This window comes from Rhipicephalus sanguineus, chromosome 10 (genome assembly GCF_013339695.2).
Source record: "Rhipicephalus sanguineus isolate Rsan-2018 chromosome 10, BIME_Rsan_1.4, whole genome shotgun sequence".
Taxonomy (NCBI): Eukaryota; Metazoa; Arthropoda; class Arachnida; order Ixodida; family Ixodidae; genus Rhipicephalus; species Rhipicephalus sanguineus.
The window spans coordinates 19535330-19607418 of record NC_051185.1 but is presented as its reverse complement, the minus strand read 5'-3'; the positions used below and the strand labels follow the sequence as shown (position 1 = coordinate 19607418).

The window sequence follows — 72089 nt, the reverse complement described above, 5'->3', positions numbered from 1 at the left end:
ACCATACAGGATGAGTGGTCTTCTTTATCTTTTATTGTGTTTCTTGTGCTTCTAAATACCATCGTGGATCCTTACAAATTTGCTCAAGTATCTGTTTTTCTAAACCTAAGATACCACAGTGGGTACTAAGAAAGTGTGCCAAAATATTAATAATTTGAATGAATATTAATACTAACGCTTACACATTTACAATAAATAATACTTCAGCGTAAACTTCGTTTTCCCAGCCCCGAAGAACAGGCGACCTGGCGAGCCCCTGCTGATCTCGGACATCAAGCACGGTAGCGTGGCGCATCGCACGGGCACCCTCCAACCGGGAGACCACCTGCTTGCTATAGACTCGGTCCGCATGGACAACTGCACCATTGAAGATGCCGCCCAAATCCTGCAGGCTTCCGAGGAGGTCGTCAAGTTGCGGATACGCAAGGACGAAGCCTTCTGCGGTAAGCCGCTTCTCGCTCCGTTGAAGACCTCGCTGACATGTCTCGAATTCAAGCGAGGGTAGCGGAGAATTTATTGTGTTGCGGTTTTGATGCCGCCTTCGCATGTTTACGACCGTAGAAAACCTATCGGCAGAGCCTGACGCTTTCACTCAGCTATGATTGAGCTACAATGATCCGTAGCGGTTCGACTGCTACTGCTTTTCCGTTACTGACGGCAAAGTCGCAGGCACATTTCGATGGGTGCAGCTTGCAAACACACTTTTGTGCTATTATGACTCAGAAGTGGCTCAGGGGGTCAATATAAAAACTAGAGTCATTGCATTATAGTGCACCACATAGCCCTCTATGCTGTTAAATGGAAATCGCCTAAACGGGGAACAACTTCCTCTCATTTGGTAGGTTTCTCGCTTAACTGCTCTACCCCCTATTTTCTCTCAGCAAAACTGCTGAATGGAACACAATACAACCCTGATTATATGTTCCTCGCTTATATACTATGTTTTCCCGTGTACAACATCCCTGGCATTTGGTTCCAGCAAAGAGCCTGCATACCCCTATGTATTAGAATCCCCTTTCCACACACCGTTCCCACAACGTTCCTGCCTGATACGTTGCGAACTGTCGCTGTGCTGGATGTGCTGAGGAGCTACGTCAATGAAATGCCAAAAGGCCATCCAAGTGCTCGAAAGGGGTTTGGCTCTGGCACGAGAGAAACACCGGACGTCCATCAACAACTTCTTTAAACTATGAACTGATGAATAAATGCTTCTGAGGTAGTGCTGTGTGCGTGCACTGTGTCTTTTATTATTTAGCAGCACTTATTCCCAGATTTTAACTGCATGTCCACTTTATACGCTCCCCAGCTACTACATTTTTTTTTTTCATGGTCCTGTGAAAAATGGACTAGAGGGGTTCTCTACCTTATATGAAATGAAACTATCATGTTCACGCAGAGGAACCAGACGCGACGGGAGCCGTGATCTTCACTGTGGAGTTGGCCAGACACGGTGGACCGTTGGGCATCACCATCTCGGGAACGGAGGAACCCTTCGACCCCATCATCATCTCGGGACTCACCGAGGGAGGACTCGCAGAGAGGTGGTGGAAAAGAACTCTCTTTTTGCGACAAAACTTTCAAAACGAAAATGTCGAATGTTGCCACAAATAGGACCGCAGGGTTACACGAATCTCAAGCCAAATACCTGGTTGACTTGCGTTCAAATTTTTGCACAGAGACGGTATCTCGCTATTTGCTCGTTTTTACGCCAAATTTGTGGGCCTTACTCGCCTGTTTAGCCTGAGAGATTGGATCAGGGGCTCGTTTGTTCCTTAGACATAACCTAATTAAACCAACAGACAGTGAAGGCGAGAGAGGCATAGGGAATATTATTTGTAGTTCTTAGCTGCAGAATAGTAATTATGACATAAATGGAAAGGAAATAAAGTGAATGAAAGAACAACTTGCTGCCAGCAGGTACCGAACCTACAACCTTCGGATAGCACATCCGATGCTCTACCAATTGAGCTACAGCAGCCTGTTTAACAAACATGCATGCCCAAGTGTACGTCATCTGTAGCAACTCAAGAATATGTCGATAATGTTGATTTCACTACCTATAGGGTTACAAAAGTTGTTGCTTTTATTTTGATTTACTGTTCCCGTTAACAATGGACCGAAATGTATGTCAACGACTACACAATGACAACTGTTTCGTGCTTCTTTGTCAGTTTATAGCGTGCTGGTGCTACAATACACAGATACGCTTTAATAAGTACAGCCAGCAGCAAACGTTTAAGGGATGTTAACTAATACGCATTTCTGCTCTAATAGTCTGGAACATTTATTTAGAGGTTACATTCCCAAACAAAGTGAGAATATAGATCTCTCCAACATTTCACGTCCTTCAAACTTTTGCTGTTGGATGTACTCCGTATACCAATTTGCACAAGTCACTGCCACGAGCCCATGCCCACTTTCTGAATGCAGGACGGGGGCCCTGCACGTTGGCGATCGAATCCTTGCCATCAACGGCCAAAGCCTGCGCGGGAAGCCCCTCAGCGAGGCGATTCTCCTGCTCCAAAACTCGGGGGACGTCGTAACGCTCAAAATATCCAAGTCCCCAAGAAACCAAGGGAGAGGTGAGTATTTACGTTTGTCTCGTACTAAAATGCTGCTACAAAATCTCACTAGACTGCTACAACAGCTCAGTACTCAAATCATGCCAGTAGGATAGCTGCGTCAAATAAAGATATTAAAGGGGTCATGAAGCACCCCTTGGACTTGTTGAAAAAACACATCCTGTGGAAAGCTGACACGTCTATGAACTGCTCTGCAAAATATTACAGTCGTGCGCGCTGCATAAAGGCCACAAGCGGAGCGCGAAGTTGCCGTTTCCTCAGGCGCCCTCTTTTCAAACAGAGGCCGGTTCTCACTCTCGTCGGTGGGCGGGGAGTCTGCATGTTGACGTCGCGGATCTGCCAGTTTACGTCGCAAGAGACACAGCTTGCTTACTGGCCAATAGCCGGATGAGATGCGCTTCTTGCCACGGGGTGCCGCCACTTGCCCGCGCCGCACTCCTCAGTCTGCTAAATTTACACGGTAGCCGCACTCGCGCACGCGAATCACAGCGGGAGAGCAATCGCGTTTCATGACGCGCGCTGACGTAACTTCTTAACCCCGTGCCATCCCTCCCTGTCTAGCTTCCAGTGCGCTCGTCGGCACGAGAAAAGAGAGAAAGCGCTGAGAGCGTGCGCCAAACCCCCGTAACTCCGCTCATTCTTGATGGATTCGAGAAATTTTTGCGGCAATCGATTCGGGAGGCAGTAAACTCCGATACTGAGGTCATTAGATCATTACTTGGAAAAGTGGTTCATGACCCCTTTAAGTTGAGCTGTCTAGGCACAATGTTGTCTAGACAGTACAATAGCAGACAGGAGTGCAATCTTGTACACGTTCTGCGATACAACGGAACGCAACGTCACAAGAGAATGAGAGGGAGCAATAGGCCAAACGGATGCCCCCCCGGAAGAATACGTCACATATTGATTGCCTGTGGCGCAACCGTATATCACGAATTCAGAAATGTTTTCAACGCACGAAGAAATATAGAATTATGATAGCTCAGTCTTAATATTTTGGGGCACTGTATTTCAAAGCTTGAAGTTGAAAAGGACAATGACTTTAAAAATTGTGCTAATATTTGTGTTAATGTGTTTATTGAGTGCTAGGTAGTGTCGCAGTTTCACGAGACGTTCGGTGGTGGCGCTGGTGGCCATTTTCGCAAACTGATGGCGTGGGATTTGATAAAGCCAGACATAAAGTAGGCTCATTCGCTTCTCCGACCCGAGCGCATACATTTCGATCCTATCCAAGTCGTCCGGAGACCGTTCCATATCCGATCCATCGGACAGAATGATGTCCCCGTCCATTCTGTGCCCATTCTTTGCCTAGCAGATTACAAAATGATTAGCAGCACTGCCTTTTCCGGTTGCTGTTCTCACGTCTGACCATTAGACAAGCCTCGACCAATCCCGTGCAGCACGATAGAACATTCTATCACAGAACGTGTACAAGATTGTGCTCCAGTATGGCTAGCAATTCCTCCAGCTCTGAAATCATTTACTGAAACGGATATGAGTAATTTGGCTAGAAAACGAATTTCTGATGGTAACAACGGCGTGCTTAAAAAAAAGAACATTGCATTCAAGCACCATATACACATAAAAAAAAAGAAACATGCCTGTCATTTCACATACTTGTTTAACACTTCTAGCTAGCATAAAATATTCTCTCACTCTTCGCAAGAGAGTGGATAGCCAGTGAAATGAAATGCAGTACGTTAACTGCCAGCAATAATGTTGTCGGGCCTTTAGAAAAACTTGGATAAGTTGAGCATATTGAACATGTCCTAGTGCTTGAAAACACAGCAGAGGTGTATGGTTGTGTGTTAGCACTACAGAAATGGGCAGGGCTTTAAGGCTACGTGCACATGCATGTAATCAAAATGGTGATGAATGTAGCTTCTTCCTCAAAACGTGCACCTTGTACTGAGCTTGCCAACCTTTCCAGGCCTGGACGTGCACCGGATCGAACGCCCCAAAGAGGTGAGCTCGGTGCTTCACAGAAGCTCGGTGGCCACGCCGACACCGTGTGCCAAAGAGCCTCCTCACACCTCCCACACGTTTCAGCCCGAGCCCAGCAGCTTCCTCAACCTGTACGCCACCCCTATCCCGAGCGTCGACAGCGCCGTCGAGTCGTGGGACAGCTATGGCGGACTCGAGGCCGCGGCGGCTGCAGCGGCAATCGCCAACGGACCCGTGCCGATCCAGAACAAGGTGCTGCCGCCTCCGACGCCTGATCTCACTCGTCGGGAAGCAGGTATAGTTCGTTGGATGCGATAGTAATGGTGCGATTCATTTTACTGTGCCAGTTTCCAAAATATGACGCCAAGACCAGTCACTGAAGATCAGATCTCTTGTGTGAAGCTAATTCAGCTGACAATGAGAGAAGCAGCTCTCGAATTCAACAAAATGAGATAGTATTATTATTACTATTATTATTTGATATGCATACACAAAAACACAAGGATACAGAGGAAATGGGAAGAGAGCAGGCTGACAACTGCCACCTAGAGGAGCACGACACCTGCCTAGTCTTTCGGGATGAGTGAAGAGATAGAGGAGAGGATGACAGAAGGAGAGACAGAGCAACCCTAGCCATTGCAGGAATAGCTAACCCCATTCAATCAACAGCAGGCAAAAACAGCACTATTTAATGTGATATTAATGATTTGAAGCTGCCCTCGTTCATGGTGCATTGTACACCGGCAAGTTCTAAAAGTAAAGTAACATAGCAAGCCCGACAACCAAGGGCGGCGCCAGTGGGGGGAACGTAGGCTGCACACTTATCGTGAAAAATCAGTAAAAAAAATCCTAGTGCCGCCCCTGCTGACAACCTTGTGAATTCATCACACTGCGAAAAAAAGTACAGTTGAAACCCGCAATAACGAAATCGGCGGGGAAAGCACAAAATTTCGCTCTTGCGGGAATTTCGTTGGCGCGAGAATGCGGCAGAAAAAACATGGAATTTACAAAAAACACATTTTATTTCCAAAAGTCAGTAAGATTGCTTTGGTGGCAGCAGTTTCATGCCTCTCGATCGGGAATGTCGTTTGCCACGGCACAAAGTTCGCCTCATGCACTGGTCAGTGACGGCGCAACTGCGCTGTCACCAGTACCGTCATCAAGTGCGCCTACAGGCGAACCTTCTTCCGGCTCCGCTGGATCAGCCCGGATCAGCGCAGACGTGGACTGCGAGCTGCACGCAACGCCGAATTCTTCGGCGATGTCCATTTTTTCCCTGCCCTTTTCCACCTCACTGATGATTGCAGCCTTATCTTCAAGCATGATGAACTTCCACTTTTTCGTTGAAAGCAGCATCTTCGCAGGCAGCGAAATCGGACGAAGCAATCGCAACACACAGTTCACGTTGCACCAAGCGACCAAGCAAATGCTCCACAAATAGCTCCACACACGCGACCATGTGCGCGCAAAGCCGACAAAGCCAAGCCAACGAACGAAACTCCACGAGGAATGTGGATTTGGCTACGTAGTCCGCGATAACGAGCAGGTGTTTCGGCAAGCCATCATCATCATCATTGTCGCCAGCTATGTTTTTTTTTTTTTTGTAAACAATGATGGCGGCTGCTTCTCAAGTGCGCTGTAGCGATAATTTTGCACAATTCAAGGGTAGCATGAATGCATTTCAGCAGTTTTCGAATGTAGTCAATGATGCGACAGTAGATTATTTGCGCACTCGTGTTTCAAAAATTTCGTTGTTGAGAGACTGCGGTATGAATATTTTTCGTAGTCGCGAGTTACGAAATGCATTGACTCCTATGGGCGTTCGCCGGTCCTCTGAAAATATTTCGTTGCGGTGAGAATTTCGTTCCCTCGGGATTTCGTTATTGCGGGTTTCGACTGTACTTCTCAACCTTTCAAAACACAGATGTTCCGACAACCGTGGCCCAGCCGTCATCTCCGCAACAGTCCTCCTGCCCGCCTAACGTGTCTGCCGAGCTCAAGTCCTGGGAGAGGGAGGTCTGGGGTCACCGGCCGCCTCCCAACCTCACTTCCCCCGGCACGTCGAACCCCCAGGCGTTCCTCCCAACGAGCAGCCACTCCGCGGCGTCGGACAGCGGCTCTGCGGACTGGTCCAAGGTCCTCGAGGACCTCGAGACGTGCGGACAGTCCAAGCTGCTCCGGCAGATCGAGCGAAGCATCATGGGAAGCCTGCCTTCCATCGCGCCCCTGCCCAACCCGGACGTGCACCTGCCGAATCCGGAGAACCTCCAGTACGACGACCTGTACGGCTTCCAGTCCCGACTGCAGTCCGACGACACATCGACGGAGTGCGAGTTCCAGGCCGCGGACCATGAGCAGACTCCGTTCACGCTGTCCCCATACGAGGGGGGACAGCAGCGCCACGACGGTTCCGGGATGCCCTATCCCAATTACGGTGGTCACATGACCGCGCCCATTCCCATCGAGGTGCACCGGGTCACACTCTTCAAGGACAAAGTCTACGAGGACTTCGGGTTTAGCGTGTCAGACGGCCTGTATGAAAAGGGCGTCTACGTTAACCGGATCCGACCAGGCGGACCGGCCGACATGAGTGGAATACTGAAACCCTTCGATCGCATCCTACAGGTAGGTTTCTGCAGTTTTGACCACATTAAGGTGAACCATTAGCTGTGCCTCCACTATAAACCCAGAGCCGGTAATTAATGGTGATGTCATGGTGAAAGTAATTTAAACTTGTTCAGTTTAAGAGTGCAAACTATGGCTGTAACTAATTTCGACATGCCTCCAGAGGTGCACCTGGCCTGCTGAGTGTTCCACTGTACAGCATTTTTATAATAAATTCTTAACTTATCCAGAGCTTCCGGTTAACGTGACCCTCTTGTTTCCCAAAGAAAAAGTGGCAATATGGTATTTATAGCAAGGTCACACAGGTCGCTCGAAAATGACTTGCACTGAAAATTTTGCACAGCGATGTACTTCCAGCAAATTCAGGTTGTACACATCTCTTCACTGAAAGCAAACAAAAATGACAAGAGTATGCTTTTATCTCTATACAGTACAAACTCTTCGATAACTTCATCTTAACACAGCGCACACACACGAACACAGAAGAATAAGGAAAACAAGGAAATAGGGCCTTCACGTGTTTGCGTGCCGCTCTAACTCGCTCGTGTCATCACGCAGTAGCAGAAAGTTTTTTAGAGCAGATAGATTGAAAGTGGCAGATTACCCTAACTCGGTCCTTAGAATGACAGCAACAAAGCTATTGAAATGGATAAAGTTACAAAACAAGAAACAAGAAAAAGACGGGGATGATAGCAGGAATAAGAAGCATTTAGCACTTATTCCGTATGTGCACAAAATGTCTCACGGTATAAAGAAAATAGGTAGGCGGTTTGGAGTGAACGTCGTGTTCTCAGCGCCCTTAAAGACGAGTAGCATATGCGCAGCGGTGCAAAGAAGGTGTGACGGCAAGGGTAACAAAGGGAAAGGAGGGTGTGGAATTAGTCATGTAGATGATAAGTACTTTGTTTCTTGTGCCACGAATGTTGTGTATAAAATACCGTTGTCCTGTGGTGCGTCTTACATCGGTCAAACGGGCAGATGCGTTAACATAAGGCTCACAGAGCACAGAACGACGCTAAAGAAAAATGAGCATGCCCACTTGGCTGCCCATTGTAGCAAGTGCAATTGCTATCCTGTCCTCAAAGACACAAGCGTCATATACAGACATCAAGATCGCACAGTCAGAGAAATCATCGAAGCCTTCCACATCAAGAAGGGGGGAGAGGGGTGTATTAGTCAGGCCTCAATTAATCTCCTGGAAAAGGAGATTAGCTTTTTAGATGCCACGTAAGAAGTGTGATATCTTGTTCTGCCGAACTCGCGCCTAATGTCATAAAAGTGTAAACTGATACGCATATGTTTCATCATGTGACCCTTCAATGTGTATATTTATATGTGTGTGGTGAATAAAAATTTCAGTTGATAGTCAGCGCTCGTGTCGTCGTTTCCTTATTCTTCTGTGTTTGTGTGTGTGCGCTGTGTTAAGATGAAGATATACCAACTTGCCCAATTATCCACCTTACTCTTCGATAAGTTCCTGTTCTGTTGCATTTCTTATGCTCTGAAACGCCAGTCCCATTTTATCCCTATAGGGTCATCTATGTTAGCTTTTCATTTTTAACATTTTTTTTGCCTACTGAATGTCACGTCCAAAACAACTGTCACAGTGCCTGCTATCATGAAGCTGATTCCCACAAGGCGCGGGATCTGCTGAATTTCTTTATTATAACGACTGACACACGTGACTGCTTAAAAAAACCACGTCATGTCGCTACGAATCTGGGCACTAAAGGTGCTCTTGGCCCTGATGCAAGTGTTGCAGACAATATTACGCTGCTGAAGCACGAGCTGAAGACCGTAAAAACGAAAAGTATGCACATTACTTAGTCCTAAATTTTTGCATTTCAATCCATGAGCACTATACCTGCATATTCCTGCCATCTTACCAATAAATGAAAACAGTTCCTGTGGTGTGTGCTGTGCATTCATTTCCTTTTCTTACACTTTTGTGCACTAAAAACCAATTTCCCTGCTTAAAGAAGACTGTTCTGGGATGGTATGTTACTTGGATCATGCTTATTTTTTTGTGGTCCCATAAGAAAAGTTACAACAAATTTCTACTATAGCAGTGCTTGTTGGCTACTCACGCACAATTCTCGATTTAATGGAAACAGCAGATATCTGCACTTACGTGAGTTAGCAATGCTCTCTTCACTGAGCTTTTCATATTCTGTGCCCTCAGGTGAACGAAACCAAGACGCACGACTACGACTGCTGCCTCACTGTGCCCCTGATGGCGTCGGCGGGAGACTCTGTCGAGCTGATAGTGAGCCGACCCGCCTACATCAACGGCAATTCTTCACACAGAGGCTACGAGCCTTCCTCGTTTCACCCCTGGATAGACGACAACGACCGCGAGGACTGCTCGTCGCCTCACGGATCGCGGCCCGGCTCTCAAATACTGACCAAAACCCTATGAGAGAGAACATGCCTCGTTGCCGCTCCAGAAGAGCTATTCTCAAACCGCCCATTTAGAGGACTGTCCATTCTGGCCTCCGCCGATTGTCTGGAACTTGACGGCCAGCATGCCCCGCCCAGTTTCCGGTTCTTCTTCCTCAACGCTATTTTGACGTCGCGGAGCTTTTGCAACTCATGACACAAATGAGAACAGAACGCGCTTCAACATGGCAAACACAGCCTCCTGAGATCCGCTCTTGGTCGAGCGAATCCCGGAGGCCATATATTAACTCCGATTCTGCGAACGCGTTAGCCCTCGAATTAGATTTAATGCGGCTTCACTTTTAACGTGCCTGTGAACGTTGCTACGCATTCGCTGCATCATTCGCAGGCATCTGGAAAACGCTCATATGCAAGGACAGACTTGTCAAGTTTGTTTAAGTGTCCTGTGACTACATTTCGTCCACATTCTCCCCTCTAACGCTTGGAAGTGTCCTGTACGAGTGCGGTACGCCGACGTAGTCAAGGAGTGAGGATGCCACAGCTAGCCGCTTTCTCGAGTAACTGAATGTGCGCTGCCGAAATGGACATGCCCATTAGATGGACAGGTTGAGAATAGCTCCCCAGTCTTGGCAACGTGCAAGCCAGCACTAAAGACGTAGAGAGATTAACGAGCAGGTGTCTAGGTCCAAAACCACGATGCAGGTTGTGAAACTAACACGGGTAGAGAGAAGATATCATACGCCACAAGCGGGCCGCAAAAGACGCCGCCGCTTGAGATAATCATTTTTCTAGTTTTTCTTCGACGATGAAACTGTTTCTGTTTACGCGGATTGTGCAAGCAAATACCGAAAAATAGTGTTCTAACACCCGAATTTATGTTTCTTTGAGGTTTATTCAAGTGAAGGCTACCATTATTACAAGACATTTCATTTTAGTGTCAACAGAACTGCTAAACATTGCATGCTGCAGATGGCGCAGTTCTACTCTTTTTGAGCTGTGTTACTCGGACAACCATTACTTAATGAATGTAAAAGCGTTCCGCAAAAAACACAAGGACTAGACACAAAAAATTATGACAGATGGGCGCATTACTTGCATGAGACATCGAACGAGAATTGAGCCTGACTAACAAATTTTCTCGTAATAACTTTTTTGAACTTCAGTAATTTACAAATAGAAGGCAGCAAGTTACAAGGTGTGCCCACTTGAAAGAAACTTAGAACCTGGCACCCGTATTCAGATGAGTGCCCTTACATTTTCATCAAAATGCTCTGTTGTGCCACGCTACTTAAGCAAAATACCTTCTTTCAGTGAAGGGTAACTTTCATTGTAACATTGAAGGCATTTTATCACCCATAAAAATCACGTCTCATTGCTAGTACCAGATCAAGCGATCATGCCTAGCAATCTCTTCGGCTCTAAGTCATAAATTTCCACGTGTGCCCTGAAGTGATTAGTCATATACAGCTAACCAGTGAAACTTGGTTAATTGGCCAATGTATTTTCATTGCTAGCATAGTTGCACACCTTGGTGAGTTTTCCAGTTCAAGAAGCGAAATCGTGCTTATAAGAGATTATAATAAGGTCTGTAAAGATTAAAATAAAACATCACATATATATATATATATAGCTGCTTTTGTCTAGATAGATGTTACTCTGTGAAGATCTTTACGAGCGGAACAGAGAACAGCCATCTTTGGGCCAAACGAATCGTAAGACAATGCATTTAAGGGAGCGATAAACTTGTCTTTTGCCAAGCAAAATCCGTTAAGTCACTTCCCAATGTACTCCAGTAACCACGATAAAAGAAAACCCAAAGAACTCAGCCAACAGTGTTCACACTGCGAACAGTCTTTTTTGAACAGCCAGATCTTGTGGCAAGCGAAACTGCTTTCTGGCCTCTTTGTAACATGACTCCCAACGGTTTCTCTATTTTTACAGTGTTATCATTCTATGAAGCAATGTACTATCTGCAGTCGAGTTTTCCTCAACATTTATTGTTAGCTTGTACATAAACGGTAAGCAATCCTTGCTCAGCATTATCGAGAACAGCTAGTCATTGAAAACGTTGCACGGTGTTCGATGTTCGATCATTACCTATTTACGCGAATAGCATGAAAGGCAGCGAATGTGTTATGCTGCTTTCCAGTGTTATACCAGTGAAATACCGCCACTTGTTTGTGTCGAAACGCTTTGCTCAGATCGATACCTTCACCGCGTCAGCCGAATATAAAATAAGCTGGAAGGTACAAAAAGCAAATAAATAAAAATGCTGAAGGACCGTTCCACCAAATACGTGAGAGTAATAATTATTCCGTTCGGTTATTTGTTCAAAGTGCCTTTTCAAGCTCGTCTATTCAAAAGGCGAGTGTTGCCATGTACGGTTATCAAGAGAGATTCATGAGCTTTGGCGATGTACAGTTGTTTGGTTTTTCAAGAGTTTCACGAAGCATGGAAAAATAAAAGAATGCATTCTTCGCAGCAAAATGAAATCCTAGTCTTGTTGTTCTTTACTCGTACCACCGTGGCGGCCTGTCGGATTGTAGCAGCTAAGTGCAATGAAAAAAAAAAAAAAAAACCGACCACTGCTTTTTCTAAAAGGTTTGTAATGAAGGATTTTCAAAGCAGAGTAAAAAAACGCTTAAAATGCTAGAGCTCATCAGGGCCATTCCCTGGTTTTGAGAAAGCTTTGGTTCGAAGCCAACATCGACGACACTGCCCCAACAAAAGTGAAACGAGAAAACGTCCTAAATTTCTGTCCGCTTTAATTATCTCAGCAGTTCAAACTTTAGAGAACTGCGGATTGCTTATTTGAAATTCCAGAGTTATGGACTTGTGAACTCAGTTTTCCAAAGTACAGGGATTTTCAACAATTGTAGAAACTGATAGCCGAAAGTTTTAAGGGGGGAGGTGGCGATCGAAAAAAACTTGTTTGTTGACCTAGAGTAATGAAATTTGGCAGGCATACTGAAGAGTGCCTCGAATAGCTATATATAAAGTTTCATTGCGATATCTCGAGTAGTTTTCAAATTACACTATGTTACATGATCTGATGACATAGTCTGCTGGTGAAAAGCCTAGCATTGTAACAAAACATGCCAGGAAGGTCCAAGTGGTTTTGATCTTTACTCAAAAGAGCTCTACACAGGATGACATTATTAAAAATTTTCTATTGCTTTTAGTTTTTTTACAAATAACATCCCCATCAGCTTCATATATTGCATCAGAACTTCTCATGCACTAATTATCACTTACAAAAAAAAACTAGGCCCTAAGCAAGGTAAAGAATAATGTCATTCTGTCAACAAGACTTCAAGGATTGAAAAAGAAAAAACGGAATCAAAATCTGTGTAGTAGTTGCCAAGATATCTGCTCCACAAGCTGAGCAAGATGCCAAAAAAAACAGTATTGAGAAAATGGCGTTTAAAGGGACCGACAACTGCCCAGAATATGAAATGAGTTGACACCACTGATGTAAAAATTGTCCGTTGCACTGACTCAAACCAACCCTGTTTTTTTCGTGAGAGGGATTTATATTTTTATTTCTTAATTGAAAGTTGCGAAAAATGACCTGTGGCGCCTCTGGCGGAAAAACATGAATGATCCAATGAAGACGGCCACGTGACCGTTGATTGCTGTACGCGGTCGACGATTTTTTTGTTAGTATTGAAATATTGTTCGTTTGTTCATATTAAAAGGTATTACTCCATAATAATGTACATATAGGCCTGCGTTAGTAGTATGCATTAAAGTGGCGCTGCCTTCGCGTGACGTAATGATCCCATGCTCGTCAGCGCGTCTTGAGCAACTTTTCAGCGTGCTCATGCAACCATGCCTGCAGTTTCCAGGTCGCTAACATTTTGGAGCGACATCGTTTTGCTACCTACACTTCGTCTCAGAAATGACGCGCGCTGCTACTAGGTGCGGCCGTGCATATGCACAGTTACGTTTTCGATTACTTGGCTTGGCTCGTGTATCGAGAGAGTAACGACGCCGGGACAAGCCATCCACGACAAAGGCGCAGGCAACCCTGGGCGCAGGCGCACACAACGCTGTACAAATACCGGGAAGGTGTATAAAGCCACACATCTCATTGTAACAGCTTGCTATTTTCAAAAATGGTTCGAAAGCTCAAAATAAAGGTGGTTAAGCATAGTTACAGTAACTCCTGCGAAAGCAGAACAGCGATAGCTTTCACAAGGGCTAGCGGCATCGCTACCAATTCAGATAGAAAAATACTGCTTATAAAATAACTACGTGCTTTTCGGATAAACCACTGCAGCTACAAACGCTACGAAGGGTGAGCTTCCTGTCGCGCCGTAAAAAACTGTGTCGAGAAAAATCAGTTGTCGGTCCCTTTAAAGTTCGGCCTTCTCTAAAACACCTAAAGATTGTGATCTTTGGTTTTTTTTATGATGTTTCACTTCTTGGACATGTGGCCTTTCTGCAGTGTGCCTTTGTTCTTTTTTCATGACCTTCTTTTTTTTTTTATCTAAAAAAAAAAAACCAGTATGGATTTCAAACCAAGTTCTCTGTATGAAGGAGTGGTGTGACAGACATGACAGAAAAGAAAATATTGCAATCTAATAAGGCCATATACTGAAATAATTACATATTTCTTGTATTTGTGCTGTAATTAGCATAATTAAGTCTTGCTTATTGATTACAATTAATCACAGAATAATTTTTATAAAGAGAGGTTTGTTGAGACAGAAAATGGCTCACACCATGATAGCCGATGCCTTCGTTAAAAATAGCAAACAGTTATGGCCAAGACATTAGTGGCACAGGGATTTTTGAGCAGTTTATTCAATGACGCGAGTCAGGCAGATAAAAATTCGTCCCCCTGGTTCCTACACGGTCTTTTTGCCACTCTCGCGTATGAAACGTATTATCATTCGGCCGACCGCGGCAACGCTAGTCTACGAGGCTTTCATTGTTTCAGAACATTCATAAACGCCTGCGGCGATACCAAGCACGGCTCCAAGCACGTCTAAATTACATCACTAGTGCTTATTGATAGCACTCTGACCGCGAAGTGCTCGGCCGCGGGGCCCGTGGAGCCGGCGCGTGATTTGCTTGGTGACGGCATTCGGTGACGATGCGCGAATGCAAAGCTACGATGACGAAAAATCTGCGCGCAGTATACTTTGTATCACATTTTCGGGTGCCTACGCGCGAAATTGCTACCGCTGCTCCGAGCAGTCCGTGGCCGTGGGGTCTGACGATCGAGCTTGGCTGTCGAGTTCACTGCCAATGCGTAAAATGCCCATCCGCGGTTCCGGAGTGCCAGCGAGCGATATGCTTCTTCGCTTGCGAAGAAGCACATAGCCGCGAGCACGCTAGCACGTTGTTGTTGCCCGCAAAGTTCGAGGTTCGTGTCGCCAAACAGCGCCGTGAGCGGAGTTAGGCCTAGTGACGACTCCGAGCAGTAGGTGCGCAGGCCGTGGTGCCCGTTGCTTCAAAGTGCGTAATGCGTGGTCGTGAGTACAAAGAGTCGTCCCGCGATCGCCTTCGTGACGATGTCAGAAGTGCTGATAAACAACATCTAACCGCGAATCCGACGCTGAAGTCAACGCTAGAGTCGGTCCGAGACGCGCGTTTGCGATGTTCGGTAGGAGCGCGGCGCACCATCGTAATCAGATCGAACTTCCTCTTGCAGCTCCAAACTAAAGCGTAATTATATTTTAAGTGATCGTCGAGCCATGAACACAGAACTATTGCGAACGTGTCACGAAGTAGCGCGATTCTCGACAGCCGTGAACTCGCGACGCGCAGACAACGATCTCCCGGAGCGAGCATCGGACCAATGGCGAGGCGAGCTGGGGCAACATGGCGGACGTGGCTAATCGGAGGCCTCGGAACGACTCTCAAGTGTTTGCTTTTTGTGCGCTTCTTTCTGAATGGAGGAGCCCGCTGAAGCGGGGAATTTGAACACGGAGAAATGCCCTTTCCGACAAGCCCAAAAAGTTGGTTCGCGGTCGCGTCATCGCGGAGCTACAATTTTTTTAAAATCGCCGTTTTTTTGCAATTTCCACAATAATTTTCGCCACCTCGGAGGGCAAAACAAATTTTTCGAAGCACTTCTGGGTGGTTTTCAGTTTAGATATTTTGGAATCGGATAGAAAAAGGGTTCCAGAAACTGAAAATTTGATTTTCAGAAAATCGATTTTTTTGCCATTTTTTGCAATACGAAAGCCGCGTCCCCCTTAATTTTAAAAATCCGATTTCACGTGTGCTTAACATTTGCTTTTAAATACAGTAGACTCTCAGTAATCTCAGAATCACTGCTTAAATGGAACAACTGCCTCTGAATTCTGCACCTCTGTTCCATTTCTCAGTAAATTAGTGTCCCGTTAAACGGTACATATTTTCCTGGCCCCTTCCGGCTCCAGCAAACCCCACACAATTTGAAGGAGCAGATGTCAAGCAAAACGATTGGTCCATTCTGCTACGTTTAGATTAGACAGATCTTCCGAGTTGAGGCATCTTTTTTTATAACTTTAGTTACAACATTGGTTAAAAAAAAGAAAGAAGAATTTCATGAAATAGATTCAAATAGGAGTTGTACACACAAAATGACATTTAGCCGCTGTCGTGCGACAGGCACGGTGCGGTTATTGACAGGATCGACTTACATGCAGTCTGTCCTTGAGCATTTCCAGACGGTTGATGACGTGCTTAGAAGGTGAGAATGACGAGGTGACGCCTGGCATCGTGCGTGAAGTGATGAGACCGGAACAGATCACTCTTGAAGAATGGCGTGAGGTTGGTGATGTTCAACTGGTGAGCCTGGAATTTTGGGTGATGATGCACTTCCAGCACAAAGAACGGTCGTGTCGATCACTCGAAGTTATGCACTTAATTCCTCCCGAACCATCCGAAGACCGTTAATGCAACTAAGCTTAGTGCGGAAGTGAAAACACACATTGCACTACTGCATGCTAGATGCCGTGAGAAAAAAAAAAAAAAAAAAGAGTTCGGGGGGGGGGACACACTGCTCGTAAAAATTTTCCTTCACTTCTTGATGATTTTGATGAAACTTGGCAACTTTATGTATATTTGTGTGCTGATTTCAAATATTCAATTACTTTTCTGGTACATTGTGTACTTTTTAAAATACAAAATATTTCATAAGCCTTTTGGAGAGCAAGATTATTTCTAAGCTGACTGTGTTACAAACTAAATCAGCATATCACAATAATCTGCAATTGGAACTGTATGCAGTGCAACAAAAATGGGTGTTCTAAACTCATTTGAACAAAAGTTGTGGTTATGTTGAACATTCGGGAGGGAGTCACTTTCACGCTAGAATTTCACTCGTGAATGTTCAACATACCATAACTTTTGTTCAAACGGGTTTAGAACACCCATTTTTGTTGCACTGCACACAGTTCCGATTGCAGGTTATCGTGATATGCTGATTTACTTTGTAACTAACTCAGTTTTAAAAAATCTTGCTCCCCAAAAGGCACATAAAATATTTTGTATTTTAAGAACTACAGATCATAATAGAAAAATAATTGTATATTTGAAATTAGCACACAAATATACATAAACTCAGGAATTTTCATCAAAATAGATAAAAAAATAAGGAACTTTTTATCCAAGTGCCATGTCCCCCCTTAGAAGTGGCTTCAAGAGGCTTCCAAAAATACAACAATTCTTTACCGCTTTCTGTATCCTCATCACTATGGTGGGCCCAGTGCCACACACAATAATAATAATATCTGGGGTTTAACGTCCCAAAACCACGATATGATTATGAGAGACGCCGTATTGGAGGGCTCCAGAAATTTCAACCACCCGGGGTTCTTTAATGTGCACCTAAATCTAAGTACATGGGCCTCAAACATTTTCGCCTCCATTGAAAATGCAGCCGCCACGGCGGGGATTCGATCCCGCGACCTTCGGGTCAGCAGTCGAGCGCCATAACCACTAGACCACCGTGGCGGGGCAGTGCCACACACGAGATCTTTAAGATAACCCAGTCAATAATTCATGATTATGTAGAGCTTTAAGCTGCTTTATCTTTTTTTAACCCTATTCCTGACACAAATGAGTCATGCTATCATGCTCAAGAAGACATGCCACAGGCCAGCTGCTATCTGCAGTGGTAGAAATTATGTAAACAGTCGAGCACTATGATGTAAACTTTTACAAGACAAGACACTGCAATGACATCAAAGGCGGCAGGACAGAGATCCAGCAATGTAAGCGATAAGTTTAAGTGAATGCATGATTATCTGCAGACATGTCACGCAAAAACACGCTATTGTCTATTTCCGTCAAACTAGCCACCGTGACGAGCCACCATAAAGCAGCCTATGAAGGCTGAATTTCGATTTAACCGAAAATTGCTGCTTGTTGATGACAATTCACGAACGTTTGCATCAGTGTGTCATGCGTGGTTTCAGGATTTGTCAAAATCTCCTTCCTTCGTGCAAGGTTACCTTAAGGGGGGAAGAGGCACTTTGACATGAAGCATCTTTTTATTTAAGTTAGGATGATGAAAACTTCGGTGATCATGTATTTGCATGTGTAAATATCAAATATGAACTCAGTTTTTATGTAGCCCTTACGACAATTTTTTTTAATTAATCATTCATTAAAACTTCGTTTAATCACTTTTTTAATAAATTGGCTACTCGGATCCTGCTGAATTAAATGTCATTGCATTCTACAGTTATCAAAGAGTGCAAAAAGCAAATTTTATGGTTCCAGCTTTCCTACAACAAAAGTTATGAAGCTTCAAAATCCGCCATTCGATTACCGAGAAAATGCATTTTTGTTATTTTCTCTCTTGTAAAAACTTGCGCTTTTCTATAGTAACATATGACACTTTGTTGCACTCACTAAACATCCAGCTTTTCAGTAATACAAAAATGATCAAAATCGAGTGTACCAAAGCTGAGAAACACTCGCGAAAAGAATGAAAGGTGGCCAAAAAATTGAAACTGAGAAAAAAGCAAAAAACAAAACTCTGTGTCTTCAAGGAGCGCTACACAAGTAAAAATGCTTTACTTTGCAAATAAATGCCTTAGAAGACACCAGGAGAGTAGCTTATCACATTTTCCAACCGAAATGGCCCCAGTGCATGTCATTTCAAGCAGTTTGTTGATGGCGGAGAAGTCGACGATGCCGTAGTTAGCCGCCGACGGGTCAGAGACCTCGCACGCTGTTGCGAGTGTGCGCAGCTTGCGCTCGCTAGCGGAAGTTGCCGATAAGCCGGAGATCTTATCTTCAGTCTTTTCCTGCTGTTGCGCACGATCGGCGCTAGTCAAGAACGTCGTGTCGATCCTTCTACCACGCTTCCTATCACTGACGTCGTCAAGGCGCCCGCCGACACAGGTGAAGTCGGCATTTCGACCGATGAATCGCGTTCCGCCATCACGCCGTCCTCCGCTGGATGCGCTTCTGATGCACCCGAGCCGTGATCTCGCTTTTTTTTTTTCGAATTTATGAGCGCTGCGCAACTTTCGATATGGCTTCGCCACGATCAAAGTTCCAAAACGCGGCCAAGAGCGTAGGCCTAATTCACTCCCGGCGGCTGCGGCGCACTTCGTCTAGCTCGCTTGGCGCCGTGCCAGTAAGCCGCCGCAACGTGCAGTCTTTGTTGAGGATGATAAAAACGCCTGCTCCAGTTTCTTGCCAGCTTGCGCGGGTTGGAACTTTACGGACGTAAATCGACGAGAACAACACAGTTATACTACGGCGACATCAACTTGCCGCTTTGCGTGCACTGTAGCAGACAGCGCGGGAGGCCCGACGAATCGGAAGGCGTTATTTAGTCACGTGGGCTCACTGTGCCAATAGGCTCACGCAGAGGGACCTTTTTTTGGCGCGGATTTTCTACGTGAATTCTGAGTGGATGGAAACAAGGGCGGCGGGATATTCAAGAAAAAGCGCGGCTCTTTCGAATGCGACCATGATGGCTGCCGTAGGGAACGTAGAACGGCAACAGCGCGGCGCTGAATAAGCTCGTTTTTTTCTGATTTTCGGTCTCAAAGACCCGCTTCCCCCCTTAAGCTGAGATTATAAAGTGATAAGCAATGGCATTTAGAAAACAAGCGTACCTTCTCCTGCAAGTCCTTCTCGGAGATTTCGACAACCTCGGGCTCACTGCCGTAACGACTGCGCATGAAGTTGATCTGTTCCTGAACGAGCTGCTTCAGCACGAAGAGCAGCAGCTCGTTGTTATCCTTCTTGTAGCTCAGGTACCTCTGGAATGTCTGCGAGAAAGAAATATAACAGTGATGATGACCTATGAGAACACTTAACAATACCGTATTTTCTCACATATAACCCACATAAATAATCTGAAAATTTCGGTGCTAAAGTCATGAAGCAAAATGCAAATTGTGGTCTGCAAAGGTGGCTTCATAGTTATGCAAGGAAGCTAGCTTTGCTGCAGTACGCGGGGATCATATTTAAACTTTCCGCGAATAGTTGTTGAGGGTGTGGGTTATGTGCCAGAAAACACGGTACATGAGAAGGTTAAAAGAAACCCAAGTAGTCAAAATCAATCCTGAGTCCCCCAGTATGGCTGCCTGATAAATATGTACATTGTTGTAATGCAGTTTCGAACCTAAAACACAAGAATTTAATACATTTTAAAGCAGTGATATATGCTGCTAAGCTCATTCATTTCATGTTCCTAGTGCTCATAAATTTTTCAATATTTATCTATTTATTTATTTATTAGTTACCTGCATCGCCCCAGGGCATTACAGCAAGGGGGTTTCATACTTGACTAGATACATGAACAAATGATTCCAATGCATGGAAAAAGGCATCATTTGATGTCATATATCCAACACCCAATGGCAAACTGTTCCAATCTCTATCAGTTCTTGCAAAAAAAAAAAAAAAAAAAGAAAAAAGGAATAATGCAAGACGTCACCTCTACAAGAAAATTCCCTGACCTTCAAGCAGTGGCCCCGTTGCTTTGATATGTAGAGCGGTGCCTTTATATAGTGTTTGCAGTGTATGCCTGGTTAAGAATAATAGATTTTTAGAATAATAAGGTATCTTTTTACAGAAAGCCAAATTTAAACAAGAAACGCCGCTGGAGGACATTCCTTGTTTAAAAACTTGTAGTCCCAAATAGACAGCTACCTTCAAGGCCCCCTCTTGCTTGCCTACATGACAGCATGTGCTTTTAATAGCGCCAAGAAAATTGTTACTCCAGAATAAGCCTTTCTTCGAAGCATGGCTAAGTCACACAACTTTTTTTGCACAGTAGATTTGTAGTAAAGACAACTTGCAAAAAATGTTCATGCATCCTGTGTACGCCTGTAACGTCACTATCACTGAACAAATTTACAACTTGAAAATACGTGACCGTTGCTGTGGTTTGACATTATGAAATGCTCACACATAGTGAAGACAGTCAGTGGCATAGGTCGGCAAAAAAGTGGAGCTCACTCAGACTCATTCAAGAAATATATTTTGCACTTAGGGCTCACTTGGACTCAGACTTGCCAAAGCTTTCCTCAACTGGACTTGCGCACACTCAAACTCACAGCTTGATGCGAGTCTCAGTGAGTCGATTTGTGAATTAGCCGACCTATGGTCTCTGGTAACGTGAACAAAACACATTGTACTGTTCTTCAATTCTGTACTGCCCTGGCTAATAAGTGCTAACAATTACAACTACAGCAATGTTACATCACGAAAAGAGGCCTGCAGGTTAGCGAATAAGGTGTATTACCATACAACCCCAAACAATGTACAACACATGCACCAGATTCTAGTACGACAGGTCAAACTGCATGACATCACCACATTACACATGCACCAGATTCTAGTACGACAGGTCAAACTGCATGACATCACCACATTACACATGCACCAGATACTAGTACGACAGGTCAAACTGCATGACATCACCACATTACACATGCACCAGATACTAGTATGACAGGTCAAACTGCATGACATCACCACATTACACACGCACCAGATACTAGTATGACTGGTCAAACTGCATGACATCACTGCTCACCTTAGCCATGCTGCGCATCACGCTGTACTTCTGGGTGTTGATGAAGCTCTCGAGCATCACGCGGATCGCCATGTTCACATCCTCCTCGAGCACGTGCTCACGCAGGTGCAGACGTGCGTGCGCCTCGGCGAGGCGGATCATCGACTCAATGTGACGCACCGTGATGGGCACACTGCCTGTCGCCTGGGAAAGAAAGGCGAGAGAAACGAAGCAATCATATAAGAAGACCACTGGCTGCCCAATGCTTTCACACTAATCTTTACCACGGGCATTCTAACGAGAAAGAGGGCGCAATTAGGCCTAAGGTCTGAGAACAGAACTACACTGAAGCTTAAAGCTGGGAGTGTTGGGCCTTAGTACAATTAATCACAAATACTCCTGACAAAACCTACGACAAAAAAAAGAAAAAAACATTTCATTGCATTACAACATAGAATAAAAATTAAATTTTGCATTTAAGCCTGCTTCATGCAAAAGAGAACTTGACGTTACCCTCAGGAATTATGCAAGTTCAGTTTTCACCGGGCTGTGCTCTACTAAAGCCTGTTGCTCCACAGCGCCAGCTGTTGGTCATTGTGGGCATGGTGAATGCTACGTCAGAAAGCCTTTTTTGAAGACGGGTGGTTTGAGTTGCGCTAGTGGTATGCGGACTACTAAAACGTGATTTTCTTTCAAACTAAGCATTTCCTTGGCATGAAACAAGCACGACAAGGTTTCTGGAACGCTACTTCAGCAGTGGACGTTGACTTAATATTTGCCTTTAGGCTTTGGTGTTTCTTTGCTCACATCTCAGTGACAGAACGTGCAGCAAGGAGGAGACAAACGCAGCCAAGACACAGGCAACGCACCATGGATTCTCTTCTCAGCTCGCTGTACATTCGCGCCACCTTGTCCTGGTCCATCTGGTGAAGCTTGGGGTGCACTTTTTCACGAGCGTACAGGATGTATTTCTGCAGAAGGTCCTGCGGGATCTTCTCGGGGCCCGTGTCGCTCTCGTCAAGTTGACTTTGGCTCTCCTGTGGAATGTGACAGTGCACGTAAAGCTATGTCCACTCCATTGTAACACGCCCTTCCCTGAAAATGGTATGAACTGTCTGCATATTACTGCTGGACATGAAACGGAAACCATGTTCATGGCATTGGCAACAGTTTACAGGTGAAATCAGCAAGCATCATTGCAACTTTCATCACTAGACTGCTTCACAAGTTCTTGTGTAGGTATTTAAAGATATGTCATTTTCATTGTGAAAGCTCATTCCACATACAGTTGAACCCCTTTATAAGAGACAGTCACCGGGGAGTAGTTCTTGTCTCTTATATGAGGTAACTCTTTTAAGGGGGGACGCGGCTTTCGTATTGCGAAAAATGGCAAAAAAATCGATTTTCTGAAAATCAAATTTTCAGTTTCTGGAACCCTTTTTCTATCTGATTCCAAAATATCTAAACTGAAAACCACCCAGAAGTGCTTCGAAAAATTTGTTTTGCCCTCCGAGGTGGCGAAAATTATTGTGGAAAATGCAAAAAAACAGCAATTTTAAGGGGAGACACGGGTATGGGAGGCCGAAAATTTTCTGAAAAATCGATTTTTTGAAGTATTTTTTTTTCATAATCATTAAGTTCTAAGGAAGCTGCTCCTAAAATACTATAGCCCTGTAATGCGTATTTGTCGAGTTATTGGGCCGCAAAGTCAGTTTGATGACCATTTTCGCTTCCGAAACCACCTCAAAAACGGTCGTATTCAACGCCGCAGCACGCGAGAACCGCGCCAAGTAGCGCGGCCATTTTGGTCTCATTTTAAAGACACATTTTTCTATTATCTGTTCCTAGCAGAGGAACGTTTTTCGTCTAGCAACAACGCAGCTATCACGCATAAAGAAAAACCAAATACTCGCACATCATTGGTGCATTTTTGTCACGTGGGGCAGTTCCCGGTTTCCCATTGGACGCGAAGGGATTCGTCTGCTAGACCGCGGCGTGCAAGCCGCCATTTTGCGTAGAGGCCTAACAACGGCTGTGAATTCGGTGCAATGGCAGGCGGTCATTGGAAGTTCCGGAGTGCTCATGCGTTCGGAAAAAGGCGAAAACGGCGTCCGAGAGCCCGCACCTTATCACCAGTGAGACCTTCTGCCGCCGAGAACTCGGACGAAGCAGGCTGTGCCAGCGCTATCACCGCCGCGGCACTCGCGATAGCCGCGTCCCATGATCACACGAGAGCTGTGCGCGTCGACACTCCCCTGGTTTCCGACGCTGAAAAAGTGGCCCTCGAGTGTCGTGCGAGTGATGTTTTGCAAGACCTTTCATCGAAGTCTGCCACAAAACGCAAGCGGTCTTTTTTCCAAGACTCGGATGGAGCCGCAACTTCTGGTACGCCGTTCACCGTCGTTAGCTTAGAGTTGGTGAACGAACTTCAGTGTATGAAGTGCGGTGTGTGTGGCGGGCCTGGCAGAATCTCCAAGGTAGACCGCGAATATGGCATCGCCGCGAAACTTGTTCTGACATGTGACGAGTGCGGCAAACTGAAGACCGTGTGGAGCTCGCCGAGAGCAGGGGGGGACGCAGCGCACGGCCCTTTTGAAATTAACGTGCTCGCGGTTCGCGCGGCAATGAGCACAGGAAACGGACAAACTGCGCTGAATGATATTTTTTCCGCCCTAAATATTTCACGGAGAGGCCTACATACCAAGACATACCAGGATTACGTGAAGTTGAAAATGAACCCTGCCGCGCAGAAGGCTGCCGCGCGCGTTATTGAGGACTGCGCGAGCACCGTGAAAACGGTGTATGCCGAACTTAACTTTGGAAATCCTGGTAACATCGCCGTTTCCTTTGATGGGACTTGGCTGACCAGGGGCCACTCATCCCATATTTGTGTAGGGACCGTGATTGAACTATTCACGGGTTATGTGCTCGACTTCGTCGTCCTGTCAAACTTCTGTTTGGGCTGCCAGCTAGGGCCAAAGGAGGACAACTCAAGGTATGCCGAGTGGCTAGCTGGCCACACTTGCCAAAAGAATACCTCCAGTAAGCCAGGACAAATGGAGGTGGAAGCAGCACAAATTTTATTTGGCCGCTCATTGGAGAGACATGGGCTCCGCTACACAACCATGTTGTGTGATGGAGACAGCCGAGCCTTCAACAGTCTGCGGGAGGCACAGGTATATGGCTTCGTGCCAATAGAAAAAGAGGACTGTGTCAACCATGTGCATAAGCGCATGGGCACAGCTCTTCGAAACCTCCTGCAAAAACAAAGAGCCTAAGGAAAGCCAAGCCTTGGCGGCAAGGGCAAACTGACGGGCGAGCTGGTCACGAAGCTCACTTCATATTATGGATGGGCTTTACAAAGTAACGAAGGAAACATAGAGGCCATGCATAATGCTGTCTGGGCAACCTTTTATCACGTAGCATCTACTGATGCAAGCCCTCAGCACTCTCACTGCCCAACTGGTGAAGAGTCATGGTGCAAGTACAACAGGGCAGTTGCCAAGCAGGAGACTCCTCCGAAGCATCGCTACAACCTGCCGGAGTATGTGGTTGATGCCTTGCGGCCTGTTTACACGCGCCTCTCTGACAAGAAATTGCTGGAGCGTTGTCAGCGAGGCAAAACGCAGAACCAAAACGAGAGCCTGCACTCCGTCATCTGGTCGCTCGTGTCCAAGAACAAACATGCGTCCCTTTTCACTGTTAAAGCTGCTGTGGCCGAAGCCGTCGCAAGGTTCAACGCTGGCAAAGGGAGAGCAGATGCCGCCATATTGAAGGAGCTGCACCTGCAGCAGTGTGTTGTGGCCGCTGAAAGATGCTCAGAAAAGGACAGTCGCCGACTAGTGGCATCAGAGAGGAAGCATGAGCATGCTGAAAACTTCAAGCATGCCATGAAAAGAAAGCGCACCAAGGAGAATGATGATGACTACGTTCCTGGTGGCTTCTAACATGGTTAATACACAGATTCAAACCTTTTCTTGTTGAATATAAATGCTCAGCATGTTCCTAAACTACTTTTGTCGTTTTCTCAAAACAACATTTTTCATCACACCCTAAGCCATTGCCCACGGTATCTTTTGATGTAGCAGTCGGATTTTGATAATTCTTGCAGCATTTGAAAGCTTATACATCGATTAGTGCAACAAAACAAAAAAAAATGTGATATTTTTATTTAGAACAGGGATTTAATTAGCAACAAAGTTAAGCAACAGTTTCAGATTTCTGATTAGCATACTTGTTAAGGCCATAACTCTGGTATCAATGAAGCTAAAAATAAAATTATGGTTTTGTTGCACTCCCTGGCCTTCATAGAATGCTGTCATGTCAAATTTGTAACAATATTTTATGAGGAAGATGTCAAAAGGCTGGGCAGAATGCAAGTTTATGTAACAGTCAATATTTAAAAATCTAAAAGTGATACCAAAAAACTAATTGCATATTTGTTTTCAGCTGTGAAAGATACATATTGTATTAAAATTTCAGCTGGAAATACTGAAAATTAAAAAAAAAATTTTTCGAACCAGTGTCTCCCCTTAAAAAAATTGTAGCTCCGCGATGACGCGACCGCGAACCAACTTTTTGGGCTTGTCGGAAAGGGCATTTCTCCGTGTTCAAATTCCCCGCTTCAGCGGGCTCCTCCATTCAGAAAGAAGCGCACAAAAAGCAAACACTTGAGAGTCGTTCCGAGGCCTCCGATTGGCCGCGTCCGCCATGTTGCCCCAGCTCGCCTCGCCATTGGTCCGATGCTCGCTCCGGGAGATCGTCGTCTGCGCGTCGCGAGTTCACGGCTGTCGAGAATCGCGCTACTTCGTGACACGTTCGCAATAGTTCTGTGTTCACGGCTCGATGATCACTTAAAATATAATTACGCTTTAGTTTGGAGCTGCAAGAGGAAGTTCGATCTGATTACGATGGTGCGCCGCGCTCCTACCGAACATCGCAAACGCGCGTCTCGGACCGACTCTAGCGTTGACTTCAGCGTCGGATTCGCGGTTAGATGTTGTCGGCACTTCTGACATCGTAACGAAGGCGATCGCGGGACGACTCTTTGTACTCACGACCACGCATTACGCACTTTGAAGCAACGGGCACCACGGCCTGCGCACCTACTGCTCGGAGTCGTCACTAGGCCTAACTCCGCTCACGGCGCTGTTTGGCGACACGAACCTCGAACTTTGCGGGCAACAACAACGCGCTAGCGTGCTCGCGGCTATGTGCTTCTTCGCAAGCGAAGAAGCATATCGCTTGCTGGCACTTCGGAACCGCGGATGGGCATTTTACGCATCGGCAGTGAACTCGACAGCCAAGCTCGATCGTCAGACCCCACGGCCACGGACTGCTCGAAGCAGCGGTAGCAATTTCGCGCGTCGGCACCCGAAAATGCGATACAAAGTATACTGCGCGCAGATTTTTCGTCATCGTAGCTTTGCATTCGCGCATCGTCACCGAATGCCATCACCAAGCAAATCACGCGCCGGCTCCACGGACCCCGCGGCCGAGCACTTCGCGGTCAGAGTGCTATCAATAAGCACTAGTGATGTAATCGTGCTTGGAGCCGTGCTTGGTATCGCCGCAGGCGTTTATAGATGTTCTGAAACAATGAAAGCCTCGTAGACTAGCGTTGCCGCGGTCGGCCGAATGATAATACGTTTCATACGCGAGAGTGGCAAAAGACCGTGTAGGAAGCAGGGGGACGAATTTTTATCTGCCCGACTCGCGTCATTGAATAAACTGCTCAAAAATCCCTGTGCTACTAATGTCTTGGCCATAACTGTTTGCTATTTGGAACGAAGGCATCGGCTATCATGGTGTGAGCCATTTTCTGTCACAACAAACCTTTCTCTTTATAAAAATTATTCTATGATTAATTGTAATCAATATGCAAGACTTAATTATGCTAATGACAGCATAAATACAAGAAATATGTGTAATTATTTCAGTATATGGCCTTATTAGATTGCAATATCTTCTTTTCTGTCATGTCTGTCACACCACTCCTTCATACAGGGAACTTGGTTTGAAATCCATACTGGTTTTTTTTAGATCAAAAAAAAAGAAGGTTATGAAAAAAGAACAAAGGCACACTGCAGAAAGGCCACATGTCCAAGAAGTGAAACATCATAAAAAAAAACAAAGATCACAATCTTTAGGTGTTTTAGAGAAGGCCAAACTTTAAACGCCGTTTTCTCAATACTGTTTTTTTGGCATGTTGCTCAGCTTGTGGAGCAGATATCTTGGCAACTACTACACAGATTTTGATTCCGTTTTTTCTTTTTCAATCCTTGAAGTCTTGTTGACAGGATGACATTATTCTTTACCTTGCTTAGGGCCTAGTTTTTTTTGTAAGTGATAATTAGTGCATGAGAAGTACTGATGCAATACATGAAGCTGATGGGGATGTTATTTGTAAAAACACTAAAAGCAATAGACAATTTTTAATAATGTCATCCTGTGTAGAGCTCTACTGAGTAAAGATCAAAACCACTTGGACTTTCCTGGCATGTTTTGTTACAATGCTAGGCTTTTCACCAGCAGACTATGTCATCAGATCATGTAACATAGTGTAATTTGAAAACTACTCGAGATATCGCAATGAAACTTTATATATAGCTATTCCAGGCACTCTTCAGTATGCCTGCCAAATTTCATTACTTTAGGTCAACAAACAAAAAAGTTTTTTTCTATCGCCACCTCCCCCCTTAAGGAAGGTACCATGTTTTGATTTTCTGATCAACCCCTTTTACAATGTAAGCACACTGGTGTCTCTTATATTCAATTGTCAATTACATCAGTACCTTTTAAAAAGGCGCGATTTTAAGTTTCGATACGTGTGTTTGCGCTCGCTGGTTGTTAAACTATGTTTGGACTTTTATTGCGTCGTTGTTTTGAGATATAATGGCATGATTTAACGTTGTTTCGATCGCCAACGGCAATCACATCGAAATAAAACGAACAGGTACATACAATAAAAAACTTTCTTTTTTTTGAGGACTAAAGTCGGTGGTTGGCTCATTATGCAAGTAAATAAGGTATAGGTTTCCGATTTGATTTTGCTTTCCAGACGCACACACAATCATACAATTTTCTTCAGTGCACTCACCCGTGCAGTTCGCTTGCGCTATGGAAGTGCACGCTAGTTTCTCTGGCACAAGTGGGTCTTTTTTTTGTCACTTTATGGTCACCCAAAAAAATTTACGGCAATTTTTTTCTGAAATAGATTCCCCTGATGAACTTAAATGAGCAATAAAGAAAAATCGACCCTAGCGGGTTGCATCTGGCAAAAAAATTCGGCCCTCAAAGGATTAATATAATCGTCTTCCACGTCAAAACACAATGGAACGCTTAGCACTGAGGAATAACCTAACCTGTTCCATAGACTCATCTGCATCTTCCGGATTGTTTCCACTTGGATGGTGACGGATATGGCTGTCAACGACGAAACGGGCGAGCTTTTCATCCTGCAGAAAGCAAAATGAATTATTTCTACAAACAACACGTACAATACAGGAAATAAATCATTTACATAACTTCCTCGGTAACAGTGCAGAATACTAGAGCTGTGCGAATAGCAAAATTTTGGGTGCGAAGCGAATTCGAATAATAAAGATTGAGTGCGAATCGAATCGAATAATTTCGAATAATTTTCGAATATTTCTCAAACATTTTTCGAATAATTCGAAGTGAAATTACAGAAAAAGCTGCAGTGAATCCTTAAGTATGTTCTCGTGAGATAGCAACATGGAAGTGTTTCTTTTCGCGAGGTTGATGAAGCGCTGGTGGGGTCATATTTCATAGTTGTCTTTCTTATCAAGAATGAGGCAATGTAGAGGCCGAATTGTATTTATGTACATGATTTGGTGCAACCAAAGTGTTGCCGACAACACTTTACACGTGATAGGCAGAGATGCCATTTCCTCAGCCTCTCCTTCTCTTTCAACTTCTGTGGAAGCCCAACTGATGTGGCGGACAAGGGTGCGCTCCCTTCAAGTCCGGAGTTCCAAATCTGCCTCGTAGACGTTGATATATAAGAACATCTGAAATTTTGGATGCTAAAAAGCTTCGGCGTCCGATTTTTCAGACTTCCTGCCCAAATTTCAGGTCCAAAACAGCTTTAATTGAGCCCCCAACTCTGCCACATCTTTCATCTCCATATTGGAACCAGCGTTTTCTTGAGTTAATACATTTGCGACCGTAACGGAGCTTGAAAGGCAGCTTTGCCGCAATACGGGGGGTGTGATGAGGTGAAGCATATTGAAAATCTAGGGACCACTTCCAAACGGACGTTGACTGTCTCTTGGCTAAGTTCGACCGTAACGGACCTTGAAAGGCAGCTTTGCCGCAATACGGGCGTGTGATGAGGTGAAGCATATTGAAAATCTAGGGACCACTTCCAATCGGACGTTGTCTCTCTCCTAAGTTCGACCGTAACGGACCTTGAAAGGCAGCTTTGCCGCAATACGTGGGTGTGATGAGGTGAAGCATATCGAAAATCTAGGGACCACTTCCAATCGGACGTTGTCTCTTGCCCAAGTTCGACCGTAACGGAGCTTGAAAGGCAGCTTTGCCGCAATACGAGAGTGTAATGAGGTGAAGCATATTAAAAATCTGAAGGGGTCACTTTCAATCGGACGTTGACTGCATTTGTCTTTGCGAAGTTCGAATAGTTCGAATAGTAAAATTTCAGTGCGAATCGAATCGAATAGCAAACACTATTCGAAAAATATTCGAAATTTCGAATATTCGCACACCCCTACAGAATACAAATGCAGTGAATACGACTGCGGTAGAATTCTGCTTGTGCAATGATGTCCCGAGTTTGGCTCAAATGATGTTAGTTTTCAGCTGTTATTTTTTGCTGTTGGAGGTGAAACGCCTGCCATCAATGATTAATTAGGCATCATTTCATCATTTTCAGGTTATTTTCATGTCCAGTGCAGGACGAAGGCCTCTACCAAGGATCTCGAATTTACCCAACCCCATGCAAACTGGTTCCGTTTTATGCCCAGCCAACTTTCTTAATTCATCACTCCACCGAACCCTCTGCCGTCCTCGGGTATGTGTCCTATCCCTTGGTAGCCATTCAATAGCTCTAACTGGCCATCAATTATCTGTCCTTTGCATTACGTGACCAGCCCCAGTCCGCTTTTTCGTTCTTAAAGGGGCCCAAAGGAGTTTATTGCCTCAGAAATCGACCGCCGCAAAGATTTTTTGAACCCATCAAGTACCAGCAGAGTTACAGAGATTCGTTGTATGGTGTAATTCCTTTCTCTCTTCTTTCGGCCCGACGAATGTGCTGGAAGCTAAGCAGGGAGGGATGGCACGGGGGAAAGAAGTCACGTCAAGCGCACGTCATCACCTTGAGCACTTTTTCTTTCTTTTTTTTTCAAACGCGGGGCTAACCTTCAGTGGAATCGGGAGCGCGTGCACGTGGCGGCCTTCAGCGGCAGCAGCAGTAACTACGCAGCCCCCTATGCTCAAGCCTGCCAATGGCCGTGAATTTGGGTATACAGTAAAAGCTCGTTAATTCGACACCCGTTAATTCGGAAATTCGGACGGCTCTATTGGTCCCGGCCAAAGTGCATGTTAATCTATGGGACCAAACCTTCGTTAATTCGTCAGAATTGGGCTCCGCACCGCTTAATTCGGACAAATGCTGACGGCTGCCGCTACACAAAAGTGTGGTAAAGCATCGCTGGCACCACTGGAGCGAAACCGAAACCTGAGTGACATCGCCATCGTCATCAACTAGTGGGGGCGATCGCAGCGTCACCGAACGTCGGCGTCTTCTTTCTTCGCTCCAATGCGCCTCCGACGCCATTTTCCCTTGTGTTGTGTCGGCACCGTCTCTTCTTGCGGAGTTCTCTTATTTTTCCCCGTTGTGACCGTGTTTACATGTGATGCCCGAGCATCCGGCAGTAGCTGACGATGGCATCGACGAGTTATCAGCCGAGTCCACAGACGATGACTATCCGACCTTCGATGCTGTCCTTCCCACAAATATGACCCTTCAGGACTACATTGCGATTGGTGATTGTGTCGCCACGACTGGTCTCCTGCCCGATCAAGAAATTATTAATGATGTCGTGACCTCATCGTCGCACCTCACGGGAAGTCTCGGAGGCGCTTTTGATATTAGAGGACGTTTGCCTGAGCACTTGCAACAGTTTGCGTGCTGTTGGCTGTTTGGAAGAGTTAAGAAAAATTGTAATGTCAGCCGGAATCTGCGCGAAAACGCAGACGACCATTACAAAATACTTCAGCAAATAAAGGTATGCCTCTGCAACTTGATTTTAATGTTGTTTTTCCTGTTTATTCGTTAATTCGGCATTCGGTTAATTCGGACATTTTTTCCGGTCCCGTGAAATCCGAATTAACGAGCTTTTACTGTATGACATCATTTGTAGAGAGAAGAGGGCGCGACTTTTAGCTGACTGAGAATTAATTGTAAATTCCATACCGCATGCTGTGTTTTAATGTTTGGCTCGTGTGTTCTCAGGAGCCTCAACTACCGATCAGCAGTGTTTTCTGACCATGCTGAAAAAGTGTTGCAGGGCCTCTTTAACCCTTTCGCTCCTGTCGGTGAGTATAGTCGTCGTGAGATTTTGTACCAAAATGACCGATGACGACTATACTCGTCATCAACAAAAATTGGTCTCACATTGAACCAATGGCGACTACAATTGTCATTGTTGTGCTTCTCGGCGCCAGATGGCCACACTTGTCCATGTTGTGCCATATGTGTCTCGGCTTTCGTTTTATTTTCATCTATTCATTATATTGCCATGTGCTGAAGCCACCTTCCAAGTTATCTTTTTTTTTACGCAATTACTGAAATAAAGAAACCCCATAGAATTGAAAGAATGGTACCATTTTATTCAGAAAAAACAATCTCTACAAATTGAGTGAAAGAAAATTTCCGGCAAATTTGGTACAATTTCCTTTGTTTTTCGTGGGAGCGAAAGGGTTAATGTCAGCCAGAATGTCGGCTACCCGTTTGTTCCCGTCTAATAACCTTCCACCTAACATATTTTGTATTAGGCACGTGTGTGCTTTATGGATGACACACGATATAAAAGATTACGGGAAGGTTTCGTCTACTCACCTGAACAGGGTCCACCTGATCTCTCACCACACAAAGCACGTCAAACCTAGACAGGATGGGTTCAGTCAGGTCAACCTAGAGGGAAGAATAAAGAGAGAGAGAAACAAAGAGCCATATTACATAGCGCTTTCATCGCAGATGCCATTATGGAAAGACCCTGCTCTTTAAAATGTCTTTTTTTTTTTAATTCTTGATCGATTTTTGATGAAACTTGCTGAATATATGTACAGTAAAACCTCATTAATTCGAAGGCCTCGGGACCGAGAAAAATATCCCAATTAAGCGGGATTCCCAATTATCCGAAACAACGCGAAATCAAAGAAATCAGCCAGAAAACGTGATGTACGGAAGTCACACCTTTATTGTGGCAAGTCAGCCTACTTGGAGAAAAATTCCTCCATGCGTGACTGACGCGTTCGGTAGTTCCCAGCACTGAAAGTCATATTTTCCAGCCTGTCAATGAGGCGCAGCATCTCAGCCTCGCCGCCGTTGCACTCGACGAAGCTGCGCACAACACTCAAGGCATCGATGACATCCGCCAAAGGGGGTGCTCGGGAGAGCTCGTCATCGCTGTCAACATTAGAGGCCGAATCGGTCGATCTTGCAGCTATCTCGCTGTCGATGTCGGCGTAACACGTCTGCACTGTGCACTCGACATTTGCGTACTCGGAGAATCCGATTGGAGTGCACTCCTCGTCCGCGTGCAAAGCCTCATATCCAGCGCAGAGAGTCTCCCCTTCTTCATCAAACGGGCAAGTGACAGCGGTGACAGCAAACTCGGCGGAGGTTGCCTCTTCTTTCACAAAACCGGCGTGCTCAAAACACCGTCGAATAACGGTGGCCTCCACCTGCCTCCATGCGTGAACAATGAGGCAAATACCACCGAGGAGGTCAATGTTATACTCCTTTCCGTTGTCATAGCAAAGGAGCATTCGCTTCAACAGATTGTAGCGATATATTTTCCTGGTATGGTGTATGACGCCCTGGTCCATCGGCTGCGATAGCGACGTCGTGTTCGGGGGTAGAAAGACCAGCCTGATTGCCTGCAGGTTCTGAATGTCGCCGTGAGCTGGGCAATTATCGACGACGAACAAAACGCTGCGCCCTGCGGCCGCAAACTTGCGGTCAAGGTGCCGCACGTATTCTTCAAAGAGTGCAGCCGTCATCCAAGCTTTCTTGTTGTTTTTATAGATCAGGTCATCCTTGGATGGCAGTCGTGCATTTTTGAAACAACGAGGCTTTTCTGTCTTCCCAATAACAAGCAGTGGCAGCTTGTGCTCACCGCACATGCTTGCACCAAACAAAACAGTGATTCTATCTTTGTTCTGTTTCCGCCCCTTAATGTCTGCCTCCTTCAAAGCGAACCTCTTCGTAGGCAACATTTTGTAGAACAGAGCAGCTTCATCAAGGTTGTAAACATCTGCTGCTTCGTACTTGGCGAGTAGTGGAGCCAAGGTGTGCTGCTTCCAGCCGTCGACAACAGACTGATCCGCGCTGCCACTCTCGCCACAAACAGTCACGAATGTCAGGTTGTTGCGCTCCTTAAATCGGCAAAACCATCCATTGCTGCATTTAAACTCAGAATGTCCAAGTTGCAGCGCCAGCTGGTTGGCCTTCTCACGCAATATGGTCCCATTCACAGGAAGGTGTGCTGCGTTGGCTTTCTGCAGCCAGTCGATCAGAGCTGCTTCAACGTCGGCGTACGTAGGCGGGCGTACTCGTGTACGCTTTGACGAGTGCGTCTTGCTGTAAGCATCGAGAATTTTCTCCTTATTCTTGATGATGTTGCGCAGCGTTGACAGAGGCACGTGGTGCTTTTCGGCGAGAGCCGTTTTCGACGCCGTCGACTTGCTGGCCTCTTCAATTAAGCACACCTTTTCGTGCAGGGACAAGCTCTTGTACTTCGGCATCTTCCTTCCAAGCACACCTCAATCAACTAATTCACAGGGAAGACACTCAAGCGGAGACAGGAGACAAATGGAGCAGTCGCACCGAATCGCACAATGCTCGCCAGCCAACATCCAAATGGCACAAAGACTAAACAAAACATTCACTTCGCTAGAGTGGCTAACATCGCTGTTGAGATGATGATGATCATGATCGCAACCGCACGCATCCCCGCCTGGCAATTGCTAAAACATGGCGTCTACGACGTATTTCCGGTAAAAAAAAACATGGCCTTCGAGATCCGTACATCAAAAAAAAAAAAAAATGCATGTTTTAGTTACAGCCTCCGAGATTCACAACACCCTTTGCAAATCTTGGAAGTCGCGGCCAAGTGTGCCAATTAACCGGGAAGTCGCAAACAGGCCGCACCAATTATCCGGTTAAATTTACATGTAAAAATTTGGGACCGCGCAAATAATAGAAATTATCCGGGATTCCCAATTAACCAAGTACAAATTACTGAGGTTTTACTGTATATTTGTATGCCGATGTCAAATACGTATTGATTTTTCCAGTACCATATGTAGTTATTAATATATAAAACATTCCAAGTGATTGTTTGGGAGCAAGTAGTTTTTCTAAACTGAGAGTTGCTAAGTAAACCAGCACATCACAATAATCTGGAATGAAAACTGTATGCAGTAAAACAAGGATGCATGTTCTAAACCCAATTGAACATCCACCTTTGTGGTGTTTTTCTTTGGATACAGATGGACACCAACTAAACCAGCCTGCACTCTTAGCAAATCTCTGTGCCAGTGACTGTCTTGACCGAAACTAGGAAGGGAATATCCTTAACATACGTTTTCAGCAAAGGTCAAGGACGGGTCGTAGCGGCCACCGATGGGGTTGGCCGCGGCAATGACCGCGCAACGTGCTTGAAGCGAGGTCACGATGCCGGCCTTTGAGATGGAAATGCTCTGTTGTTCCATAGCTTCGTGGATACTCGTCCGGTCTGCGTCATTCATCTGCAAAAATGTTTCATAACGTGTGACACACTTGCTGTCATAAAATACTGTGATCACTCCTACGTAACCCCTCGTGGCAAGGAACAAATACGTAAAAATTTGCCCAGTTTGAGCCACAAAAGGCACAATGCCTTTAGAGGGACAACACAAAATGCACAATTGAAGACAAAAGCTAGCTACAAACACCGGAAAATAAGTCAACAGGACAAGGCTGCACTAACAAGCTGTGTGTCGTGCTTATACAGCTGGCTTTTCATCCTCAATCATGTACCAACTCTTCACACTTTCGCAACATAAATTGTACATCTGAGAAGTTATGAACTTTGTCACTTCTATTTCTACAGAAGCCACTTCGCGAAAAAAGAATCACAGTGGCAACTGCAAACTCTGGTGCACTTTGCCAATACCAAGCACAAAAGTTGAAACCTAGGAGGACTTAGAATGAATCGGTCGCTGCTCCAAACTCGTGCAAGCGAACTGGCAACCTTTTTGTTAATCTACAAGATGATGTGGGGTGCTATATCACCCCTGTATTGGCAACTGCCGCAACTTGGGCGCGGCCGCTGTGTTTGGAATGCATGTGCTTGGCGTAAGCCGAGGCGTTCGTCCAAGGTCAGTGATGCGCTGTCTGTAATCAGAGTTTAGCGCGGTGGCGCCGGCATCGCCGCCGCGAATTTAGGCCGACGCATAGAAACAGGAGTGAATCCCTCTTTCGGGTGTGGCAGCGCGCGCGGATGGACGACGGCCGCGGGGTCCGGTACCGCGGCTCGCTTCCCTCGGGCCCTCGTGGTGAGTCGTACATCTGCGGCGCCGCCTTCGCATTTGTATTGTACAGTAGAACCCCGCTGTTGCGTTCCCGTGTGCTGCGTTTTCCTGGCTGTTACGTCGTTTTCGGCCGGTCCCGGCACAGCTCCCATAGGATCCAATGCATTGGGAACCCCGCTGCTGCGTCGCAACTGTGGGACCGTTCCCGCATCATACGTTGCGAAGTGCCACGACGCGCCGGCCCGAGCGGCCATGCTGTCTTTCATGTAGCTTGGCTTGGTGGCTTGACAATGGGATTGGCCGCCCAAAGTGCCAAGGGCAACACCTATGACGTATTTTCGGTTCATGCCAGCAAAAGCATGACCTTTGAGATCCGTATTTGCACTCTAAGAAAGATTGTGTCTATGACGCGTTGGGGCCCTAAAATTGGTTTTGGCATCTGTAAAAGTAAGGTCTCCGAGACCTGTTTTTGTTTTCTTGGGATGTCACGCTGGCTTAAACTTATCGCCACCGGGTCGCGCAGGCGGCCCGATTCAAAGGGTATAGCCCGATCGCCATCACCATCGCCCATGTGTGCCCGTGCTAAAGTCCCTAGATTTTTCCCTAGGGATTTTAGCCCGTGCTACCCGTGCTTGCTGCGGTCTTCTCGCATTGCCTTTGTTTCGTGTCGGTCGTTGCGCAGGTTATACGAGCGTGCAGCATAGTGCCTTTACACTTCCAACGCTCCAAATAGTCTTCAAACAGGATGACATCAAGAAAGCGGAAATCATTTTCGCTGCAAGAGAAGTTGAACATTCTCCGCGCTGTGAAAGAGAACCCGACGCGGAAGAAGGTGCGCATAGCGAAGGAGTTAGGACTGACACCTTCCACCTTGAACTCCATCGTTGCAAAACGGATCGAAATTGAAGAAAATGCCCGAACCTTCGACGTCAAGTGCAAGCAAGCCCGGAGTTCGGAGCACGTGCAGCTTGACAAGGCCGTTTTCGAATGGTTCAAACAAGCCAGGGCCACAGGAGTTAACTGCGACGGTACCATCCTGCGAGAGAAGGCACTCGAGATTGCCGACAAGCTCGGTATCGACGGTTTTTGTGCATCTAACGGTTGGATCGACCGTTTCAAAAACAGACATGGATTATGCTACTGCACTGTCAACGGACAGGCTGCAAGCGTGGACACGGAGACTGTTGAGGCCTGGAAAGAGACCGTGGTGTCTATCATAAAGGACTACGAGCCGAGAGACATATTCAATGCCAATGAAGCAGGCCTTTTTTTCAAGGTACAGCCCTCTAAGACGCTGAGCCTAAAAGGCGAGGCTTGCCACGGTGGAAAATGCAGCAAGGAACGACTAACGGTGCTGCTGTGCTGCAACTCCAATGGTTCGGAAATGATGAAACCGTGGGTGATAGGAAAGTTTCGAAACCCACGCTGCCTTAAAAATATCCGTCACCTGCCCTGCCACTACAACAATAATACCAAGGCGTGGATGACGTGTTCACTTTTTGAGGAGTTCTTGAGATACATGGACTCTAAGATGGGCTGCCAGAACAGAAATGTCGTTCTTTTTCTCGACAACTGCTCCGCACATCCCAAGGACACTGCGTCGCTGCGGAACGTAAAGGTAGTTTTTCTTCCTGCCAACACCACAAGCCACCTTCAGCCCTTGGACGCTGGAATAATAAAAAATGTAAAGCACTTCTACCGCAAGTGCATTGTAAAGCGGTCCCTGGCCAGCGTGGAGCGTGGGCAGCAGCCGGCAGGCGTCACCATCTTAGATGCCATGCATTATTTAGCATCGGCGTGGAGCGCCGTCACTGCTGCTACAGTTGAACACTGCTTCAACAAGTGTTTCGGTGTGCGCGCAGATGACACAACAGAAGCTGTTGGAGACGGTGCGTTCGCAGACTGCGACGAACTGAACACTGCCATGGAGACTGTTGGTGCCAGTGGAATCGCGTACAGTGACTACGCTTCTGTTGACGACGCCGTTGTCACCTCCGCGATGTTATCCGTCGACGACATCGTGGCTGAGTGCGCCGATCCGTGCGCCAGTGACGAGGAAGTTGAGGAGGAGGTGGAGCGGATACCGGAGCCAACATTCTCATCGGCCGTAGCGGCACTGGATTTATTGCGAAGATATGTGCGCACCAGTGACGATGGCGAGAGCCACATGGCACCACAGGTGCTTGAAAAACGCCTTGTGCTTGTCGGGTGTGAGAAGATGCGCCAGGCAACGCTGCATGATTTTTTCAAGCGAAAGAATTAAAATAAAACTATGTGCAGTTCACCACTACTCTTATTTCTCAATTTTTCGTGTTTCTCGGCTCTTGCGTTTCCCGGCTCCTACGTTTTTTTTTTACGGTCCCGTGAAAAACGTATCAGCGGGGTTCTACTGTATTATGTTGTCTTATGTATGTCTTATGTAGTATTGCATGCCTTACATTGTCGTGAATGTGCGTGTTGTTTTCCAAGTATTCATTGCCAGCGTATAAGCTTAGCGTGTTACTTACGTGTTACTAATTCGGCCGGCGAGCTCCCCTGATATGTAAATAACTGTTTTAATAAACCTACACGTGTTTGTTTCCCGACCGCGTGAACTGTGTCCGTGTGTTCCGAGGGCGGCGGCGGTTATATAGTTATATCCGTCAGATCCCACAATGTGCGTGCATGATTTAGTTCTGACTGTCAGGTGCATAGGTTGAAAGCTACAAAAATATAGAATAAGTTGGTTGTAGTTATGAACTCCATCACGTGAAATAAAAGCCTGGTACTAGGGCATAATGTAAGCGTGTGTTCTCGACAACACAAGAAAGAATCGCTGCAGCAGCAACTATGCACCTTGTCGAACTCGTCGATGAGGCAGACGCCCTTGTCGGCGAGGACGAGCGCTCCGGCCTCCAGCGTCCACTCACGAGTGACGGGGCTGCGCTGGACATATGCCGTCAGACCGACAGCCGAAGCGCCCTGACCGGTAGCAAAGACGGCTCGCGGTGCTATCTGCTGGACATACTTCAGGAACTGCGATTTGGCTGTGCCGGGGTCACCGCAGATGAGGAGGTTGATGTCACCACGAACTCTGTGCTTCTGACCTACGAGAAGAAGCCAGAAGTGCAAGCATTTAGCTTGTGCTCTGGACATCTATAGGTTCCGTACGTCAAATAAAAGCTGATAACAGCAAAAACAGCACGGACAATGGGCCAGGTGAGACAGACAAGATGGCCTGTCCTTTCGTGTGGGCTGTTATTGCAATCATGAACTTAAACCAACTAGGCCAGCTCAGAACTCAGTAGAACCAAGACACTGGACTGGTCTAGTTGGTACATTGTCAAAACGGATAAAAACCAGCGGCAAACACAAGACACAGTGAAAAAAACAACAGCTTGTCCTGCCGTCTTCTTTTCCCTGTCTTGTGTTTCCCGCTGGTTTTAATCCGTTTTGACAATGTACCAGCTCAGAACATTTAAGCCAACAAAAGTTGATGTGACATGAACACAAAATTTATACCATACGTCGCAAATGCAAGATCCTAGAAACTGCATCCAGCAAAAAGTGACAAAGAACAAAAAGAATGCTGAAAAAATGCTAAATTTTAATCGAATTAGACGTAAAAAGACAATACTTTTCCTTACAGCTGCCTAAGATATCACATGGGTCACTTGCATTGGAAAGGCATCGCTGTAGTCACATTTTCTGCCTGATATGCATCATTTGACTTAATAAGGTGTGATCCGTGGCAATGTTTCAACGTCTTCGACGTAATACACGAGAAAAGATTGCCCACATTTAGTACTGTTTTAGTACATCTATAGTGCCACATTCTGTTCTAATTTCTTTACAAACAACGCTTATCAAAGCACTTCTTTATACTGCAGTGTCACATTCTGTCTACAATCTCTTTCCAAGCAATGATATCAAAACATGCAGAAACAAAACAAAAGATATGAAGAGCACTCTCATAGCAACGCACATAAGATCCATAGCCTCAGTAAATCTCAAAAACAAAGGCAGACGAAGAAATACTTCACAGACAAGAATGAAAACTTACCAGGATTCTTTGCTTCACCACCAAACAATGAGAGTGCGATGGCTCTCTTGATTTCTTCATGGCCATAGATGGAAGGTCCAATGCTGGCGATAATCTACGAACAGTTGATTTGATTATGAAAGTGCAAAAAGAAAAAGGTAAACTGCATGGAAGCTTAACAGAACTCATCATACTGTAAGCACACCACACTTGATTAATGAGAGAGAGGATTGAATAGACTATTTTACAAATGCATTTAAGGCTTGTGATTTTCTACTGTTAATATCACTGTTTGATATCTACAGCAACTAAACGAAAAGATACTGCAGGCTCATATGCACAAAAACGGCTATACAGATGCATTCGGTGTTTCACAACTTCATCAATTCGACGCCATGAGGTACAAAACTGGCGAATAATTCGAGTGAAAGTCCAAGGTGATGGTGCCCTCAGGAATTAAAAAAGAAAAAAAAAAAAAGAGTGTCAGTTAGCACACGAATTCTATGAAATTGGCATCTGTGCACATGCACACAGATATGCACTTACTCGGTCGGCGACCTTCTCGTCCTTGGACAGGGCCACGATACGACGCACGTCGTCATCCGTCAGGTGCCGCGCCGCGACTTTGTCGTCTTTGCGGAGCACGTGGTTGGCCATGATGATGGTCGCAAAAACAGGAAAGCCATTGGCAGTGTTCAGGGATCCGTCGTAGTTGTTTGTGTACACTCCTGTAAGTTCCTGCAAAGTTTTTCTAAAGGTTAATTCACCAAAAGAAGGACAACAAGCGCCTTGTAATTCAAGTACCACATCACAGTATAGAACAACGGAAAGTCGGACGAGTTTATTTTGACTAGGTCTGGATGAATAATCGAACGAACAATACAGTATTCGAACTCACTTTGACAAGAATTTAAATTATTCGAAATGAACCAATACACGCGTATTTGACCGCTTGTAACTCCCTGAAAAGGTGGTTTCACTGCAGCATCCCCGGGGCTGCTATGCCATGAAACAACCTATCCAGGGGAAATCCGCCCTTCTGTGAAGCCACACTTCAAGATTTATGTACATTTACGACAGGTGCATCATGAGAAAGCATTCAAAAAGCCAGGGGAATTCATCTTAAACTTTTTCAATCACCAGCTTTACTCCGGTGATTTATGTTTTCATGTTGAGTAAAGCCGGTGACTGAAAAAGTTTAAGGTGCATCATACTAGACTCAGTCCAAACAACTGTTTACACACTTACAATTTCATCACCGGGCTTGCAAGAGTCACAGAGGTCACTCAGCAAGATGGCATCCTTGGACCGGGGGAGACGACCGGCTCTCACTTTGCCGGGACTTTCCTGGATGCTAATACGCTGGTAGTTCTGGTATACAGTCTGAAATGTACACACAGCAAAGCGTTGGAAGTGATGTCAACCATGACACAGAGCATAACACTTGCTAAACAAAACTTCATACGCATCAATTCTCCAAAGAGCCTCAAGCCAATATCGCAAGGAAACTTCGTTTATAAACATAGAGCAGTTATATGTAGGAAATAACTGAAATGGGGACACCTGTGCTCATTAGGTTCCCCAATCAATCAATCAATCAATCAATCAATCATCAATCAATCAATCAATCAATCAAATGCGCCTAGCTTTTCAAGGAAACAAACGCAAAAAAAGGACCGATTGCCCGAGAGGTTTTGCTAGGTCCCCAGGTACATGTGTAGACCTTTGATCCTGCATCCCTGTCTTTCCTCTCTCTCGTTTTCCTTCTCTTGATCATGCATCAAAGGCAGCACATACATACACTAAACATTGCTGTGAAGCCAGTGTCTACTCTTATTGGTCTTTTACAGCAGCATTCAGCCAACTACAAATTAGTGAGTTACACATTATTTCAACGATTCCAATAGATTTTTTTTGTCTACGGTACATTTCTGCGAACTTTCGCCTGTTTGGCACATGCCGAATCCAAAAAATTCTGGATTCTCATCACAGAAGCTATCAATCAATCAATCAATCAATCAATCAATCAATCAATCAATCAATCAATCAATCGATATATCAAAGTTTACTTCGCCAGAAGAATCTGGATGGTCTTCAGGGCAAAATGCTGCTCTAGAAAGCCTGACTGGGTCCCTGAAGACGTTTACATCGCACTAGCAATGCTGCTCTAGATACACTATGCATTTATGCTGCTGAGATCCCTAACGCAAGTGGTCGCCCGCATCCTAAAAAAAAAGGCCAACGGCACTTCCCTTCATCCAGACACGCCCTCACCTGTTCCATGTTGATCGTGAAGGGTCCCGTGCTCTGGCACTCGGGACACGATCCCGGCTTGACTTCCTGGTTCTGCGACTGCACCAGGGGACCGAGCACGTAGCTGCACTTGTTGCAATCGTACTTCACCAGGGAGAGCTGCGGTAGTACGCCGGTGGTGCTGGTCACCACGCCGGCGGTCCGCACCAGCTGGTTCAAGTGGAGTTGCCTAGAACGTTCGCAGAACACGGAGAGAATGTGAGTGCGCACACACGTGTTACGGGCGAGTTACTAGTAAGCTCAGACTTACCTCCGATGAAGATGGAAAAAGGAGAAAGCAATGAGATACGAAAGGCAGGGAGGTTAAATGGTAGACAAGTATTCAATTTGCTAGCCTGCATTAGAGAAGAGGGAAGGGGAGACAGAAAGATAGGAGAAAAGAATAAGGAGAGAGAAAGAGAGAAGTTAAAGGGGCACTGACACCAATCTCAGAAGCTGAGTTTACCCTGACATGCATATCCTGTATACAGTAAAAGCTCGTTAATTCGGATTTCTAGGGACCGGAAAAAATGTCCGAATTAACCGAATGTCCGAATTATCGAATGGTCGAAATAAACACAATAAATGCAAGAGTTTTTTCAACATACCTTTACTTTACAAGGTAATCGCGGATGCGTCTCTGTTTTCGAGCAGAAATTCGCGCGGACACAATTTTTCTGAGCCCTTCAAGGTGCTCAGCAGCTCGCATGCTGTCTGCAGTGCCAAAACAAAATTCTTTAAGGACGATGAGGGCCTCCGCGGCTTCCTTCACAGTACGAGGGGGCCTGTGTGGCTCATAGTGTGGCTGCTCCTCTTCAGGCTCTTTGTTCTCGGATTCGTCACCATGCATCACTTCCTTGACGATTTCCTCATCAGTCAGAGAGCCGGCAGTGGCAACGCCATCAATGCCGATATAATCGTCATGTGTCACTGCATCAGGCATAACACTTCCTAAATCCTGCCCGTCATGGGCACCATCGTTCGGCGACACTTCGGCCACTGCGGCATCGCTGGAGTTGAGTACAACAAAGCCACTGTGCCTGAAACAGTTGGCAATGACGTGCGCAGGCGTGCTCTGCCACACATGCGCGAAGAATGCTAACAGCGCTCAGGAGACTCACGTCGTATTGTTTGCCGACGTCATGGCACAGGAGCTACTTCTTGCCGGGAGAGCCCATTTTTCAGGGCACGCAAAATTTCTACTTTGGTGGTGAAGTCCTTGGCCTCGTACTTGGGCCGCTTCGCCGGCGTTGCCATCGGCGGAGAGTGCGTTCACACGAGAAGTCAGCACAAAAGCACCAGCAACGATCAAGCTAAAGGAGCCGTACTGAAATGTTCCTCGATAAAACGGCGTTCAACGATGCAGCACACCAACGGTAACAAAGCAACAAAAATGACACCGCGCCAAACCCACACGCTATCACGCGCGAAGAAAAGGCGTTCGAACAGTCTCAAGTCAAGCCAAGCCGATAATTGATGTCCATGGCGATGCTGCGTTTGAGCTTCACTTTTGTTTCGAATGGTTCTTTTTTCGTTTTCGAGCCTCCCCAGCGGCCCGAAAGTCGCCGAATTATCCGATTTGCGGTCAAATCTGTCCGAAATAACGAGCGCCCAGTCTCATAGAGTGATGCATATATTTACATGGACCAGATGACGTGTCCGAATTAACCGATTTTCCGAATTAACGAGAGTCGAATTAACGAGCTTTTACTGTACAGAGATGGCTCTGAGCTCAGTAAATTTTGATATTTTATTTTGATTTTACAGTCAATTTTCACATGGCGCACCTACTGACATCGACATTTACACCCATAGCACCCGAGGGGACATAAGTCGACAATTTCTTCTTCAAATAAATAAAACTAAATAAAAGTGAAACACTACAGATGATATAAATTCACCTTAGGCTGCGAATGTCTTCGATGAGGGGCAGGTCAGTGATGCGGACGTGGATCTCCCTGGTGATCCGCTCATACTGCGGGAACATGCCGAGGACAATGTCCTTGGCAGCCTCGTCGAAAATGACAAGCATCTCGGCAGGTGCTTCTGGTAGGAAGTAAGCTAGAACCTGCTCTGCTTGGGCCAGGGTGTTGTAATTGACTTCCAGGCTCATCTTGTTCTCTGAAAGCAACGCAAAGAAAATTTCGCTCAATCAATGAATGAACCAACCAACCTAGGCTTTTATGACTCCTCCTGACATAGATACATGACTGTATACAACAGTTAATGTGAGCTGGAAACATATGCAACTGAAAAACCTATACGGTAGACTCTCATTAAACTATACCTGAAGGGACAAGAAAAACACGTTCAGGTTTATAGGAGTTTCTTTGAGGCTTGTGCGAATATTCGAGCAGTTCGAATATTTGAACGAATGTTACAGTATTTAAATTCGCTTCGAAACGAATTAAAATTATTCTAAATTTTGAAGTATTCAAAATGAACGACTAAACACATATAAACCACATGTAACCAGTTTCACTGCAGTGGAGGGGTGCTGTACTGTGAAGACACCTTTCCAGGGAAAATACGCACTGCCACGAAGCCCACTTCAAGGTTAAAGGAGTACTGACATGAATTTAAAAATTTTTCGGGTTGTTGCTCTAAATGAAAGCCCGGTTGTCGAGAACCCTAAAAAGAGTGTCGTGGTGCCTGGGGATGCATTGCATATATTTTTAATACCGCTTCTTTCAACCAGCAGTTTCGGTTTCGGTTTCGAGAGGGCGGCTTCGTAGTGACGTGTCAAGTCTGCCCGTGACGTCACGGGCAGACTGCAACCCACGAAATATGCACCTGCTGTCCTTTGCTGTCAGTCGAACGTGGTTCATGATGAGTGAACTGTCGTCCAGTGCCTCCGACAGCGATTTCTGTGATTTAGGCTGCATGCAGAACCCATATTTCGCAAACCAAGTGAGCTGTCTTGAAACGTCATAGGGCTCTCCATGCGGTGAAGCTACCTTGCAGATGCTGGGAGATGAAAACTTTAAAATCAAACTTAAATATTTATACGTGTTTCCCGGATGCGGTGTGGGGAGAGCGTTAACACTACATGCCAAGGAAACCAAAAACGTCCGTTTTGCTGCACTTCAAAATCGTGTCAGTACTCCTTTAAATGAACATATGTTTTACCCTAACACTGATTCATCATTTTTTAAGTTTAAAAGCTTGTTATACCAGCTTATATGGTCTAGGTATAGTACATTTTAAAACATAACATATTTTACAGGTTATCATTTGCATTCTACCGAAAGTCAAATCCTGCTACTAAGTCGAGCCCGACTATATCGAACCCGTTTATATCAAATTATCCCGTATATCGAACAATTTCTAAACACGGTAAATTTACATTGAGAATATATAGCAAAAGTTGCTGTTACATCGAACGAAAATAGCAACGACAACCGATATATCAAACTCCATGTGCCTCAAAAGTGCCCCAGAAAGTTGGCTTTCCCTCGCGGTGGCGGGGAAAACTGCCGGCGCCACCCTAGAAAAAGTGGTTTAGACCCGGTTGTGCACGGGCGAACACCCCCCTGCAAGAAATGATCCTGGCCCGCTCGCAGCGCTTACAGCCAATCAGAGGCCGTCGTGCTTTCTCCGAGGTACAGAGGCGGTAGAAGTGAGCGCCATTTTTTCTTTCTTTATGCTTGTGTGCCTGCTGCTGCCTGTTTTCCTCGAGTCCTCATTCAGCGTGGTCCGCGCTGGTGGTGTTGCCTGTTGGGGCTCTGTGAACCTTCGTGTCGGCAGGGAGCTTAAGATCGACTTGCTCGGAGCTCTTTCTATGTTGAGTAGATCGTGGGCAGATGTCACGAAGGAGACGATCCAGAACTGCTTTAGGCGTGCCGGCTTCCGCATGCCTGGTGATGACACCGCAAATTCCGATGACAGCACTGAAAACACCGCAGGTGTTTCCGCCGAAGTTTGGAGCGAGTTGGCAGAGTTCCCGGGAGCATCGACGGATCGACATTCGACGAGTTCGTCAGTGCGGACGATGATGTCGCCATCATGGGTGAGCTTCAAGATGAGGACTACGTTGCAGACGTCGTGCCGACCACGAGCCAAAGCGACAACAATAAGGAAATTGACGATGCCCATTGCCTACATCCTCCGAAGTTATTAGTGCACTTGCATTGGTCCGGCGCTATTGCGTGAATGTGGAAGGTTGCAGCCTCAGCTGCTCCGACTCGTTGGACAACGTGGAGGCGTGCATGCTGTCGCAGGCAGCGAAGTCGTTGACACAGAAGAAAATCCAGGACTATTTTGTTCCAAAGTAGGGCACGCAAGTAAGCCACCATATTAATAAAGTACTTTTCTTATTGTTATGTGCCTTTGTGTCAAAATCCTATAGCGGGCCTATATCGAATTATGCCATATATCGAACTAAGAAACGTTTTTTGGCGAGTTCGATATACCCGGGTTCGACTGTATTCAAAGTTGCTTCCACTTCCTTTGAACCGAAAAAGAATGATATCTGCACATGCCTTGTTTCAATTAAAAAAAATATTGTGCAGGTTCGTTGGGTCATGACAAACATGCTAATTTTGCTTTATAATATGTCATATATACTACTCGAATTCGATTCGAAATTATTCGGCCAAATCACTATTCGCCCATCCCTAAAATTTACTATTTGCACAAGGATAGTTTCTTTTACTGACAAAGAGGGATGCAGAATTCACATACAACACCAATCATATCAGAGGGAGTTGTTTCATTTAAAGGGACACTAAAGAGAAAAACGATTTTTTTCATATTAGTAAATTACTCTTTCACAATTCCAAAATCACCATGCTTGCCGCGAGAAGACACTCGATAAGTGAGAAAATGCGCAAAAAGAAAATGTGGGTGGCAATGCCACCTTGAAATTTTCGCACCAAACATTGTGACATCATACCGTATTTACTCGCGTAATGATCGCACTCGCGTAATGATCGCACCCCTAAATTTTGTCGTCTAAATTCGATTTTTCTTTTTCCCCGCGTAATGATCGCACCCCGAACTTGCCGCATCGATATGTCGTGTGCCAAGTATAGCCGATGATCATCGCGTTTATCATCTGTCGAATGTTGCGTTAATAACTCTTCCAAACTCGCCAAGTGAACTGCACGCACCAAACATATTCCTAATTTTTGCCCACCGTTGGCGGAAACGTGCCATTTAGGATTGCAGTAAAGGCAAATGCCGCAGTTTTCACTTAATGCCTGCCATGTGTTTTATGTCTGTGGCAGCTGAACGCACCCATCTTTGTTTCTGTGATCTGAAAGCAGGCATCACTACGCTAATGCCGTAAATTTACCGATTTAAATGAAAGCATTCCTTACTTAGACAGAAGAGACTGTTTTGACGCGCGTGACATACTCACAACCACCGTGACTGACGAAAAGAAGAAAAAAAAAAATGCGGTCGCTTCGCTCTGTGGGCCGCAATGTTTGTTTTGCTATCCCGCACTGTTACAGCGGCGGCCGCCTGTTGGTCGACCTGTTGTCATCCCGCAGCAACAAGCTGCCGACGCATTCCCATAATTCCTGAAAAAGCCGTGTCGCCGCCATCCCAGCCGCCCGTCACGGCGTCACCTGACACCACGTTTTTTTGGCTGTGCTTTGTGATCGTCTGTTGAAGCGCCGTTTCACCATGGGGCGGTATGCGAGCTTTACTGCTGCGTTCAAGCTGAAGGCGCTTGATTATGCGCTAGAGCACGGAAACCGCGCTGCCGGCAGACATTTCGGCGTCGACGAAATCCGGATCCGATATTGGAAAAAACAGCGCGAGAAGCTCATGGCTACAAACAGCACGCGCCGGGCTTTCCGTGGACCCAAAACGGGCAAGTTCCCTGACATCGAAAAGGCAGTCCTCGAACACGTGAGGGACATGCGCAAAGACGGTTGTGCCGTGTCATTAGACATGGTACGGACGCAGGCGCGCACAGTTTCCCGGAGGCTGGGAATAGCCACAAAGGACTTCCGTGCCAGTTCCGGCTGGACGACACACTTCATGCGGCGGAATGGACTGTTGCTGAGGCGGCGGACGTCGTTGTGCCAGCGACTTCCATCCGCGTACGAAGACAAAGTGATCGATTTTCACAGGTTCGTCACGAGGATACGCCAGAAGAACGGTTTCCTGCTGTCACAGATAGGCAACGCCGACCAAACGCCGTTGACGTTTGACATGCCTCGAAGCACTACTGTGAACGAGAAAGGTGCTCGAAGTGTGCTCGTGAAAACGTGTGGTGCGGAGAAGCAGCGGTGCACCGTGATGCTCGCAGTGACGGCAGACGGGCGGAAGCTGCCGCCGTACGTGATTCTGAAGCGGAAAACAATTCCGAAGGGAAACTTTCCCCGTGGCATCCACATCCGCGCTCAAGCAAAAGGGTGGATGACGGCAGACCTCATGGTCGATTGGATCAAGACGGTTTGGGGGCAAAGAGCAGGAGCGCTTCTGCTTCCTTCACTTCTTGTGCTGGACAGCTTTCGCGGCCATCTCGTTGACAGTGTCCGTACCGAGCTGAAGGAGCGGCGCACGGAAATCGCAGTGATCCCTGGGGGTCTAACTTCGCTGCTACAGCCTCTGGACGTGTCACTGAACAAACCGTTCAAGGACAACGTCCGGAGGCTGTACGCAGAGTGGATGGCGGCGGGCGACCACGATTTCACGCCAAGTGGCAAAATCAGGAGACCCTCCGTGGAAGTCCTCTGCTCATGGATTCTCGAAGCGTGGAGTACCATTTCCGATGAGGTGGTCGTCAAGAGCTTTAAGAAGACTGGCATTTCCAACGCGCTCGACGGGACAGAAGATGACCGTCTGTGGGACAGTAGAGACACTGCCGATTCCGACAGGGAATCGTGCGGCGACGACACTGACGCCAGTGACGCTTCGGACTCAGAATGAACGTTAGGGGGTCAGAGAGTTCAAAAATAAAAGGGCAGTGTTCGATGCATGTAGCTCCTGCGTAATGCGTGCATTTTATTACAAAGGTAAGCCTTACTCTACTTTTATTTTTGGTTATGTTCATGATAGCTATCGTAAGAATTCAGATTAGCGACTTCTTTGCGTTTTCGGTGCTCAGAATATTGTTTCACGGAAAATTTACCCCGCGTAATGATCGCACCCCGAAGTTGGCGTCAATTTTTTTGAAAAAAAAAGTGCGATCATTATGCGAATATATACGGTATATTTTGACGGCACCTGCTATATCCTACACATTTCCTAACCACTAAAAATGAGGTACGTTGAACTCTGAGGGGGCCACAGACATAACATACCAAGTTCCAGGAAATATCGTTGAACCAATTTTGCCAAAATACAAAAAATATGCTCTGAAATCTGCAAAACCACGTGCGGCGATTGCGGTGCGAAATTTAAAAATGAAATTTTGACCTGGATTTTCTCCTCTATTGATAAACTTATGATTGTGAAATTAATCGCATAACAGTTTTCAGAATACAATTGGGTGATTCCACGTAAGATCGAACAAACGATGGCTGGTCGACCTCTCAAATTTATCTCAAATTTTTATATAGTATTGCCTGATGAGTGGAAAGAAGAGATCGGCAATTTGTTTTGCCGCCAAAAATTTTTTCGAACCACGGGAAATCAATAATGACGAAGAGGTGGAGTGGAGCGCTCATCCGCTCTGCTGTTTTGGCCAACTTTCGTTATGAATTACACAAAATATATTAAAGTTAGGTAGCTGAAATTTATTTACCTAAATATACGCATGTTTTTGCTTCTGCTCAGGTATTTTTAGTTTTTATGTGTAGTGTAGATGTTTTTATAAAAAACCTAAAAAATAGCCCAATCGGCAAAATTTTCTTTACTTTGAAGGTCTTTATCTCAAAAAATACTTGTAGCAGAGGTACAAAAATTCCGCATTACGTTCTTCGCATGCGTATCTACCAAACTGCCAAATCTTGTACTTATATAGCTTTTCAGTAAAGAGATATGATCGGGCTAAGTTCATGAAAACACCGAACAATGAAAACTTCTGACGACAATTAAAAAAAAAAAACATTTTTTAAATTTCTTAAACTTTGTCCACTTATTCTCCTCCACATCAGCTTTCACAATCATTAAAAACATGTTGCATAATGTCGTTGCACTAATAGTTACGGCCCCTCCAATGAGACCCTTAGGCAAGGATGGGCAATTCCGACTTCTTGCCCAGCAAGTGTATAAAATGCAGGCAGGATTGAATTTCTTTTTATTAAAAGATCAGCAGGTACCTAAAAAGGTGTCGCCGGCACTGAAGACGTTAATTTTGAAATTATTTGGTCACTGCAGCGGCCACGAGCGCGGAGCTACCGAGTAGGCGCGCGCGCACCCGAGATGCTCGTTGTAAGAGACGGCGCAGTGAGAGCTCGTTCTCGCGTCCTCAGACCGATTGAGTTCGAAACAGCAACACCTCTCGAGTGACTTCAACGCATGTGCACTGGAGCTTCGCTATTCTATCCGCCCTCTGTTCGCATCTCAGCTAGGCGCTGATAACACGGCGGAGATTGAAGCAAGATGAAAACTCTATAAAGGAGCTATGAGCGCTCGCTTCACGCACGCTGCTGCCACAGAAACTGCGCTGCGCCAGTTGCGATCAGTGGAAAGCATGAACGTGGCGCTCCAGTGGCAAAGCAAAATATGAATTGTCAAAGGAAAGAAAAGCAAAACTATCGGTAACCGGATGCGCTTGTCTATATGAGATGTCGGCAGCAGACGGCGTGAACTGGCCGCGCCTTCGGTGCGCTGTTCACACTTCATTCGGCGCGGATGGTTCTTGTGCTTTGCTCTTACTCTACTCCTCCTGTGCGTCGCATGGCGAGAAAGTATTGCTCGGAATGAGTGTATTCTGGAGACTACCTTTCGAAGCACAAGAAGCTTAAAGGAGTACTGACACGAATTTTTAAAAAATTCGGATTGTTGCTCTAAATAAAAATACTGGTGTCGAGAAACGTAAAACGACTATTGTGGTGCCTGGGAATGCGTCCTATATATTTTAATTAGCGCCACCTTAAAAAGACACTTTCGGTTTCGATATCGAGGGGGTGGCTTCTCAGTGTCGTTTCATAGCAGTGTGACGTCACGGAGATACAGAAATTCACGACGTACTAGCGGGAAATCCGTCATCTGCTCGTGGTGCAATAGACAACGATGAGTGAATTGTCGTCCAGTGACCCTGACAGTGATTTCTACGATTTAGGCTGCATGCAGGACGCAGCACTCGCGAACTCGGAGGAACTGTCTTGACTTGTCGGGATAATGTCCTTGCAGTGTGGCTGGCTTGCAAATGCTCAGCGATGAAAACTTCAAAGTCAAATTAAAATATTTTATACGTGTTCTCCGACTCCAGTGTGTGGAAAGCGTGGACACTGCATACCAACTAAGCAAAAAATGTCCCTTTTGCGATGTCTCTCAAAATTGTGCCAGTACTCCTTTAATTATTGCAAAGAAGCCAAAATTTCGCAGAGTTACCGACCTAGACATAAATGCTTTGAAGGAACGTTTAACGCCCGAAAGATCAGTGACTGTCAGTGAGACGCACTACTTGTGCTACGCGTGCTTTTGCTATCACTGCAATGAAAGATCTTCACGGAACGCACAGTTTAACGATGACATTCTTATGCCCCCTGAAAAAGAAATCGACGCAGTTAACCAGATCACTGCGACTACCGGTGCACGTGCGTTCAAGTCACCCGAGAGGTGTTGCTGTTTCGAACTCAATCGGTCTGAGGACGCGAAAACCAGCTCTCACTGCGCCGTCTCTTACAACGAGCATCTCGGGTGCGCGCGCCCCTGCTCGGTAGCCCCGCGCTCGTGGCCGCTGCAGTGACCAAATATTTTCAAAATTAACGTCTTCAGTGCCGGCGACACCTTTTTAGGTACCTGCTGGCCTTTTAATAAAAAGAAATTCAATCCTGCCTGCATTTTACACATTTGCTGGGCAAAAAGTCGGAATTGCCCATCCTTGCCTAAGGGTCTCATTGGAGGGGCCGTAACTATTAGTGCAACGACATTATGCAACGTGTTTTTAATGATTGTGAAAGCTGATGTGGAGGAGAATAAGTGGACAAAGTTTAAGAAATTTAAAAAATGGTTTTTTTTTTTTAATTGTCGTCAGAAGTTTCCATTGTTCGGTGTTTTCTTGAACTTAGCCCGATCATATCTCTTTACTGAAAAGCTATATAAATACAAGATTTGGCAGTTTGGTAGATAAGCATGCGAAGAACGTAATGCAGAATTTTTGTCGCTCTGCTACAAGGCTTTTTTGAGATAAAGACCTTCAAAGTAAAGAAAATTTTGCCGATTGGGCCATTTTTGAGGTTTTTTACAAAAACATCTACACTACACATAAAAACTAAAAATACCTGAGCAGAAGCAAAAACATGCATATATTTAGGTAAGTAAATTTCAGCTACCTAATTTTAATATATTTTGTGCAATTCATAACGAAAGTTCGCCAAAACAGCAGAGCGGATGAGCGCTCCACTCCACCTCTTCGTCATTATTGATTTCCTGTGGTTCGAAAAAATTTTTCGCGGCAGAACAAATTGCGGATCTCTTCTTTCCACTCATCAGGCAATAATATATAAAATCTTGAAATAAATTTGAGAGGTCGACCAGCCATCGTTTGTTCGATCTTACGTGGAATCACCCAATTTATCAATTTAAACAGATTCATCATTTCACTTTAGTGTCACTTTCAGAGACTTTTTGTTTACTGAGAATACTGTAATGAAGGTGCCATGAAATTACTGAAAATGAACGCAATGAAACCGACGATCAAAACTACTGTATGTAATGTTGCAGCTATAAAAACGAAAGCAAATTTAATCCTAGAAACAATACAAAAAGTTACAAAACAGAAGCACCCACCTTCGCACATTTGCCTGATCTTCTCCTTGTAAAGGTTGTGGCCGCGTTCGTCGACAAACGTGCGCAAGAAGTTCTTGAAGCGGTTGTAGATTTCCGTCTTGGGGCCGATCTGTGTGACCCACTCTCGGACTGTGTGGCCTTTCATGTCTTCGAGGTTTTCAATGCTCTCTACCATCTAGAAAAACAGAGGGGAGAAAGAAAACCATGGAGTCTATGTTAATGCAATAAGATTTCAGTTCATTAAGGGGAGACGCGGGTCTTTTTTTTTATTTCTTTGATTAGCAAGGTGAACTGAACGAAATTTAACAAACTTATCCCATTTTTTCTGCAGATTCCAAATCTCTAATTAGATTTTTGGTAGCTGCATTAGTACAAAAGATGTGCAATCTCTAAAAGCATATTTCTTACGGGAATTTTTGGCAACTTTGCTTTGTCAAACACAGAAACAAAGTATGTGGCAAGGCTGCCAGAGAGCTGGTTTAGCCGGTGATGCTAATCCGATTGTCTTCAACAAACTTTGAATGCAAAATAAATAGACGTAAATGTGAGTGAAATTTTTTTGCTGCATACTATTTCTGATAATCGAGAATTATAATTTGGTGAACAACATTATAAGAAAATAAATAGCATCACCGGCTAGACCAGCTTCCTGGCAATCTTGCCACATACTTTGTTTTTGTGTTTGACAAAGCAAAGTTGCCAAAAATCCCCGTAAGAAATATGCTTAAATATGTGTTAGAAATTGCATATCTTTTGTTCTAATGCAGCTATTAAAAATCTACTTACACTTATTCAGCTTTTTCTGCAGATTCAAAATCTCTAAGTAGATTTTTAATAGCTGCATTAGAACAAAAGATATGCAATTTCTAACACATATTTAAGCATATTTCTTACGGGGATTTTTGGCAACTTTGCTTTGTCAAACACAAAAACAAAGTATGTGGCAAGATTGCCAGGAAGCTGGTCTAGCCGGTGATGCTATTTATTTTCTTATAATGTTGTTCACCAAATTATAATTCTCGATTATCAGAAATAGTATGCAGCAAAAAAATTTCACTCACATTTACGTCTATTTATTTTGCATTCAAAGTTTGTTGAAGACAATCGGATTAGCATCACCGGCTAAACAAGCTCTCTGGCAGCCTTGCCACATACTTTGTTTATGTGTTTGACAAAGCAAAGTTGCCAAAAAATTCCCGTAAGAAATATGCTTTTAGAGATTGCACATCTTTTGTACTAATGCAGCTACCAAAAATCTAATTAGAGATTTGGAATCTGCAGACAAAATGGGATAAGTTTGTTAAATTTTGTTCAGTTCACCCAGCTAATAAAAGAAATAAAAAAAAGACCCGCGTCTCCCCTTAAATTTCATGCCATTCACCCAACTTTTAAAAAACCGTTTTTTAAGACCCACGTCTCCCCTTAAAGAGGCTCTAAACAGGAACACAAGATAAGTTTGGAGTGATGAATAATTATTTCAAAACTCTAGTTTAGTTTGTGCACTTGCATAACTTTGTTGCACTAAAATGTTATGCTGCTGCAGATTTTTAAGCCACTTTTTTTTTTTCGCATTTGAGGCATTGCAGCTAAGCCAGTATTCTTGAAACTTGTCATGTTCAAACATTAGTGTTTTTTAAAGGAGTGGGCACACCAATTTTAGAAGCTAGATTGACGCACAAGTTTGTAGCCATTAATGCTTCGGTGGTTCACGCAACATCCAAGACATTGACCACTCTTCATTTATCTCATTCAAATGTTATTCACCCCTGCTGGCAGAAAACTTCAAAGTGGGAATTGTGTAACAGAACTTGTGTAACGTCAAATTATGCTGGGAACATGACTGCACATAACAGCCAATCATTATGGTCCACAAGAAGCTGTGTATTATCAAAGATTTTGAAAATTTACAGACAATTCAATAGCTAATTCAAATCAAATGAGGACAATAAAATAGCTGTTACAACTTCAGGTTGCCAACATTAGCAACTGTTTAGCCATCTTTAGTGAGCATTTGCCTGCACTAGCCAACGTTAGCCAAAACAAGCCAGTACTAAGGAGTGTTAATAGTATGCAAGTAAATACGGCAGTTGAAGTCACGTGACTTATTGAACACTTTGTTACAGTGCACTGCCTTCGAGATCAACTCATATTTTTTGGTAAAAAATCATTACACACTGTTTGAGAATGCAAGTGGATGAGAGCAACCAATTGTCTTTAAGAAATCATTACCCAAAAATTTAGCATCTGCCCTATTCTTGAATAGAGTGTAGTTCCCCTGCACCAATAACACTGCAACTTCATAAAGCCGGAAATGATAAAAGTTTCCACTGCAACATGACTGCACACAACAAGGAGCCGTGCCCACTGAGTCACCGCAGCAGCACGTTACTGGAAAACGTACAAACCGCCGCGCGATAACTAATACCAAAGTACAGTAAAAGCTCGTTATTTCGACTCTCGTTAATTCGGAAAATCGGTTAATTCGGACGCGTCATCTGGTCCCTGTAAATATACGCATCACTCTATGAGACTGGGCGCTCGTTATTTCGGACAGATTTGACGGCAAATCGGATAATTCGGCGACTTTCGGGCCGCTGGCGAGGCTCGAAAACGAAAAAAGAACAATTCAGAACACAAGTGATGCTCAAACGCAGCATCGCCATGAACATCAATTGTTGACTTGGCTTGACTTGAGACTGGTTGAACGCCTTTTCTTTGCGTGTGTTGTTGGCGGTGCCATTTTATTGCTTTGTTCCCATTGGTGTGCTGCATCGTTGAACGTCGTTTTATCGAGGAACGATTCAGCACGGCTCCTTTAGCTTGATTGTTGCTGGTGCTTTTGTGCTGACTTTTCGTGTGAACGCACTCTCCGCCGATGGCAACGTCGGCGAAGCGGCCCAAGTACAAGGCGAAGGACTTCACCACCAAAGTAGAAATTTTGCGTGCCCTGAAAAATGGGCTCTGCCGACAAGAAGTTGCTCCTGTGCCACGACGTCGGTGAACAATACGACGTGAGTCTCCTGAGCGCAGTTAGTATTCTTGCGTATGTGTGGCAGAACACGCCTGCGCACGCCGTTGCCAACTGCTTCAGGCACAGTGGCTTTGTTGTACCAGACTCCAGCAATGCCGAAGTGTCGCCGGACGACAATGCCGACGATGGGCAGGATTTCGGAACTGTTATGCCTGTTGCAGTGACACTCGACCATTATATCGGCATTGATGATGGCGTTGCCACTGCCGGCTGTCTGACTGATGAGCAAATCGTCAAGGAACTGATGCATGGCAACGAATCCGAGAACGAAGAGCCTGAAGAGGAGCAGCCACACCATGAGCCACACGGGCCCCCTCGCACTGTGAAGGAAGTCGCGGAGGCCCTCGTCGTCCTTGAAGAATTTTGTTTTGCACTGCAGACAGCATGCGAGCTGCTGAGCACCTTGAAGGGCTCATAAAAATTGTGTCCGAGCGAATTTCTGCTCGAAAACAGACACGCATCCGCGATTACTTTGTAAAGTAAAGGTATGTTAAAAAAACTCGTGCATTTATTGTGTTTATTTCGACCATTCGATAATTCGGACATTCGGTTAATTCGGACATTTTTTCCGGTCCCTAGAAATCCGAATTAACGAGCTTTTACTGTATAGCCAAGACACTCACGTCTTCATCGTCCGAGAAGGTGCCTTCCGCCGCACGTTCGGCCAACCGCCTCCTACGAACGGGCCTGTCGGCTTCACTGCTGCTCTCATCTGTTGATGGCAAAGCAAACAACAGTGGGTGAACACAAAGAACTGGCTTTGACATGCTAGGAAATGTGCAAATGCAAGTACAGTACTCACAGATTGAAACAGGACAATTTAGGGCTATGTACCGCACATACTTTCGTCTCCAACATTTTCAGTTCGAGTCGTATAGGCGTAATTTCAACTCGAACGCGTAGATCAAAGCCAACACTATCTTCAGAGACCAGATTCATCGTGACATGACGTGATTATCTCGAGAAATGGCGAATACCAGTCGATATACTAAAATTTGATGTCTCACTTGAATCTGTGAGTACTACACAATGCCTAACACCATGCATGCCCAGGCATATTGTGTGCAATCAGGAGGCGCCTCCCATATGAAAGCACAAGAACTTTCACAACATGATAGCAAAGACATCACTTTGTTGACTAATACCTAAGGCAGCACAAAGGTGTGTCTGCGTGAGCTTGGGAAATGTGCTGGGATGACTAAGACGTTAAGCCATGCAGTAAATGACCGTGCTTTATCTTAACGAGTTTCTCTCATGTAGCAACCATGTCTGCAACAGCCATCTGGTCATGGCTATACTAGTCATCCAGGCACCTATGAAAGCGCTCCTCCAGTCTCCTCTGTCTGCGCTTGTTTTAATTAGGGTTCCCGATTTCATAGCTATGTTACACCGATTCGCCCCACAATAAATGCTCAAGCGGTTTTAAGATTATGCAAAAAAAAATCTCCTGTTCCTCAACCCTCTACAAGCCAATTCTTGCTACCATATCTTCTTTTAGTTTGTGCACTTTGAAAATTACACTGTCTGTTTGCAAAGCATCAGTGCTTTGGGAAGTAAAACTTGCTACGACAGAGGGCAACGCACCCCAATGCCTTTCAATGGCCATGTATTTCCGCCAGGGGCGTAGCCAGAAATTTTTTTCGGGGGGGGGGTTCAACCATACTTTATGTATGTTCGTGCGTGCGTTTGTATGTGTGCGTGCCTATATACGCAAGCAAAAGTGAAAAATTTCGGGGGGGGTTTGAACCCCCCCAACCCCCCCCCTTGGCTACGCCCCTGATTTCCGCCTTTCTGAGGTTCATACCTACAAACCCAAGCGTTAACAATTCTCGTAAGTGAACGACAAACAAGTACTTTTCCAAAGGGTTCGCAAAACAAGCCAGAGCAGTGCAAAGAAAGTGATGACTAACCATACAGCAGGCCCCTTCGCATGCGACCGGTGACACGACCCTCCGCACGGTCTCGCTGCCGCAACTGTTCTTCGACGGCCCTCCGATCTGATTCGGACAGGGCGCTGTACTCCGAGTCGTCCAGCATTTGCGGGTCGTAGACGTCCAGTGCTGGTATTGCGCGGTAGTCACTGCAGAAAGAGAGAACGTTCATCTTCTGACACCACATTTGTGCTCAACAGAATGATTGCCAGATGCAAAATTACACTGTTTGCAACTGGCCGCCACAAAGAGATAGCATTGCAGCTCGACACTGCCCAAAACTTTGTCCTATAAACTCAGCTTACAGCTTGTTATTTTGCTTACCTACCTATATTTCACTAGACAAAGTTTAGCATTTGTGACAATTACTAGTAAATAAACAGTACCCTGAGTTCGTTATGTTGGTAACACTGTTTTATCGCTGCACGCTACTGTTTTATTCCTTGCTTTAAAATTTGTAAAAAGGAGAGGCCTTGGTAAAGTGGATCTTATCAAGAAAGTTTTAAAAAATGCTGGAGTGAAGATGTCCTAAAAGTGAAGCCAGACCTCTGCTGTCTTAAGCAGGGCACACCGAAACATTCAGTTATAGAAAAAAAAATAAAAGTGTTTTTCTCACATGCCCTACGAGTTTAAGAAGGCTCATTTTGTCGTACAGATAGCGCATGATGTGCATCCTTTGTGCTACTAGTTTTCATATGAATCTTTATGTCTATGAGATCTTTAATCATATAGACATTAATCACATTGTCTGGACTCAGCTGGAGGCAATACTTTTTTCAAGAACAACAATTTCTCACTTAATAATTAGCCAAGTGTTTGCATTAAGAGAGCAAAAAGCAATCAATCCATGACCTGGCGTCGGCCAAACCGTCTCTATTTCTTAGGAAACTTATACACCAATTTCACAAGGAGGCTGCCATTTTTAAAGCACTCCACCGCAGCAGCGCCGTCTATCGTCTGCGACGTTTCGCCGCCCTTCCGATGTGTGGGGTTCCGCGGCGGTGTATGCAGCGTATGCGCTCGGTTCACAAGGTATTGCTGTTCTTCGCGGTACACGGGCAAAACAGGCCAACGCTTTTCGAGTGTAAAGGCGCTGATAAATAATCGCTAAGCTTTCAGCTTCAAAATGGCTGAAACAGCAAGCATCGGCGGCCCATGAGACGTTCCCGCAGCAGCGCCGGCGATGAGAATAATGCCAATGCAGTTCTTAAGCAGCATGTATAAATTGGTAATTGCTTTGTATGTTTTGTTATAGCTGGCCGGGTGAGGTTCTTGGAATAATCACTATAAACGAGCGTTAACATTTAGGACAACTGTCGAAGTATAATCGGAGAAACGTAAATGGAGACGAGTGAACACGTAGGCCATTGTCCGGCTGCGCGCTAGGTGCGCGCATTAGTGTTTAAGATGGCTCCCGGGTTTCCGTGCCGTGATTATTCAAGTTCAACGTAACTCTAATCCCTAACAGACCATTTTGGTTCCGCTTGGCACGTTGCAATACAATGTTCACGGAACGACAGGAGCACAAGCACCAATGTCTGTGTTTATTCGTGTGGCCGTCGTAGCTTGTGGCCTCTGATCCTTGCACAGGATAAGGAACAGAAGTACGACGTGTGAGCTCAAAATTCGGCGTAGAAACAACGCCGATGATAAAATAAAAATAAGCCTGTTGCACATCTGGAAGCGTGGCATGGCGTAAGTTCGCTTCGGCGCGAGCCGCCGCCACTAGCGATACGCCGAAAGGGCGCTCGTTTTTGGTAACATTATTGTCAATTTGTTTTCTGGCGAGTATTTCAGAAGCATTACGACGAGCGCACGTGTCCAGGTAACGACCTGGCTTTAACGAACGTGGGCCGATTATTCACGACGCCCAGGCTGCCGCGCGAAAAAAAAAAAAAAAAGTGCGGTTGTCATAACGCTGCCCCAGTTATCGTCACAAAGTTGACAAGCCTAGAAAGAACGTGCTCTCGACGAAACGTTAGAAACGCGTACCTACGCCAAAGAACACATGTCGTGCGGGCCTTTCTGTCATGTAGATTGAAAAGTGTTCATTCAATAATCTCGAAATTGCACGCACTAAGATGGAACATTTTCTAGCCGCAGGCATTGTAAATCATGTGCAGTAGCATAGAAATCAGAGAGGTTCATTAGAACTACTCTTGGCCAAACATTTTGTGTATTAATCATCAGCCTTGACATTGGTTCTCTTTGGTGCAGATGATAAAGTGCACCAGCAACCAAGCACAATCACAAGCTGGTGTGGTGACTTGGAGAAATGGTCATAAGTGCAGACACCACATTTAATAATATACTATTTGTGGGAGAAGAAGGCGTGCGACCTGAGAGAAGCGAAGTCATTTAAAATCATTGTGCACTTCGCATGCCTTGGCTGCCAGTATTTCAGGCTTCCGTAGCTGTTGCCGCAGCCAAACACAGCGCAGTGGTAGCTTGTCGACCTGTCCTCGTCCGACATTTCGATTTGCGGCAGCACAATTGTTTCAGCGCGTCGAAAAATGGAAACACGCTGACCTCTCACGCACCACGCAGTGCAAAACTCGGGAATCCGCACACACCAGCGGCAGCGGTCGGCCGAGGTGGAGAGAGAGAAAGCGGTGAAAATACACCGGTTCGAGGCTACGCTCCTCCTCTCCGTGAAAACGGTCTATAGGAGAGCACTAGTAAGAAGCTACGCGAGCTTCCTTTCCAGCAGTGTTTTGAAGGGGTACTGACACCAATTTCTGAAGCCGATTTTACTGTCATACAAATCTCCTGTATAAAGAGACCAATCTGAGCAAGTGTGAAGCTCAGTAAATGCTGATAAGATACTTTATTTTGATATTGAAGTCAATTTTTCACACGGCGCACCTACTGACATTGACACTAGCGTGGCGTCAGGCTACTGCGTCGATTCTGGTGACTTCACGCACCACTATGGCTAGTTGCGATGATGTCAGGTACCTAAACATTCAACCTCGCCGCTTGTGCGTCACCAACGGAGCCACAAAGCAGAGCGGCCCTGAAATTGCCAGCTATCTTGCGCGAGTATGTGACAAGAAGGTCGTACCATGCCATGATGTCAGGGTACAGTAGGAACCGAAACTAGCTTTTAAAAACATGTTGTAATTAATTTTTCAGGGTGCACTCACACTTACCAGTACATTTTCTAGGCTGCCGAGGACTTGGTCTTTCATCTGACAGAAAAAAACGACAACTGAAAATTTCTGTGTCAGCACCCTTTTAAAATGCTCATGTACAAGGGCATCCACAGAATTTTTTCCAGTGGGGTGCATTTGCATGGAGGAGGTCCAGCACAGGCAGCCAGATTAAGTTAATAGTGTGTAACGTGTAATGTTGGCTGGCAATCCTGAAGGCCGTTTCACACACGTATGAGAGACCCGAGTGTGCTTATCAAGCTGTGCAACTTATTGCTACTGCAGAAAAAAATATCCGAAATTCGGGAAGGGGGGGGGGGTCAGCCGCCCCTCCCTTGCACCCCTCTCCGGATGCCCAGCCCATGCCCCCTACACGATCCAAGCTCAGCTGCTCTAACTGTGTAGGGTGCTATAACAACAAACTAGCAAGACTAAACAGACGAAAGCATCAGGAAGTACTTACTCTTCCATGTTGTCTCCAAACAGCTCTTCCCCCTCCTCTTCCTGCTCTTCGTCACGACGGACGTCATCGTCCTCGTTGCCAACTCCACCGAGCACTTCCGATTCGTCCTCGAAAGGTGGAAGGTCACGACCTGGTGGCGACGTGCCCAAGTCGGGAGGTGGCGACGCCACGTTACTGCTTCGAGAACGCGGTGACGCGACATTGCTGCTTCTGGATCGAGGGCCGTCAGACATCTCGACTCTTCACTGGTGCTGCGGTTCAACTGTGTCCAATCTGACAAAAGTAAAAGCCAACATGCTTAGGAAGACTGATTAGTCATGGCAAGAATCAGTTATTGATTCAATCACAAAGATAATCGCACACATTTCAGTCTGTAATAAACATTTCTCCTGTAGAACTGATCCCCATCAAGGCCCCTGACAAAAATCTCCAAAGCATTGACTTAATCCTAAGCTAGCACTGTATAACTAAAATTTTATGTGTTTGTTCATTTTTTATGTATATCCTGTTACCTACGTAACCGCTCCACTCTCTAATGCCTTTGGCCCTGGGGTTATTTAAATAAATAAATAATCCGGAAACTTCAACTTTTAAAACCACTCCTGATAACTTGGTAGCGGTTTATGGGGTTTAATGTTCCAAACTGACTTGGGCAATGAGAGCTAATTATAACAATTTTAGGGGTTTTACCTCCAAAAACCACGATATGATTTATGAGAGACGCCGAAGTGGTGGGCTCCGGAAATTTTGACCACCTGGTGTTTTTTAACATGCACTTAAATCTAAGTACACAGGCCTTTAGCATTTTGCCTCCATCAAAATGCGGCTACCGCGAGCGGGATTCGATCCCCCAACCTTCAGGTCAGCAGTTGAGCACCATAACCCCTAGACTACCGTCTGGGTCAGGTTACGAGTTGGTGCTCCTGGTAGTTTCAAAGAATTTATTTATTTAATAGGTATTACTTATTTTCCTGTAAACGTACGTCTTACTTTGATTTTCACACAATTAATATTGATGTTCAAGGCTGTCGTTTGTCAATGAATATTAAAGCACATTAACACACTGGCTGCCTAGTCACCTGAAAGCCTACCTAACTTCCTAAACTGGTTAGTTTCACTGCAAATAGAAACATTTGTAGAACTATCAACACGAATGCAATTAGGCAATGATTGTTCATAGGTGCCTGATTATAATGTGGATGTGCTGGCAATGAACAAAAAATATTTTATGCGGTAACAACAATGACATGCAGCCTGTGCATAGACACACAATGTGAGGCGTAATTCACGAATGCAGCCGGTGTGTAACGTGACTCTACTAAATCAGAAAATGCACCTGGTTGTTACTTCTTCAGTTGCAGAGACTACAAAATAAACCAGATACAACAGGAATTGTGTCAATGCCTGCGTCATAAAACGAAAGCTTAGCCATGACTGCGTGAGGTTCTTTTATAGAATTACAGGTTCACGGTAATTGAAATCATCAGCGAAAGAAAAAAAAAGCGCACCAGCGGCGAGCAGCAAGTGCATAATACACGAAGATACAGAACAGTTTCTTCCTTTATTTATTATTACACACAAAACAAACCAGTCTGTTAACTACTTTGTTTTCCAGGAACGCTGAACGGTATGGACAAAAGATGAACTCTCGCTTAAAACTCTACACAAAGTAGTCAAAAGAAAGTACTCGATATCAAACGCCACACACAGTGCCGCTATTTCGTCTGATAGCTCTCGATAACACCAAAGAAAACCTAAATAATAATGATTAACTGTAGTCGGACGGTATATCTCCTGCTGTAGACATTACCTTACCTTAACTTTAGCTTAACTGTCTTAACTGTTGATTACAGCCCATCGTGGAGTCATGCCGCTTAGCAAACACCTTTCTGCTCGCTTTTGTCTTAACAAGCTCGGCTAAACTTGGTACACAAACTCAAGCACTGTGCACGTAGAAAGCTTAATACCGAAAATATTTTCATATATACCGAAAACAGGCAATGACACACACATGCCGTCGTTTAAAGACCTCCGGGAGTAGAGATTTAAAGGTTCCTTGTTTAAAGAGCACGATTGTGGAGCAACTTTTCAACTTTTCTTCAACAAATGCTCACGCTTGTCACCACTTGACGCTAACAAAACAGCTCAGACTTACAAATAAACACCACCACACGAACGGCGACTTCGCGAAACCCGTATTTAATTAAATTTTCGTTTACAAATGAGCACCGTTACCACTCACCTGCTTTTCCCGCACAATGGATGAGCGCGCCTGAAAAACGCGGGAAAAGTGGCGGAAGAGTACACGCGCGATCCAAATGTAGTGCTCAAGTCATAGAGTTAATATACTGACTCTAGAGGAAAAGCTCCCCATAGGGCCCATGCATTGAAACCTATAACCGCATGTGTTCCGCCATGATGGAACAAAACGATCGTTGCCAGTGTTGCCAGACCCTGAGACGCTCGCTATATTTGACGGTGGTAATCAGTTTTTAATCTACCAACCTAAGCCAGCTACGCGCTGTTGGCGCTGTTCAGAGAACATCAGCTGTGTTTTGATGCGTGAAGCCGTGTGTCAGTGTACGGTTGTCTGTGCAGCTGGTCCGGTTGATAACAGTTAAAATTTCCACCTGTTTGTGCATGGTTTTTACTAGGCACTCCCTACCAAAGTTTCTCCGTTCGCTGGCACAAAGGTCACTCGACAGATTCGCAGCTCGAAGCAAAGTCCGTAGGCCGTGGTCGCGCGCTGATTCGACTTGCAATGGCGAGACACCTGTATCCACGTTCTTTTTCAGCTCATTGCTGCCGTACTTCAGCGCAGAGAGCCGTAAAGCAGAACAATGTCGATTGCAGCATGCAGCGGGCGAATGTAAGTGAGACATCTCCCGAAAGCTTCAATCGAAACTAAAGTTACACGGCCCACGAAGGTTTATCGCCGTTAAAAAGTATTAAAAAAATCGGTTGCGACTAGTTCGTACATAACTTTCAGGGCTTGTCTCATCTCTTCTTTGCCGTCCGTCCTGGTTTGCACTGATGCACTGAAGTTTCCAGCTCGAAAGAAAAAAGGGCTGTCACATGAAGTCGAGTGGTATGCGGCGACAGAAAACGCACACAACGGGACACTATGACAACTACGAGATACACGTCGCGAACGAAGTTTCAGGGGCTTTGACACGACGCGCAAACCGGCGCAATCGGCCGCAAGCACGCACTCGCGTTGCTCGCGTACTCGCGAGTGTTGATATGGTGGTGCCATCTAGTTAACTAGCCTGCAAACGCTCCTTTCCGCGCGCAGTAAATTTCATAAATAGCCGTCGTATTCTTTCGTAGAAGTATTCAAAATAAACACAAAACAATATCCGCAAGTTTTTAATTGTGCAGATGCTTCTTTAGGATTGATATGTGATTGCAAAAATGACAACGTTCCAAGATGTCAGCGTTCTTGTGGTTATAGGTCTCGCGGCCCAGCTTTTCCTCTAGAGTCAGTATATTAACTCTATGGCTCAAGTGCAGCTACGTATCTCAGAGGCTATGCTATTGCGTGTTAACACGTAGAAACGGCCATGTTTGAGAGAAACGTGAAGCGACGAAGAGCGATGCCCGCGCTGGCGCCTCGCGACGTAGGAAGTAATCCCCAAAGATTTTAGACTGTTCTTGCAAGTACCTGTTTAGTGTAAGCATGCGGCAACTGTTTTGAATTCAATCAAAATGTGGCCACCGGATGCGATAGCTATTACATAAGCTGTATTCGCATGACGCGCGCTACATATCGGTTTGTGTGCATGCCCCTGACTCGCATTCGCTAAGCTGGTACAGGAATGTTTTCACTGGTCGCACCTGTAGATTGATAGAATCAGTCGTCAATGCTCCTAAAGCTTTATTGGTGATCGTAAGACTGGACACGCGCCAGCAGGGCAGTGCGCGCGAAAATTTGCCGCTAGCTTCTTGTCCTCATTGGCTGGCTGCACTCATGTGACTAGTGCCGCCATTCTTTGAAAACGTTCTTTGCACTAAGTTTCATTTTGGGCCGGGAAAAAGCTTTGCCGACTGTTTTCGAAACAAGTAGCGCCGGAAATTTTCTCTGGCTTGTGTGGAATGGCAAGAGCGCAGCCTATATTTTATTTCTGGGGGTTACACAACCCTAAATGCACAATCTGTAAATATTTAAAGGGGTTCGAACCCCACCTGCCTAGCTATGCCCATGCCGGCGACTGGCGAGGTCCTATCAAAAAGGAGACTGACGTTCAGGGGAAAATGGAGTGCCGTACCGAGAATTTTCGCTATCACTGGCGGCCGTTAAAAGCCTAGTGCCAGCATTTCATCCTTGCTATCAAATTTACTATGATAGGTAAATGGTAGCTACTGTCAGGGGTGTAGCCAAGGGGGGGGGGGGGGGTTGGGGGGTTCAAACCCCCCCGAAATTTTTCAGTTTGGCTTGCGTATATATACACGTGCACATACAAACGCACGCACGAACATACATAAAGTATGGTTGAACCCCCCCCCCCCGAAAAAAATTTCTGGCTACGCCCCTGGCTACTGTTGAGTAATTTACTCTTATAACAATGTAGTAAACAATATGTATGTACCCCATGCATGCCTCTGCCTCGCTTCATAAGTGCTTCGCATAACACAATAGCTATCCCTTAGACAATTCGCTGGTGTACAGAGACGAAATAACATTTATAATGCCTCTCTGCCTTGAGTACCTACCTGCACTTAAGCTTATTTTTTTTCACTGGTGTATGCATTCTTGAGGTACAGTCTGCTCCAAATTGGTGTTCTCCGAGATGTTCTTTTATTAATCTATCAAAAGAAGAAAAAGGAGGGTTGCTACACATCTGATGTTCTACTTGGAGCACCATATTTTTGCATTTCTCGCTTTTCTGTTTCTCGCACCTTTCGTTTGCTAAACAAGAGGTAGCCAACGTTGTCCTAAAGGTGCCAACCTCTCCTATTTATTATTTAAATTTAAAAATAAATAAAACAAAAAGGGACACCACACATCAATGCTTTGAGTTTATTGGTCACAACCACTACTCTCCATAAATAATTTTGGCCTCGAGGATATATCATATAAATAGATAGATGCCACGAGCGAAGTGTGTAGGAGTTTGAAAGCCAAGAAAGGGCACGCCGATTTATCCATATTTGGTCTTTGTTTTATTTTGAGCAGTCAATACATATCACATATATTGATTTTTTTTGTATATAGATTTATGTAATAGCGTAAAGCAGACAGGAGAGAAGACTTGTCGAAGAAGAAGCTGAAGGTTTCTAATCAATCGAATCTACAACAGGTAGGAAAAAAATTGAATTAAGGAAAAAAGACAGAAGTGAATAGAGTGATCTCAGTACAGAGAAAAAAGGCAGGGCAGAACTGGATCACAAAAAGTACAAAAAAAAAGTTTCACCGAGGAGTGAAACTTGCAATGACAAGCAGAACTTCGACGCATTCGGCAGAAACCTATGGTACTTCATTACGCACACAATGCAGCTATGTGTATAACACGCTAATTATAATAATTAACATTCAATATATATATTTACATGTGAGATAGCCATACAATCAGACCTCACGAAAGAATTGTACACTAAGTTCAGAGACAAAATGATGTTTGGAGACAACAGTGGCTTCTAAGACTCGCGACAACTCAAACACAGAACAACAATACTTATACCAAACATGTTTTCTTTCATTTTCAATGTTTGATGTTCTTTTTGCACATATTACAGGAGATAAATAACACGTAAACAGGTTCTTCGATGTGACAACAAACATACGGGGAAAAAACACACAAAAAAAGAAACGTATACGAAAAGGAACGGTAAAGGAATACCCCTCAGAAAACAAGGATTGTTGTATAACACAAATTGCATGCAACAAAATTTCAATGCATAAAAAAGAATCATCGGATTCGCGAAGTTGGTAGTTTAAAATCATTTGTGGAAGTTGAATAGAGGGATGACGATTTCATTTAAGTGGCGGTGTTCAATTTGACTGCAGTGTTTGGCCCGGCACTCTATATAAATCCAACGAACCTGAGAATGAACTATTTCCTCAGTTTTTACGAATGCTTGCACAAAATACTGTTAGACCATTGTCGATGAGTTTACTATACTGAATATCGACCCAGCTTACATTCTGCGAGAAACCTAAAAAGATGCGGTGGTCAAGCGGTCGCTAGTTACGTATAACAAAGCTTTTCTTTGTGGAGTCCATTAATGAACGAGCTTTCAAGCGAGGCAGTATATTATGTCTCGAGGTTGGAAATGGCTACCGGGGCCGTTTTATTATTAAAACGGAGAGCCAGATCTCTCGCAACTGAGAAATCATCGAAGCCACACTTCTTAAAAAACTACGGAAACTCCCAAGTTCATGCGATGGGTCTTCAGAAGATTATACGTTATGTATATATATTATATATCTGAACACTACGTCAACAAACTCGAAGCTCTCGTCCTGGGTTTCTCCTCTTCCGAGGAGGGGGGATTATATTCATGTGGCTACCAACAAAGTTTATATGCGTGTGTTAAGTATATCGAACAACAACACCTTGGGCATACCGGTTACTTATTTTTCGGCGTGTGTCCGTCTTTGGGAAGCAACAAGCGCGTCACAAAGAAAACACAACACACAACCATTACCCGGGGAGAAAACACTAAACACTCTGGCAACACTGTCGGCACTGGGTTAAAACACTGCCGATAACACTGCAACAATGTTTAGACGCTGCCCCGGGACTCGACAGCAATGCCAAGGTGTTGCGGTGTCGTGCGAGGCAGCGCTTTGATGCTAACCTGCTGAAAAAGCGTTTTTTTTTTTACTTTTTAGGGCTGGCTCGTAGAAAATAATGAGCATGCTGAAGACGCTGAAGAATGGGAGCCGGGGAGAAAAAGGTTTCATTTACATGTAGCACGTTGACGATGGGCTGACAGGAAAGGAAATGCCTGGTGAGAAAGGAATAGTTGCGGAAGGAATGCGCGCCTTTTAGAAAGATGAAACAGCTCTGCTGTCGAGTATTTTTTTTCGTTTTCTTTCCCCGGCTTCATTCGGAATGATACCGGTGGTAGGTAAAAAAAAACTATGCCGGCTAGCAGTGGGGTAAGGTGAAACTACGATAGTGGGAGGGAAACCTGCTACACAATACGAAACACAACGGCAAGCGTGAAGAGTCGAAAGACCACGGACATCAACAACAAAAATGCACGACACCTACATGTTTGTTTGGCGTGCGAAATCTCTAAAAGAAAGATAAGTGAGCAGAAGCGAAGGAAAGAAAAAAAAAATATGCGCGAAACCACTGACGGCACAAAGATGATATCGGACTAGAAATTGTTGCTGCTGGATCGGGGAGTAAGGGGAGGCGCTGTTTTCTCGAACGCCGTTTGGGAGCTGGTAACAATATGGCGGGGGCGCGCGGTTGGTATGGTCAACGTCAAGGCGGTTTGGTTTATTCATCTTCCGTCGAGGCTCGCACCTGAACGCGCGTCTTGCGCAACTCGGCACGTCTCCGTCGCATGCGGCGGGGAAGCCCTCTTGCGCACGGTCGCACGCCGCGTACTAGTACCGCTGTCATCCCCGCGCCTTTCACCATCGGCTATCTCTCGTTTTGATCGCTCCGTCTCCGTCGTTGTCGTCGTCATTGATGTCATTCCCGACCGCATCGTTCTACTGCGCTGTGTCATCATCAGAGGCATGGAACTCGAAACGCACCGCCTCCAGTCTCGAGAAAAAAAAGGCCTCAGCCGGTCACTCGGATAACCGTCCGTCTTTCCTCAAACACCGAGAATAAAAAAATACGCCTAGGTTTCATTCCTCGCTTCGAATGAGAATCTCTCCAAGAAGCGGGCATGGAAAATAAATACAGCGAGCAAAAGGTTTCAAACGTAAAACTCGGGAACAAAAAGAAATTATAAAACGGCAGTGCTTTAAAGACACGTTTCGTCTACTCAACGTGCAGAGAGACAAGTCCTTTTTTTGTGCTTGTTGACTTCGAGCTATCACGACAGCCTCGGGAAGGGACGTGTTCCCCCTAGACTATGGGCATTGCGATGTACATCTGGCAGTGAAGGACTTGTGCGTTCAAGTACCCATATCCCCAAATGCATTGCTTTTTACCTCACTCGCGGGTTTGTCGACCCCGTGGCAAGAAAAACAAACGCACTACGTCCAAAAGCAGGATGGCCACTACTAAGCATTCAAAACAATACGAAAGTTGCTTTTAGCGGACAACTGACTCGTCAACGAAAGAAACGCTAAAACAAAAAAGACAATCTACACAATCGTCGGCGATGTGAAAGTGAAAACATGACGCGCAATAATGTACAACATAATGTCAACTATCTTACACCATTTACAGCACAAATGCCAGCACAGACCATCTCTCGCGAAGGTTTGAAAAGATGCTGAGACGAAAAAGGATGTGCCCACAGAACAACACCGCTCTGGTTCGCCATCCAGGCTGCTTCGGATTTTCGCGCTATCGCTCCATAGGAGCCGTCATACGTAGGAAGGCACCCCAAACGAGTGTTGCCAAGGTAACTTCCCGCATGAAAAATTGAAGTTCAAGTAGCAGTAAATGTGGTCATTACCATGGATTAACATTACAAGCTAGTTTCTCAGTTTTGTGCCTTGTTTTTCTGGCTTCCGTAGGCAGTGATACCATAATGTTTTTTCGATGTTTCTTCCCGTAATAAAACTGTGCACTTTGGCTACACCTGTCAAACGTTCGTAAAAAGCTCATTTCGTCTTTTTCAGAAGTACTACGCGTGATACCTGCACTAGAATGTGTGAATCGAAGGACTAACCCTTTGAAACAAAAAAAAAAAGTCCGTTTCGTCAAATTCATCAGCTGCCTCGAATCGGACGCAATCGTCCATCTTCAAACTAAGCATCGTGACGTGCTTCGCACGTAATGCAACAGCTGCATCATTAAGACCTGCCAGATGAACATGGCATTTTTCTAGTTGCACTATTTTCACTCTCTTTTCCACTAAGACGTGCAACATTTGGCGGGGCCTTTAAGACTGCTCACACTTACAGGAAGTGGATAAACATTCGGAAAACGAGTGTGAGTACGTAAATATTACAGGAACACGTATGTCATATGATGTGATGCACCAACACTCTCCGCAACCAGTCATGACGAACTCCTCTGCCTTTTCAAGGTCCCTGGGTTGTCCTTTTGTTTTTTGGCAAGGGCTTTAAGATTGCTCACGATTACAGGAAGTGAATGCACATTTGGAAAACGCACGCAAGCACATAACAAACGTTACGGGAATGCGAACATCACGTGGCGTGACGCACCGATGCTCTCAGTGACCAGTCACGCCGGACTTCTCTGCCTTTCCAAAGTCCCTCCTTCAAACCTCGGGAACAGAAACGGAGCAATGCGACCGGTGCAAAATGAAGTGCGGCAACAGAATCAAAAACTCGTTCGGTGCCAAGCTCGGGATGGGAGGACCAGAAGATCCGAACGGCTGGACCGGGAAAGAAGTGACTGTGCTCGGCCTTCTCTTATCAGTCAGGGCTCTCGATCTTTCCGGCGACTTCCTCAATCTTGACCGCATGCCCGTTGCTGGTGAGCTGGCCATTCGTGGCATTGGCGAGGATCGGCGCCGCCGCCGGGCCGTTACTCACAGCCAGCAGGCTTTCGACTGACCGGTACAGGAATAGGAAGTCGTCCTGAGGGAAAAAAAAGATACAAAGAACTTTTTTAAAAGATCTATTAATGTGATTTAAAGAAACACTAAGAGCAAGCACCGAATCAGCTTAAGGATTGCATGGGTCATACTTAAGAGCTGCGCTTGAGGGTTACGCTTGAGAATCATGCTTAAGAGTTACAATTAAGAGTTGTGCTTAAAGGGGCCCTCCAACACTATTCAACCCCCCATTTTTTACTTGCGGGTTGCGTAGACTGATGGCTGGGGATAATTTTAGCATAAGTTTAAGCACCGATATCAAATTATTTAGTATTTTAATCACGCGTTGAAGTCGCTACATCGCTGCTGACCGCATCAG

At 45.3% G+C, this 72089-nt stretch overlaps 3 protein-coding genes across 4 annotated transcripts in view; 1 reads left to right on the top strand and 2 right to left on the bottom strand.

The window, feature by feature from the left end:
* The window catches only part of LOC119407193 (glutamate receptor-interacting protein 2-like), a 169118-nt gene extending 157075 nt beyond the window's left edge, over positions 1–12043 (top strand). Inside the window, 7 exon segments of the mRNA XM_037674065.2 lie at positions 228–443; positions 1397–1541; positions 2431–2582; positions 4513–4547; positions 4632–4821; positions 6451–7151; positions 9334–12043. Of these exon segments, the coding sequence (XP_037529993.1) occupies positions 228–443; positions 1397–1541; positions 2431–2582; positions 4513–4547; positions 4632–4821; positions 6451–7151; positions 9334–9570 (1676 nt within the window). The 3' untranslated portion in view covers positions 9571–12043.
* A 4142-nt stretch (positions 12044–16185) lies between these two features.
* LOC119407192 (DNA replication licensing factor mcm2) lies at positions 16186–64385 on the bottom strand. Its single transcript, XM_049419662.1, has 18 exons — positions 64301–64385; positions 62066–62327; positions 58430–58599; positions 57143–57231; positions 53489–53663; positions 44533–44752; positions 42614–42821; positions 41588–41722; positions 40886–41077; positions 40361–40454; positions 39154–39404; positions 35389–35553; positions 32639–32713; positions 28902–28994; positions 22407–22574; positions 21559–21741; positions 19628–19783; positions 16186–16343 (listed from the first exon to the last, which is right to left on the bottom strand). The coding sequence occupies exons 2-18, from the start codon at positions 62296–62298 to the stop codon at positions 16233–16235; spliced, it is 2718 nt and encodes a 905-aa protein (XP_049275619.1). The 5' UTR covers positions 62299–62327; positions 64301–64385; the 3' UTR covers positions 16186–16232.
* A 2820-nt stretch (positions 64386–67205) lies between these two features.
* The window catches only part of LOC119407189 (tyrosine-protein phosphatase 99A), a 265903-nt gene continuing 261019 nt past the window's right edge, over positions 67206–72089 (bottom strand). For both annotated transcript variants that reach the window (XM_037674061.2, XM_049420228.1), the window contains exon 24: positions 67206–71753. In XM_037674061.2, the coding sequence (XP_037529989.1) occupies positions 71589–71753 (165 nt within the window). In that variant the 3' untranslated portion in view covers positions 67206–71588. The remainder of the gene's footprint in view (positions 71754–72089) is intronic.

Coding starts and splice junctions, on each gene's coding strand:
- LOC119407192 (XM_049419662.1), bottom strand. CDS start 62,298: ATGTCTGACGGCCCTCGATCCAGAAGCAGCAATGTCGCGTCACCGCGT. Junction 58,600..62,065: donor TTTGGAGACAACATGGAAGA/GTAAGTACTTCC, acceptor CTCTTTCTGCAG/TGACTACCGCGCAATACCAG. Junction 41,078..41,587: donor GCAAGCCCGGTGATGAAATT/GTAAGTGTGTAA, acceptor AAAACTTTGCAG/GAACTTACAGGAGTGTACAC.